The sequence below is a fragment of the Neovison vison genome, chromosome 5, assembly GCF_020171115.1.
Source record: "Neovison vison isolate M4711 chromosome 5, ASM_NN_V1, whole genome shotgun sequence".
Lineage (NCBI taxonomy): Eukaryota > Metazoa > Chordata > Mammalia > Carnivora > Mustelidae > Neogale > Neogale vison.
The window spans coordinates 69,207,022-69,278,429 of record NC_058095.1 but is presented as its reverse complement, the minus strand read 5'-3'; the positions used below and the strand labels follow the sequence as shown (position 1 = coordinate 69,278,429).

At 47.5% G+C, this 71,408-nt stretch overlaps 1 protein-coding gene across 1 annotated transcript; it reads left to right on the top strand.

Annotated features, from left to right (window-relative positions):
- The first annotated feature begins 35,016 nt into the window (after positions 1–35,016).
- TNFRSF13B (TNF receptor superfamily member 13B) lies at positions 35,017–69,215 on the top strand. Its single transcript, XM_044250629.1, has 5 exons — positions 35,017–35,069; positions 57,009–57,146; positions 59,698–59,943; positions 68,267–68,443; positions 68,965–69,215. Exons 2-5 carry the CDS (start codon positions 57,032–57,034, stop codon positions 69,213–69,215), a joined length of 789 nt encoding a protein of 262 aa, XP_044106564.1. The 5' UTR covers positions 35,017–35,069; positions 57,009–57,031.
- Positions 69,216–71,408: the final 2,193 nt, after the last annotated feature.

The window sequence follows — 71,408 nt, the reverse complement described above, 5'->3', positions numbered from 1 at the left end:
AGGAAGACAAAGAGGAAAACCACTGCCCGGTGATTCAATAGGAGGAGGGGGGCTGCTTTGCCTGCCCAGCCTCTGCCCTCCTGACCTCCCTGAGGGCAGAACCCCTTCCTCATTCTCAGTGTTTGTGGATCAGGTGGAGTTGGGGGTGGGGTGTGCTCCCCAAAGCAGGCTTCAGAAATGGGGGATTGACTCTGCGGACCAAGGCTGAGCCTCCGAACTGCTGCATCCAGTCCATCCCAATTATTTAGGATCCCCGACATCCCTGTGGACATTTCCCATGAGGTCACACATCCCGATGCACACTGGGCATTTCCAAGCAAGTACACTGACAGGGACCATGGGGGGACCCGTTGCCCTCCTGTGCCTTGGCTAAGAGGCCTGCGTCCCTGGGAAGTGTCCTTCGCTGCCACTCGTTACATTCATTACATCGTTACAGGAACAGCATGAACTCTTTGGAGCCCATACTCACCCTTGGAAGGGAAAAAGAGCTCATCCCTCTCTGGCTGTGGGGACCAGTGCCCTGCAGAAGGAGGGCAGCCCAGGCCCGGTGTGAGGCCTTGCGAGGGAGGCAAAGCAGTTGGGCTCAGTGGCATTTGGCCACCTGCTGTCCCTGCCTCTCACCTGGAGGCAGCAAGCCCAGGGCAGGCCCCCAGGCCCCCTCTCAGCCTAACCAGGACCAGGGAGAAGTGCTGTGGTGTAAGCCAGGGGTGCCACCTACGGGTGACAAGCGGGAGAGCCAGCGACCCTTCCGAGAGGGGCTCATCTGCAAGACAGGGACAAGGTGTCCCTCAAGGCTTCTTCAGTGGCTTGTTGGGACTGCTGTAAGCAAGTACCTCAAATGGGGGCCTAAAGCAACAGAATTTGATTCTATTGATTCTGGAGGCCAGCCTCCGAAATCATGGTGTCAGCCAGGTCACTTGCCAGGCCACTAGAAGCACACTATCCTATAGCTCTACGGGAGGGTCCTTCCTTGCCTCTTCTCCAGCTTTTGGTGGTGGCCAGTGTGTCTTGCCATTCCTCCATTGCAAACACACCCCTCCAATCTCTGCCTTCATATTCAGGTACTCTCCCTTCCTGGGTATCCTCATCCGGATTTTCCTCTTCCTGTAAGGACATGAATCAGTATGACTTTATCTTTACTTGATCACATCTGCAAAGACCCTCTTTCCAAATATGGCCACATTCCCAGGTCCAGGTGGGTATGAATCTGAGGGGCACACTATCGAGCTTACCAAAGAGACCTGACTCAAATGCTGCCTCCTCCAGGCAGCCCTTCCCAATCCACGGGGACCACCCCTTGTTCTGAGCCCCAGCAAGGCATGTGGGGCCTCTGGATAGGGTCTACATCACATTGTACTGGACATGCGAGTTGTGTAGCTGTTTCTCCCCAATGTCTGTCTCTCAGCACCCAGCTGAGGCATCGTCTCCTCTGGGAAGCGTGGTCTGCCCCCAGTCCCTCTCCTGTCCTGGGCTTAGGTGGTATAAGTGGGACAGTTGCCAGGTCAGTGCTCACACTGCAGCAGGATTCCTGTTTCCTCTCCTCAAGTCACCATCGTTGACATCTGGCCTCGGAGTCCTCAAAATGGAAGTCAGCTTTTATAAGACGAACCCTGGAAAGAGCTCTCGGATTTCCATGGAGAAGCATCTGCTTCATAAAATGAGTCTCCAGAAAGCCTGCTTCTGTCAAAGTTGTTTAATGCAAGGGCCACAGTTGGCATGGCTTAAAGCAGCAGCACAGTGAATACTGTTGTCCATGGTGCTTAATTCTGGAAGGGGTGCGGGGCCCTGCCAGCCAGCGTTCAAGATAGTTTTGATTCAAGTGCTTATGAAGATAGGGTTGCTTTGGGTAGGGGAGCGGCTTTCTGCCCAAAGTAGTTCCTACCTATGACAGACAGGACAAACCAGCATGGCCCATGGACGCAGCAAAAGGGAAATTGGTATATGGAAACACGCCTTTGAGATTGAAATGTTTGAAAATGTGAATCAAATGTGGAGAATGCCAAAAAGGAAACAGGAAGTCACATAAGCACATTATGCCAAATTTGGAAACCAGACGAAGGGGGTGGGGGTGTGTGTTGGGGAGAGATGGGCAGATGATCTGTTGTTGAGACAACCTAAACCAGCTGGTGGGGAGGCCTTGGGGATCCTGTCTGCTTCCTGTTGTAAGAAAAAAAAAAGCATATTTTCATAGTAAATAGCAATTATGATTATATTGAATGACAAGCAGTAGTGTTCTATTCCCTGTATCTGTTGATGGCATTCCACGGTTTTCAGTAAATCCATCGTAAGTGGCCGCACTACATTTCTTTTGGCCCTTAATCTACCTCTATTGCTGGATACTCAGATGCTTCCCAGCTTTGAGCTTTAAAAACTTAAGTATATTATTTCTTTTGGATGGATCCCTGGAAGTGGAATTCCTCAGTCAACAAAGAGAAGAATGATTCTTAAGTTTCTTTATTAGGGATTTCAACCTCTTGGCCATGGAGCCAATTTGGCTCTTAGCTGAGTTGGACTTGGCCCATGCAAATTTTTTTTAATGTATGTCAACGTTTGAAAGGAAGACTATTTCCCATGAGAATTCAGATTTCCATGAATCTTGGAAAATCAGAGCTGCCTAATCAATCAGTGTAAGACTCCACAGTAATAGAATAAAGGGATAAAGCCACATAATCATCCCAATTAATACAGAAAAGGCATTTGACAAAAGCCAACATCTCGTAAGATAAAGCACCAAACTGGGAATAGAGGAAACTTCAGTGTGATAAAGGACGTTATGAAAAGCCCATGGCTGACATCATACTCTGTGGTGAAAGATGAGAGCTTTCCTCCTAAGACAGAACCAGGACAAGGATGCCTGCTTTCACCACTGCTACTCAACAGAATTCTGGAATTCTAGCCAAAGCAATTAGGCAAGAAAAAGAAACAAAAGACATCCAGACTGGAAAGGAAGAAATAACTATCTGCATGCACAGATGACATGATCTTATATGTAGAAAATTCAGAGAATCCACTGAATAGTGCTAATAAATGAATCTAGCAAGGTTGCCAGGTGGAGGACGTACACACAAAAATTAGTTGTTTTCCTAGACTAGCAATGAACAACCCCAAAAGGAAACTAAGAAAACAATTCCACTCATAATGGCATCTGAAAGAATACAATACTTAGGAATAAATTTAAGCAGAGAGGTTAAAGGTTTGTATGCAGAGAATTATTGCTACGAGAAATTAAAGAAGGTCTAAATGTGTGGAAAGACAGCCCACGTGTATGGACTGGAAGGCTTAGTATTGGTAAGATGCAATCCTACCCACCCAAAGCAATCTACAGATTCAAGGCAATCCCCACCAAAATCCCGATGGCTCTTTTTTTTTTTTTTTTTTTTTTTTTGGTAGAAATGGAAAAGCTCATCCTAAATTTCATATGTAACTGCAAGGGGCCCTCCATAGACTAAAAAAATCTTAAGAATGAAAACCATAGTTAGAAGAATCACACTTCCTGGTTTTAGAACTTACTACAGGGATGCCTGTGTGTCTCCATCGGCTAAGTGTCCGACTCTTTATTTCAGCTCGGGTGATCTCAGGGTCGTGGGATCAAGCCCTGCATTGGGCTCCACGCTCAGTGCAGAGTCTGCTTGGGAATTCTTTCTCCATCTACCTCTGCCCCTCCCACCCATGCTCTCTCTCTCAAATAAATAAATAAAAATCTTAAAAAAAAATTCCTTCAGAGCTACAATAATCCAAATCGTAAGGTACTGGCATATGGTTTGACATAAAAATAAGTGAAATAGCTTGAGAGTCCACTAGTAAATCTGTATATACATGGTCAGTTGATTTTTTGACAGGGGTGGCCTGACCATTTAATGTGGAAAAAAAGTCTCTTCAACAGATGGTGCTGAGACGATGAAATTTTCACACAGAAGAATGAAGTTGGACCCCTACCTCACACCATGTATGAAAACCAGTTTAAAATGGATCAAGGACTCTCTCATGCTCTCTCTCACTAATTTTCTCTCAAATAAATAACATCTTAAAAAAATTTTTAAAAAACAAAATGGATCAAGAACCTAAATGTAAGATTAAATATTATAAAGCTCTTTGAAGAAGACCAGAGGGGCAATAGTGTCTTCCAAGAAAGTAAAGATTTTTTGGATATGACACCAAAAGCACAGGCAACAAGAGAATATGTAGATAACTTGGACTTCACTAAAATAATAAATGGGCAACCAAAGACACTATCAAGAGATAGGCTGCCTATGGAATGGGAGAAAATATTTAAAAGCATCTAGCTAACACAGGTCTAGAATAAATAAAAAACTTAACAGTCAACAACAAAAAGGCAAATAATCCAATTTTTAAATGGGCAAAGGACTTGAATAGACCAGTCTCAAAGAAGACATGCACATGGCTAACAAGCCCAGAAAAAGATGGGTAATGTCATTAAGAAAACGTAAATTGGGAAGCCTGGGTGGCTCAGTGGGTTAAAGCCTCTGCCTTTAGCTCAGGTCATGATCCCAGGATCCTGGGATAGAGCCCCAAGTCGGGCTTTCTGCTCAGCAGGGAGCCTGCTTCCCTCCCTCTCTCTCTGCCTGCCTCTCTGCCTACTTGTGATCTCTATCTGTCAAATAATTAATAAATAAAATATTTTTTAAAAATGTAAATTAAGGGGCGCCTGGGTGGCTCAGAGGGTTAAAGCCTCTGCCTTCGGCTCGGATCATGATCCCAGGGTCCTGGGATCGAGCCCCGCATCGGGCTCTCTGCTCAGTGGGAAGCCTGCTCCCTCCTCTCTCTCTCTCTCTGCCTGCCTCTCTGCCTACTTGTGATCTGTCTGTCAAATAAATAAATAAAATATTTTAAAAAATGTAAATTAAAACCACAGTGAGCTACGACTTCAAACCCACTAGGGGAATAATAAAAAAGCAACAAAACAAAACAAAACAAAACAAAACAAAAACCCAAAAACAAAAAACAAAGCTTGGCATGGATATGAAGAAATTTGAATACTCCTACATTACTGGTGGGAATGTAGATGGTACAGCTACCATGGAAAACAGCTGGACTGTTTCCTAAAAATGTAAACATAAAATTATCCTATGACCCTATGTTCCCATTCTTAGGTATAACCCCAGAAGAACCCAAAACAAATAATTATACACAAATTTTCAGCATTATTCATAAAGGCCGAAAGGAGGAAACAACTTGTACGCCCATCAGTTGACAAAGGGATGTACAAAATGTGGTCCTAAAAGGGAATGAGCTGCTGATACAGGCTACCCCAGGTATAAGTCTTACAAACATTCTCTTTGGGAAAAAAGCCAGACACAAAAGATCATATGTTGTTTGATTCCGTTTTAATGAAGTTTCCAGAATACGTGATAGAGACAGAAAGTTGATTAGTGGTTGCTGGGGCCGGAGGGGAGGATGGAATGGGGAGTGGCTGCTAACGGGGATAGGGTTTTCTTTTGAGGTGATGGAAATGTTCTGGACCTAGCCAGTGCTGATGGTAGCTCCCTGTGAACTCCCAGCTGGGTGAGAGACCGCACTGCTCAGGCCTCTGTGAGCTGAGCGTCAGTTTCACCGCGGGTCCACCTTCCTGCAACAGTCCATGCAGTAGGACCCACCATGGGGCTTGTGTATAGAAAAATTACAGTGGGTTTTGCCAATAGCATTTTCCTCAGTCTAAGTAAGTGTGAATGGCTTATCTCTTCTCTTTGCAAATAAATATCTTTGTATCTTCCACAGCCTCTAGGAAATGCCTTGCACTATAGCCATCCAATATAGTTTTGTTCATTTCCATGATTTAGATCTTCTCATTGTCCCCCCCACCCCCGCCACCACCCATGAAGGGATAACAACCAGTAGCCAGCATATGGGGCGAACCCAAAAGAGAATTGTCATTCATTCATGTGTTCACCCAACATTCATCAAACATACGAGGCTCTGTGGGCAGATAAGAGCTGGAAGAATGTCGCTGTGCATCTATCAGAGTCCAATGAAGAGACAGAAGCCAGGGCCACCTGGGTGGCTCAGTTGCTGAGCGTCTGCCTTTGGCTCAGGTCATGGTCCCAGGGCCCATGGGATCAGGCCCTGCACCGGGCTCCCTGCTCAGTGGAGAGTCTGCTTCACCGTCTCCCGCTCCCCCTGCTTGTGTACCCTCTCTCTTTGTCTCCCTCTCCCTGTGTCAAATAAATAAATAAAATCTTAAAGAAGACAGGGGGTTGGGAGGTTGCGGTACCAGGTGGTGGGTATTATAGAGGGCACGGCTTGCATGGAGCACTGGGTGTGGTGAAAAAATAATGAATACTGTTTTTCTGAAAATAAATAAATTGGAAAAAAATTATTAAAAAAAAACTTAAAGAAGACACACCATCACTGGAATAAAGAATGTTTAATACAAAGGACTACTAACAAAGGATTGGTGTAAAAGGGATTCAGTATCAAGAAGTAAAGATAATTCTAAACCACATAGCAGAATAGGGAGCAGCCCCTACACCCGGGCCGAGATTGAGCACCCGAGGGAGAGCCTCCCGCGGTCCCTCCCAGAGGCAAGGCTGAGCCCCGACCTCATTGGTTGGGGCATGGATGTGGTCCCCTGCAAGGCAGGAGGATTGGGGTGTCTGCAGGGCTTGCTGAAAATCCACTCTCCAGAGTGCTAGGGGAAAGCTGCCCACAGGAGGGCGCCAAGCCTCAGAATTTGGGGAAAGGCTAAGCCAGAAGGTGCCTGGGCAAGTTAAGCTGTTGCCTCCGTGTTAGCGCACTATGAGGGATAGGATGGTCAGGCAGGACCTTTCTGATAAAATGGCATTTGAACAGAGACCTGAAGGAAGAGAGGCGATGCTGATGTGGCTGTTGGGTGGAAGAGCGTTCTGAGCAGAGGAACAGCTCCCAAGGAGCCGCCAAAGCGGGACCTGCCTGAGGTCTTCAGGGAACTGCGGGGGCGGGGGGTGCGGGGTGAGGAGGGGAAGGGGGGGCGTGTTGCTGGAGCTGCGGAAGGGGCAAACGGGGAGGTAGGCAGGTGCGGGCATAGATGACGCATCTTTTTTTTTTTTTTAAAAGATTTTATTTATTTAACAGAGAGAGATCACAAGTAGGCAGAGAGGCAGGCAGAGAGAGAGAGAGAGAGAGGAGGAAGCGGGCCCCCCGCTGAGCAGAGATCCGATGCGGGACTCGATCCCAGGACCCTGAGATCATGACCTGAGCCGAAGGCAGCGGCTTAACCCACTGAGCCACCCAGGCGCCCTAGATGACGTATCTTGAGGCCAACATGGGAACGTTAGCTTTTGTTCTGAGTAATGCATATGCCATTCAAAGTAATAAATTCACAAGTACCCATAAGGGATTATGGGATTTTTTTTTTTTAAAGATTTTCTTTATTTATTTGACAGAGAGAGATCACAAGTAGGCAGAGAGGCAGGCAGAGAGAGAGAGGAGGAAGCAGGCTCCCTGCTGAGCAGAGAGCCCGATGCGGGACTCGATCCCAGGACCCTGAGATCATGACCTGAGCCGAAGGCAGCGGCTTAACCCACTGAGCCACCCAGGCGCCCGGGGATTATGGGATTTTGGAGGCAGGAAAGATCGCCTCCGGTTTGGATGAGGCTGAGAGGAGCAAGAGATTCTAGAAAGAGTGTGGATGAGCCAGGAGGAGGAAAGACAGCGTTTGGAGGGGCATAGGCACGGCCTCCCCCCAGACCCGGAGAAGGGGCTCCCTGTTAGCACAGGCGCTCCCTGAAGACCTGCCCTGTCCTTGGCAGCCCTGCATGAGGGAGAGGAGACACAGATCCGTGCCTTCCGATAGACCTTCCTGAGACGTCTGCTGTCAGTCTATGTCTGCACTGCCCAGCGTGCTAAGCACTAGCCACTGTGGCTACTGAGCTCTTGAAACTGGGGTCAAGTCCAGACTCTGGATGCGTCTACATACACTGCATAAACGGATTCCAGCTGACGCCCGACGCCCGCCCGCTTCCCCTGCCTTAACTGAATGGAATTCACGAGGGTGCTACTGCCGCCAGGCCCTGCCTTGCTGCCCTCCTCCCCCTGTCCTGGCCAGCTGTTTGGTCTGGACCACACTGGTCAAGGTCAGCTCATCACCACATCTCATTCTGAGTTAGCAGCAGCAGATCTTTCCATTCGACTCAGAACACTGTTTTCCGTTTGCTTGCATGTAAACCTTGTTCTCTGGCTGCACAGTTCGTCTTCTGGTCTCCCAAACATCTGCGCATCTTGTAACAGGCGCAGGAAGGAGCCGGTCAGAACAAAACTGCGGGGCCACAGCAGGTGGCCGCGTCTGGCGCTGGCACGCACCTTTTCTACTGGGAGCCAAGAATACTCAGGTTGCTAATTTGGACCCAAACAGTGAAGTTCTCTCCCTCTCTCCTTTCTGGGTTCTTATTCTGTAATTTCAGTTTTCAAAAACAAAACCCTTCCGTATGCAAAGTTCTTAGAACGGTTGTGGTCTCTAGTATGTTCCTTGTTAAAAAAAAAAAAAAAGAAGAAGCATCTTGCTTGTGGTTTTAGAGTTTCCTAATCATCCCATGTAGGAGTCAGGCTGTTTGTAAGTTAGGGTGGAGCGAAGCTGAACGGGAAGGGGATCAGATGTGGAGCTTTTTTTTTTTTTAATGTTTTATTTATCTATTTGACAGATAGAGATGATTGCAAGTAGGCAGAGCAGCAGGCAAAGAGAGAGGAAGGGATGCAGGCTCCCTGCTGAGCAGAGAGCCCGATGTGGGGCTCGATCCCAGGACCCTGGGATCATGACCTGAGCCGAAGGCAGAGGCTTTAACCCACTGAGCCACCCAGGCGCCCCAATGTGGATCATTTTCCCTCAGCGACCCTTACAAAGCAGGGCTTCCCCCTATCAGCACTGCCGACATTTTGGGCCAGGTAACTCTTTGCTGTGGGGCTGTTATGTGCACTGTAGGATGTCTGGCAACATCCTGGGCCTCTACCCACTGGACGCCAGTGCATACCTGCTGTGTCCCCCATGCCACCACTGGGATGACCAGAAAGTTCTCCCAACATTGCCCCGTGTCCTCTGGGAGGCAGAGCTGCCTGGGTTGAGAACCTTGGCGGCAGATAAAACCTGAATGAGGAGAGGGATGTTTAAGACTCTGGAGTAACCCCCCTCTTCCTTGGGGAGGAAAGCGTGAAGACTCTGGCCTCCCAGCATGTGAGCTGGGTTTCGAAGCCATGAACAGGAAGGGTACATTCTGTGAGATACTCATGCCAGCCTTCGTCATTCATTGCATCTGAGTGCCGTGTCCTGGGGATGTGGTAATGAATTAACAGACAGACTTATTAATTCAGTCAACAAATATTTATGCCTGCAATGGGCCAGGCATTGTTCTAGGCACTTGGTGTATTAGACTACTCCAGAGAAACAGATTTATACATATTTGAATAAAAGAAAAAATACATATATTTTATATAGACTGTATGGAATACCATACCATGTTTCCAAATACCATCGATCATGCAATATTTGCAATTCATTCTGCCTTTCGTTTTGAGTCTCTCCACTTGAGTCCTTCAGCTGGTCTTAGCACTTAGCCTCTGCTGGTTCTGGCCTGAAACAACTTTGTATATATATAACTTTAGTATATAGATACATTTGTATTTCTGTATATTGATATATAGTTAAAGAGATGTATGCATAGATGTGTATGTGGTTATATAGTTCTGCTTCTTTTTCTCCAGAGAAGTCTGTAGACGTCTATGATATGTATAGAAATACAAGGAACCTAGAATATCCAAAGCAACTTTGAAAAAGAACAAACTTGGGGAGCTGACCCTGGCAGGTAGGGTGGTAAGGCTAGGGAGTGTAGGACACTAAACCCATCCGTAGTTACACGGGATAATTGCAGAGGCTGACCACGGAACAGAGATCAGAGGAACAGGATACAGAGTTCATTCACCATGTATAGAATTAATCCCGAATGGATCATAGACCAAAGTGTAAAACCTGAAAGTATAAAAGTTCTAGAAGAAAATGTACCAGAAAACCTCGCTTAGGCAAAGATTTGTTAGATGCAGTCGGAAATGCACAATTTCCAAAAGACAAAGCAGATCAGTTGGCTTCATTCAAATTAAACTCTTCTGCTCTTCCACTGATGGTAGTTAAGAGAATGAAAATACAAGCCACAGACTGGGAGAAAATCCTTGTAAGTCATTTAGTGACAAACGACTAGTATCAGAACATAGGAAGCCTCTCAAAACCCCGACAGTGAGAAAACAAACAACTCAATTTTTAAAAGCGGGCAAGGGCCCCTGGGTGGCTCAGTTGGTTAAATGCCTGGCTCTTGATTTCAGCTCGGGTCATGATTGCAGGGTCCTGAGATCGAGCCCTGCATCAGGCTCGGCAGTGGGATTCTCTCTCTTTCTCTCTCTCTCTCCCTACCCGCTTGCACACACTCTCTCTCTCTCTCTCCAAAATAAATAAATAAATAATAAACACAAGAAATAAAAATGGGCAAAAGATGTGAACAGATACTTCATCAAGGAAGGTACATGGATGGAAAGTAAGCCTACAGGAAGATGCTGAACATCATTCATTAGTCATGAAAGAAATAAAAAAACCATAACAAGATACTGCTGCACACCTGTTAGAATGGTTAAAATTTTTTAAAAATATTTTTTATTTATTTGACACAGAGAGACACAGCAGGAGAGGGAACACAAGCAGGGGGAGAGGGAGAAGGAGAGGCAGATTCTCCACTGAGCAAGGAACCCGATGCAGGGCTCGGTTCCAGGACCCTGGGATCATGACCTGAGCCGAAGGCAGACGCTTAACTGACAGCCACCCAGGCACCCCCAGAACAGTTACAATTAAAAAGATTGACCCATTCCAAGTGTTGATGAGGATACGGAGCTGCAGAAACTCTCATCCCTGCTGGTCAGAATATAGTCTGTAGCACTATTTTTGATATTAATTTGGTAGGTTTTAGAAATTTTAAACATATACCTACGATACGGTTCAGCCATTTGACTCCTAGACGTGGACCCAAGGGGCATGACACATGTCCATACAAACGTGTTTACACTTTCTGCCAGCTTTGTCAGTGAATCGCCAAAAACTAGAAACAACGGAGGTGTCCATCTCTGGTGAGCGGGTATATCCAAAGGAGGATATATACAAAGGAGTAGGACTTGGCAATAAAAAGGGACAAGTATGACCTGGAAGGCTGTGTCCTCCAGAAGCTGGGGGCCAGAGTTTTAGAGACGAAGAAGTCAGACCCCTCGTGGGGAGGGCCCACAGCTGCTATCTCACTTGGGGAGCACCAACTTCCACCCACTGCCCAAGCCTTCTGGACTCTGAAGCTATTCCCTCAGCTGCCTCCCTCCCTCACTGAGCTGAAGTCCCCGGGCTCCCCTGCTGTTTCCTGTGCCCAGAATACTCTTCCACAGAGACTGTGGCTCCCTTTTCTCCTCCCGCAGGCCTCTATTTAAAAGTCAGTCTGTGGGGCACCTGGGTGGCTTAGTGTGTTAAAGCCTTTGCCTTTGGCTCAGGTCATGATCTCAGGGTCCTGGGATGGAGCCCCATATTGGGCTCTCTGCTCAGCGGGGAGCCTGCTTCCCCAGCTCTCTGCCTGCCTTTCTACCTCCTTGTGATCTCTGTCAAATAAATAGATAAAATCTTTAAAAATAAATAAATAAATAAAAGTCAGTCCATCATGAGGTCTCCTTTCTGACCCATGGGAGCTTCAACACTGACCCCAGGACGTGCAGGGACTCATGTCTGGACACTGTGAAGATTCCCTCATCTTGCAAAGGGACCTCACAGATGTGGCTAAGGTAAGGACCTTGAGATGGGGAGAGGACCCTGGATTGTCCAGGGGGCATCCTCAGTGTGACCTTAAGTGTCCTCTGAGAGGGAGATGGACGGAGATCTGACACAGAAGCACCCCGCATGTGACCGAAGCCCGATGCTTATACTCCTGCCTTCGAAGAGAGGGGAAGGCGCCGCGAGCCATGGGATGCGAGGGGAACGGCTCTGGAAGCTGAGAGAGGCCGCCACGGATTCTCCCCTGGAGGTTCCACAAGGAGCCAATCTGCCCACACCTTGACGTCAGCCCAGTGAGACTGACTTGGCACTTTTGAACTTCAGAATTCTAAATGGAGGAAGGGGGTATGAATAAATAAGGGAAAAGCATGTGTGTTGGTTAAGTCACCAAGTTCATGGTGGCTTGCTGACCACGGCAGCCCCTGTGCCCGCAACACCCGCCCTGCTTCCTCCCTGCGGTGGCCCTTACCAGCACCTGACAGGCTGTATGCTTTGCTCATCAAACTTGTGCAATGTGTGTGTGCATGGTGTGTGTCTCCCAAGTGGGCATCAACACCAAGAAGGCACGGATATTTCACCTGTTTTGTCTGCACTGGCATGGAGGAGGGCTCAGCAAACTCTGTGTGGAAATCCAGCAGGTGAACCAATACACCTGAGATTTCACTATTTAGAACGTCACGAGGAATGACTCAGTGGTGCCACATGGGTCTTGTTGACAACCGGTCAGGTCTGCGCCATGTTTCTCTTTCTTAAGATAAGAAGCCCCACACGTATGGTCACAGGGCCTTTGGACCTGGGCCACCAGGGGGTCCCCTCCCCCGGAAGGAAGCATTCCCGTGAGCTGGCAGAGACCCACTGGCCTCCTTCTGCTGGAGGGCCTGGCTTCCTCTGTTTTCCTGCTGTAGCAGGTGCCGCAGTAGGAACACATTCATCCAATTCCCTGCTGACGTTTCAGGCAAAGTCTGGGCAGGAAACAGACGAACCGCTCAAAACAAGAAGAACTCAGTGAAGAGGCTCTTTAGAAAGGTCTGGGCAGGGCTGGGGAAGGCAGCTCACTTCGCCATCGTTGCCTCTGTCTACTGTTTCCAGTGGTGCCACTGCGGAAGGCTTTGTCCTTGCGCCCACCTGCCAGAGCTCCTCCCAAGTCCCCTGGGCAGGGCCTGGTGCGGCCGGGCTGTTCTCAGACACTCAGGCCCCCGGAAGCTAGTGTTACGGAAGATGGCAGTGGATGGCCCTTTTGGTCTGTGAGTGTGTGCACCTTGCAGAGGAATTTGCCCTCGAGCCGCCCCCTCCTAGAGTTGCCCCAGAGGACTTCCCATGGGCTTTCTTTATGCAGCGATGTCCCCTAGGGTTTTTGTCTGCGTGTTCCTGTTGAACAAACTGCCATCCACAAGATGGCAGGATGTAGGGCAAGGAATCCCGGGTCCGGCTCAGCCCCCTTGCTTGTCCGCTACAACTTTGCCCTTGTCTCTTCGTCCGTCAGGGTCAGCGACAGCTGATGGACGAAGCCCCGCTTTTTTGGAGCCCCGCTTTGCCGAGCCCACGGAGAGAAACGGTGGGTGGTGGGGGCCGCGTTGGCCCAGGGCCCTGGGAGTGGCTGGCAGTTCTTTTCTGCATAAAGAACCAAAGTGCCCGCCTTTCTCTCACTTCCTTTTTGGGGCCTGGGAGGGTTGGCTTGTGAGCGGACAGCTGCTATTTCTGGCCCTTGGCTGCTCTGTGTGAAACCCCAGGCCCTCCCGAGAGGAAAGAGTGGAGGGAGGTGCCAGGTGACCTTGCCCTTGGTCTGCGGTACCATGGGCCCAGGTGTGGTGGTTAGAGTCTCGAGTGAAACCTACCCTGTGGCAGGTTTCCTAGCAGACAAGCATGAGGCCCACTGTATTTATAGAAACTCAGAGAAGAGTGGGCGGCTTGCTGGAGGGTGGTGTCCACTCTCCCTACTTTTGATGGGGGGGAAACTGAGGCCCAGGACATCGAGTACCAAGTCTGAGGTCACCCACTAGACTTGGGACATCGGCAGGATGAGAGCCCCATGTCTGGACTCCCTCCTCAGGCCGTGGCTGGGTTCCCTATTTAGAGCAGAATAGAGATCAAATTTGAGGGTCATGGAGCATCCCCCCCACACACCCCTGCCCCTCCCCGGGTCCCGGGCCTCCTGGTATTGTCCAGAGTCCGCGGTGGCTGGGTGAGGCTGAGAGGTGAGGGATGGACGGCAGAGAGAATCCTCTACGCACCTTGAGTCTCAAACCTGCATCCCTCCCTCTCCTGTCCCTGTTTGTGATTCACGTCAGCCTTTGGAATCTTTATTTCTGCACCACTGGGTTGCTCTTTGGCGTTCATCGTAACCCAGTTTCACTGGGATGGCATGGCTACGTGGTATTCCTTCCCTCATTCTTCCTCCCTCCCTCCCTTTCTTTCCTGCTTGCCCCCCTCCCTCTCTCCTTCTCTTCTTTCTTATACTTGTTGAGTGTATACTATGCCCTGGATACCCTTCCTGGCATGTTCAGGGCTCTCCTCATTGATAAGACAAGATTGGAGCATAGATTAGTAGGAAGTGATGGGCTAAGCAGTGGTCTGGGCCAGGAGTATTCCAGGCCGAGGGAACAGCAAGTGCCAAGGCCCTGAGGCAGGGAAGTGATTGACATGCTTGAAGCCCAAAGGAGAAGTCCCCTGTATGAGGTGGAGGGAGAAAGCAGCAGACAGCTCAGAGAGAAAGGAAGGCCCAGGTTCAGTGGTCTGAGTCTGTTGTAAAGATTCTGGCTGTCACTCAGAGTAAGCCGGCAGCCAGCAGAGGGCTCTGAGACGGGAGCGCTAAGCTCCTCTTGGGCTTAACAGGTCCCATGGGTCCTGGAGGAGAATTTCGTTGAGGAGGGACATGGGCAGAAGGCCAGTGAAGAGGCCACCTGGCTAGTCCAGGTGAGTGACTACAGTGCCTCAAACTAGGTAGGGAGCAGGGAAGCAGTGAGAAGGGGTATTCTGAGGATCCCTCTGAAGGCGGCACCTGCGTGACATGCTGCTGTGCTGGACGGGAACGGGATGTGGAGGGCTCATGGCAATGACCCTGTGCGGTGCAGGGGGCCAGACTGAGCAGGCTTTGGTGTGGGCTGTGCCAGCAGGTGGCTGTGGGACTGCCCTGGCTGGGCCTCCCGCCTTGATTTCTGCCCCTGCCATCTGCATCCCCTGGGCTCCAGACCACCTGTGTCAGCGTCCGCTCAGCCACCGGCATGCTGAGGTTGTCAGGAAGTGGCCGCTCTGAGGATGACGGTCCCAGGAGGAGCCACGCATGGCGACCTCACCCACATGTCCCCTCTCCCACTTGTCATCTTGGCAGGGAGCATGAGGCCACAGGATTAACACCAATTGTGCTCCTCCTCCTCTCTACCTGGGATGCGTCGCTGAACTGAACATGCCCCAGCCCTCGGGCTGCATTTGCCTGACCAGGTGGACAGATGTTCCTCATGGCTGACACGTGAAGTCATCATAAGCTTCAAGGAAGATGAGCAAGGTCAAAAGCTTCAAGGAAGATGAGCAAGGTCTGGGCCGGGGGGCTGAATGAGCCCCACTTCACTGGTGGGGGCACGGACAGATCTCCACCCACGGGGATGTTAGAACAAGGCACAAAGGCCGGGAAAGTGTCAGGCAAGTGGAGGATGGGAGGGAAGAGTCTTTCCAGCAGAAGGAACAGCATGTGCAAAGACTCTGAGCCGGCATAAAGTGTAGCATGTGTGAGGAACTGTAAGAAGGGTGTTGGTTACTGTTGGATGAAGACACCCAAAGGAGTGTGTAGGCAGAGGGGTGCTGCCTGGGTGGGCCCAGTAGGTGTGGCACAGGTGTGGCGGCTGTGACACGGATGTGGGAGGGGGACATGGGTGTGAGTGGTGGGGGTGACACAGGTGTGGGAGGTGGTTGTGACCCAGGTGGGGTAAGTGTGAGTGATGGTAGGGACACAGGTATAAGTGGTGGTGGGAACACAGGTATGGGAGGTGGTGGTGACACAGGTGTGCTGGTGGTGACACAGGTGGGAGAGATGGTGGTGACACAGGTGTGGGAGGTGTGAGTGGTAGTAGGGACACAGGTGTAAGTGGTGGTGGGAACACAGGTGTGGGAGGTGATTGTGACACAGGTGTGGGAGGTGGTTGTGACACAGGTGTGGGAGGTGGTGGTGACACAGGTGTGAGTGGTGATGGGGACACAGGTGGAAGTGATGCTAACATAGGTGTGGGAAGTGGTTGTGACACAGGTCTAAGCGGTGGTTGTGACACAGGTGAGGGAGGTGGGGTGACACAGGTTGGGGGAGGTGGTGGTGACACAGGTATGGTGATGGTGGTGGTGGTGGTGACACAGTTGTCCCTGCTTCTTGGGAAGCCCTAGTGGTGGGGGAGGAGCTTGAGCTCTGGGGAATTCAGAGCCATCCTGATCCCAGAGGTGGGCTGTTTCTGGAAGCAAAGATGCGGGCTTATCCTCTAGCAACAATAAGAACTGGCACCTCATGTCCCCCTCAAGGCCTTTCCATTGGGCCATGAAGGCGTGTTCCTTCTAAGGATGGGACAATTGGGCCCCTCATGGTCATGCACACTGGGTGAAGAGCCTAACATGCTTCATCCCTCGCCACAGGCCTGCGCAGCAAGGTCCGCCATCACTCCCTCACACAGATGAGACCCCTGAGGCTTGGAGAAGGTCTGTGGTTTGCCCAGAGGGTCACAGCTACTGGCTGGCAGAGGGGGACTTGACCCGGGTCTGTGACGCAGCCTGAGCGGTTGCTGGAACCCTCACGCACAGCTGCTGGGAGGCCAAGGGCCGCAGCACTTCGGAAAGTGACCACACGACCTGGCAGAATTCGCTGGAGCAACAGGGCTGCCTCCATGAGCCAGCCACCTCTCCCGGGGGACATGCCCGACGCGGACGGACGTGTCTGTCATTCTGCTGAGAGAGATGCGTGAGAGAGTATCATAGCCCCGCTGTGAGTGATCACTGCAAACTAGAAGCTTCCTGAGCTCCGTCAGCGGGACAGTGGGGAGGAACCGTGGAGAGAGACACAGACTGGGTGGAGGAAGGCCACACGGCAATGGAAGCGGGTGAGCCACAGGCTCACACAACACGAACGAACGAGTCTCAGGCCCCGTGGAGCGAACGGGCCGCCCCCCCTGCCCCCCAGGTATGGGCCTGATGTGACTCCGTGTACGTGAAGCTGAAACTCAGGCCAAGCTAATCTCTGGTGACGGGTTACCCTGTGGGAGGGCAGGGCGGCTGCCTTCCGTGGGGCAAGAGCTGCGCACTGGCCTCGGGGTGCCGGTGACATGGATGTCCTCACACAGCCCGCACACTGTGGGGGAAGGGCGGCGGGAAGACCGGCACCGTTGGGGGCGCACAGCACGTGCGTGCCCGTCGGGGCTCTTGGGGATCCCGTTTTACAGAGGGGAAAACCGGGACTCGTCCTCTGGGGACCCCAGCGGGACCCCAAGGCCTTTCCGGGAGACCCGCCAGGTCGCAGACCCACACGGGGCCATGTCCTCCGCTGTTTGCGCGGAGCTGCTCGTGGCCGCAGACAGGCTGCCGGCAAGTGTCGGAGCCCCGCTGCTCTGTCTCAGCCAGACTTTAAAGAAATTCGAGAAAACGTACAACAATGCTGCTCTTGTCGCTCATTTTCTTCCGGCACATAGTGCTTTTCTCGTAACCCTCTGCCATCTATCTTAACAGATCACAGACGGAGCTAGAGGGTATCATCCTAAGTGAAACAAATCAGACAGAGACAAATACCATACGATTTCACTTGTAGGTACAATCTAAGAAACACAACAAACGAGCAAAGGGGAAAAATACAGAGAGAGGGAAACCCAAGAAACAGACTGTTCATTATAGAGAACAATCTGATGGTGACCAGAGGGGGGAGGGGGAGGATGGGGAATGTGGGGGATGGGGGATGTGGGGGCTGGGGACTAAGGCGTGTACTTGTGAGGAGCCCTGGGTCATTGTATGGAGGTGTCGAGTCACTCTATTATGCACCTGAAACTAATATAACACTGTACTGGAATTTAAAACTTAAATTTAAAAAAATTTAAAAAAATAAATCAATAGATAAGTCCTTAACTTCCCAATTTTGATTTTCAGTGCAGTCACTATAGAGAGGTGTGTCCACACACAGCAGCTCTCTGGGCTCCTCTGCTGTGATCAGGACCAGGTGGGGGTCCCCAGGGATGCTGCAGGTGCTGGGAGGCTGGTTGGGGGGGCATCCAGCTCGGGGGGCCAGGTGCGGGGCCGTGCAGCCATACCCTTTGTCAGTGTGTGCCCAGCCAGGTTCTGAGACTCTTTCTGTCGGTTCCACCCGTGGTCTCCTCAAAGAAGTACAGGTTGTGAAAACAAGGGATGACAAGATGTCACAGGCTGGAGGAGACAGAGGAGGCAGTGAGCTGTGTGTGGGGAGCCCGAAGGGCCCCTGGACCACATATGGGACAGGAGAGAGCAACGGGAGAAACCCAATCAGGGCGGCGGTCTGTGTGATCGTTAGTGTTCTGTGAATAACTCTAGCTCACAGCCAACTGGGTTATTTAGCTGGGCATGGCTCTGGGAAGGGTTATTATTAGGGAAGGCTGGATGGAGAGTATTTGGGAACACTGTAGTGTGTTTTCAATTTTTCTGTAACTCTAAAATCATTCCAAAACGGAGGCACTGCCTTTTCCATTGATGTCCAGTCCAGCACCAGGCAGACCTAAGGCTTGGTCATGCTAGGGAGCCTGGGAGGGGCTGAGCACGGGCTGTTACTTGAACTGGGGCTGGGGTCTGTGAAGGTCTTCCAGGCTGCCCACTTGCAATGTCTGTATCACACCACACTGGGTTTCCAAAATTTTAAGTAATAGCAACTCTAGGGCAGCAGGAGTTTGGTTGGGCTCTGGGGACTCAGACTTTGGTCCAGCTGTGATCCTGGGCCTGAAGCTGCCTATGCTTCTCCTGGGGGTCCAGGAGTGGAGGGATATAATCTGACAGTGTTCACAGGACGCCTCCCTCCCAGCTTCCAGGCCGGGAGCATCTGTGGGGTGTGGGTAGGGAGCAGCGAGGGGGGAAACCAGGACACGGGTAAGAATTCGATTGCCATGATCTAGGGGAGAGATGCATGGCTTGAGGAAGGCATGAGCTGGCGAGATGAGGTCAGATGGTTCTGGTCACATTTTGAAGGCATAGCCAATAGGGTTTGCCACTGGGTTGGTCTCAGGGAGTGAGACACAGAGGAAGAGGAAGAGAAAGAGAAAGAAGGTTGAAACTACCAGCTACCAGGATGGGGATGACAAGGTGGGACAGGCCGCGGAGGTGGAGTCAGAGCTCACTGGGGCTGCCCTAAGTCTGAGATGCCTATTCAGAAGCCAGGAGGAGGCCAACGGGGACCTGAGTTTGGAGTCTGGAAGAGAAGCCTGACTGCAGACATGGATTTGTGTGCTGTCACTACTATTACACACCCAGCACAGGCCAAGTGTATTAGTCAGAGTTCCCCAGAAGAAGGGAACCAGCAAGAGCCAGATGCATAGATTGATTTTAAGGAATTAGCTCATGCAGTTGTGGGGCCTGGCAAGTCTCAGATCTGCAGGACAGGCTGGCAGGGTGGAGATGTAGTGAAATCAGGTGTTGCAGTTTCAAGTGCGAAGGCAGCCCAGAGGAAGAATTCTCTCTTCACAGAAACTTGGTCTTTTGCTATTAAGACCTTCAACTGATTGGATGAGGCCCACCCACATTGTGCCAGGTCATCTGCTTTACTCAAAGTCTACAGATTTCACTGTAGTCTCATCAGGAAATACCTTCACTGTAATATCTAGTATTTAACCAAATATCCAGGTACTGTGGCTCAGCTGCACTGACACAAAATTAACTATCACAATGGGGAGATGGCAGGCTCGAGATGTCAGAGATGCAGGTATGGTTCTTAGAAACAGCCCCATTTTCCTTTTGGTTTTGTCTGATGCACAGAAACTGAACAAGGGCCTCTCATAAAACAAGGTACCAAACAGTGAATCAAGCAGGACCCTTGGAAACACAGTACTGTAAGATTACATACAAAAATCAAACGGCCCTAGTGTGAGCTCCTCCAACTGGCAGCTGAGTTTAGTCCTCTGCCCTTGAGTTGTTGTATTTAAACCTTTATACAACTCTCTGCAGAGTGATGTCTTGTCCTCTCCATCAGACAGTGGACACTTTGAGGACAGAGACTATGATTTCCTCTGAAGCATCAGTGACAGGGAGCTCACCCCTCAGCGGAGGCAGCCTATGAATAGTGCTGATGGAAGGAGTTCCCCTCAAAGTTGCACTGAGCACTGATTAGATACGACTGAAGACAGCACTGAGCACTGTCTTCCCAGGTCCTTCTCCACCCGTGGAGTCTACACAGGATGACCCCCAGGCCGTGTGAGGACTGTCAGCAACACTTGCCTTCATGGGGGGCTCAGTCTTGCTCCCCATAGGTGACAGGCTCCAGGCTGCTGGGTGCCCTCCTCTGATTATATCCTGTTCTGGAAAGATCCTTCTCACCCTCCACGAGACCTGGCCAACAGCAGACTCTCAAAAATTGTCTTTAATAACATAGTGAGCCCATTCAAAGAGCAACGTTCTAATCCTGGCACAGAGTTCTGAAAGTTCACTTATTAAATAATTGTTTATTTATTTCCTACTATGTAAGAGGCCCCATGATGGGGCTGGGAATAAAATGGTGCCCCAAACAAACAGGATCTTAACCAGGCCATGGTGTATCCCCCTCAGGATGCTTCACTGTGCCCGCCTTCCAACAGCCAGAGTCCACAGCTCTAATTCCAGGAGGCCGCGATGCTTTTCCCAAGCAGGATGGAGGATCTATTAATATATCCCAGGGGCAGCCCTCAACTAATAAGACTGGTAGGTACTGGTGTATAGATACCCTTCCCCACCCCTATACCCCAGACATAAGTCTTACACCATTTCCCAGAGTTGCCTTGTGGTATTGAACTCCAGGTACATGCCCGCCATGGTAGCTGGCATCATAATATCCTTTCTTGGCTGCCTTTCCTTCCTTGTAAAGCTTCCTGAACTACTCGTACTTAATCTTCTTCTCAGGGTCTTCTCATGAGGAGTGCAAACTAAGACAGTTCTGACCCTCACAGGACTTCCAGCTAGTGGGAACATGGATAATAAATAAGTAATAACAAATCAATATATGATCAAAAATTATGATAAGGGGTGTGAAGGGAAAAACAGGGTATGAATGAGAGGCTAGGTTTTGAGGAGTGTGAAGGTACAGCTTGGGTGTGTTAGAATGAAAGGTCAGGAAAGACCTCTCAGGAGAAGTGACGTTTAAATAGAGACCTGGAAGATGAGGTCAAGGAAATAGCATTCTAGACAAAAGAGAGCATGTGCAAAGCTCCTGGGGCACAAAGGAGCTTGGCATAGTTGGATTACAGGAAAAAACCCAAATCTCTCTAAGTATAGTGAGCAAGGGAGAGAGTGGTAGACAAGAAACTGGAGGGCTAGACTATCTAAATCATGGATTGCCTCATAGGCAGAGCAAGAAGTTTTTACTTTTCTCTCAGGATAATGGGGGAGCTTCCATCAATGGTAAACTACAATTATTTCAGACGATTTCCCCTGCTGAGAATAGTAGAAAGCTGGACAAAATTAAAAAGGAAAACACATCTACTTGAAGGTACCAGATAACTATCAAGGTAGTGAAAATTGTGGGAATTGCAGGGCCAAGATCTGGAACAACATGGATGCCCAGAAAGTGAGGCTGGAAGTAGATATCACTTTTCCCCTCAAGGGAATTATTGACTTGAAAGCAACATCTGAGAGGCTGAGAAGCCGAGAAGACTTTGTTTCAGACTCACAGGGTTTGGAGTTTAGAACTTGTTGAGGTGGCAGCATTTCTTAAACATTCAAAGCTTTGGGTTGGGATCCTTAAGGGCTGCATGTTAAGAATAAAGGTAAAAAAAAAAAAATTGACAAGCCCTCACAGGAATTGAATCCCAGCTTTAATCCTCGTCAACTAAGGTAATCTGGGATTCCCCAGCTAAGGTGATCCCAGCATAGCTTTCTGCCCAAAGTTCAAGTAAGGAGGAAGATGAAATCAAATGATTTCTATACTTTTTCATCCTCAATATCCAGGCTGACAAGAATATGAGACTTTCCCCCAGATAGAGGAAAATACACACACACACACACACACACATTAAAAAGAGACCCAAGATGGGACAGATATTGGAGTTACAACATGGACTTTGAAATAACTATGATTCAGTGCTCAGTGAATTACAAGGCAAGCTGATAATTTGGCAATGAAGGGGACTCTAAAAAAGAGAATCATAAAATAAAACACATGATATGATATGATATGATATGATATGATAAAATAAAACATACTCTAATCATATGATCCAGCCATTGTAATCCTTGGTACTTACCCAAATGAACTGAAAACTTAAATGAACATATAAAACCTCCATGTGAATATTTAGGGCAACTTTATTCATAATTGCCAAAACTTGGAAGCAACCCTCAGAGGTGAATGGATAAACAAACTGTACGACATCCAGATGATGGAATACTACTCTGCACTAAAAAGAAATGAGTTATTTTGGCATAAAAAGATATGGAGAAATGTGAAATGCATATTTATAACTGGAGGAAGCCAATCTGAAAAGGCTATATATTGTATGATACAACAGCATGACATTCTGAGAAAGGCAAACCTATATAGACAGTACAAAGATCAGGCTACCAGGAGCTTGGGTGAGGGGAGACATGAATAGGCAGAGCACAGAAGATTTTCAGGGCAATGAAATTATTATACTATAGTGGATACATGCCATTATACATTTTTCAAATCTCATAGAATATACTCATCAAGAATGAAGTCTAATGTAAACTATGAACTTTGGTTGATGATATTTCAATGTAATTTTATGATTATAACAAATGTCCCACTTCGATGTGTGGGAAGAGATGGTGGGGGAGACGATGTGTGCATACGAGGTGGGATAAGGCTTTTGTGAACCTTCTGTGCTTTCTGTTCAATTTTGTTGTGAACCTAAATGTGGCTCTAAAACATAAAAATGTATTATTTTCAAAGGACTGGAAGAAAATCAACCAAAGGGGAAGGAGGGAAGGAAGGAAGGAAAGAAGGAAGGAAGGAAGGACGGAAAGAAGGAAGGAAGGAGAATCAAAAGGAAATTGTGGACCTGAAAAAATAAGTCACTGAAATTAAGAACTCAAAAGATAAGTCTAATAGTTGATTAGATACGACTGAAGAGAAATATAACACCTGGAAGGTAAGTCACAGGAAAATATCCAGATTGAAGAGACAAAAGAGCCTAAGAGAAATATGGGACATGGTACAAAAGACCTAACATACGTGTAACTGGTATTCCAGAATGAGAGGAGAGAGGGGTGCCTGTGTGGCTCAGTTGGTTAAGTGTCCAACTCTTTTTTTTTTTTTTTTTAAGATTTTATTTATTTGTCAGAGAGAGAGGGAGAGAGAGTGAGCACAGGCAGACGGAATGGCAGGCAGAGGCAGAGGGAGAAGCAGGCTCCCTGCCGAGCAAAGAGCCCGATGTTGGACTCAATCCCAGGACGCTGGGATCATGACCTGAGCCGAAGGCAGCCGCTTAACCAACTGAGCCGCCCAGGCATCCCAAGTGTCCAACTCTTGATTTCTGCTCAGGTCATGATCTCAGGGTCATGAGATTAAGCCCTGTTTTGGGCTCTGCACTCAGCACAGAGTCTGCTTGGGATTCTCTCTCTCCCTCTCCCTCTACCTCTCCACACTGCTTGTGCTCTAAATCAATCAATAATAAATAAATAAATAAAGTAAAAAATAAATACATAAAGTAAAAAAAATAAATAAATAAAGTGATAAAGTAATAAATAAATAAATAAATAAATAATAAAAAGAGGAGAAAGAAAGTACAGGACAGTGGTAGTAGTTTAAGAGATAATGACTAAGAATATGTTTAGATGAATGAAAAGACATTGAGCCATGGATTTGAGAAGGGCTATGAGTACTTGGGAGGATAAATACAAAGAAAACCACACTTGAGTAGAGCACATAAAGTTACCAGGGATCGAAGACAAGAAGAACCATCTTAGGAGTAGACAGAAGAAAAAAATTAGAGGGTTTCCAGTGATGGACTGATATGCTATCTGGTTTATTTTGTTTGTTCATCTAGTAAGCTCTATGCTCCAGGTGGAACTTGAACTCACAACCCTGAAAGCAAGAGTTGTGTGCTCTACTGACTGACCCAGCCAGAAGCCCCTGATTTCTGTTTTGAGAAGTTCGTTTGCAATTGCTGGAGGTGAATGGGTGGTAGAAGATCAGTTAGTGGCTCAGCAGAAAGGCCATGTGGGTACAACGAGAGTGGTGGGGGGGTTGCTGAGAGTGTGATGACCATGCTGAGGGAGCTCTGTGTTGCGGAGATGGAATAGACCACTTGGTGACGGGTAACACATGGCAGTGAGGAAAGGAACCGATCAAGGGTCATCCCCGGATCTCTGGCTTGCGTCTTCAGTACACAGTGGTATCATTTACTGAAATGGGCAAGAGTGCCAGAGGCAGTGCTTTGGATATGTTATGTTTAGTGGGTGATTTGCTGTCTTCGAACTTAATTATCCTCTTCTCCAATGTGGAGAAGCATTCAAAGCATTATTAGCTCCTATTATGATAGACGTCCGAGTTGAAAGGTCAGGGTGACAGTTCAAGGCAGGCAGCTGAAAGCAGGGTCTCACCTTTTTTACCCTGGGCTCCCTGTGTCCTTAGCTGCTTTAGATCCAGAGCTGCAACAACCAGGCCAGCCCAGCCCTGTGGCTTAGGGGCTCCAGAACTGGTATAGCCAAGGGTACCAGAGCCAGCTGCTCAGGAAAAAAAGGAGAAAAATCCATTAGCCTTCAATAGTAGCAGGAGATTAAACTTGAATCCTGCAAGACAAAAGACCTTAAGGTATTTTTTTCCTCCTTTACCCAAAACTTTTAAATTCTGCTTCTGCAACCTGATGCTGGCTCATCTATCTGCCTTCTACCTTTGGTGTATATTGTTTTGGTTTGCTAGCAAATGGGAGATTAATTGTTTTTTTCCAAGCATTGATTCGATTCGATTCAATTCAATTCAATTCAATTCAATTCAGTTCAATTCAATTCAGATATTTCTGGAGGAATTTCTCCGTGCCAGGTGCTGTGGGAGCTCAACACTTTATTTCGAATCTTTCCTTCATTTGGTAAACATTTCTCTTCCTTCTGACATCCACCCCCACAGGCCTTTTTCTCTATTACATTCGCATGCCAAGTTCACTCACTTGTAACTGTACCAATTGTCTGAACTGCCCTTCACCTAGACCTTTACAAGCTGCCTAGCCACTGTTCTGGGTAGCCCTGTCCTGTCACTGCCCCCCCAACACACACACCCCAGCACACATACACCCTACATGCTCCATACCCTACCACCTCACTTGACCCTAGCACAGATTAGAGTCTGACTTCCTGTCATCTCCTTATGTGGGCATCCATCTGCCTCTGTCGCCTGAGCTCCATGACCGTGGGAGTTTTGATGTACACACTTACACACAGTAGGTGTTCAATTAATGCTTGGGGACTGATCGAGTGAACCACTCTGCTTCTGCTCCCACCCGTCCTCCCTGAGAGGGTCAGGGGCCCCAGGGCAGAAAAACATCAGGGTCAGGCAGGAGCTCAGGCCCCTATCTGGAGCTTGAGGACAGTGTGTAAGGACCCCAGCCATCCCAGCACCTACTGGAAACATTGTGGGCCCTGGGGCCAGATACTGGTGGGAGAAAATCCGCTCTACCCCATCCTTGTCAATGGTAAAATGCTTGGTCTTTCTCAGCCTCAACTCCCTTACCTGTAAAATGGGGGGCTTGGTGGCATCCGCCTTATTCCAAGGATGAAGCAATTTAAAATAAATCTTGTGCCTGGCATTAGTAGTAGTAGTTCAACTAACTGCGGTCACCTATCATTCTCCTATTCCCCCACCCCTCCCCCTACCCCGCCGCCACACACACACTATCACCTTCACTGTGGGACCCAAGCCCCTTTTCCAGCTTGTTTCCTACTGTTTACAGAAAAGGAATGCCAGAGACATTCACCCAGGAGTCAGCAGCTTGCCCCCTTCTCTTTCTCATTTGTGTAGCAACTGCCTCTTGGGTGCCTTTCCTGTGCCAGGCACAGCTCTGGGGACCGGCTCATGTCAGGACGAAGCTCTGCCTGCTGGTGCTTACTTTCTGGAGGTAGAGCAGACGAGCTGCCCGCAAGCCCACGAACAAGCTAGCCCATTCTAAGTGGATGTCAATGCCAGAAGGAAGTCAGTCAGATCCAAGGGGTGAGAGCGCTGGCTGGGGTGCTCAGGAGGGCCTCCCTGAGAAGCTGAGACAGTCCTCACGAGGAGCTGTGGCTGATCATTTCAGGGCAGGGGCACAGGACCCAGAGGTGGGAATGGGTCTGGCAGGGCTCTTGGAGGGAGCAGGGGAGAGAGGTGGGCAGGGATAGCAGGGAGGCAGCGGAGCAAGGCAGCGTGGGGCCACGTGCAGATTCTGTTCCTGGCCTTGAACTGGAGCCTCAGCCCAGGTCTGGAATCAGTGGGCTGTGAACATGACTGCTAGCTGAGTCACCACGGCCTTCTCACGAAGGACCTGGTTCACCGATTTTCCTTCCTTAAATTGGCCACCGCCCAACCAAACCCAAAGGAACCCAAATCTTGTTTGTTTTGAATTTCCAACCTTCTCGTTCATCCACGTACTCACACAACAAATATTTGTGAGAGGTGTATTGTATGCGGAGTACTTTGTGGGGCTCTGAGACAAGTCACATACCTTGGTGCCCTCAAGCAGCCCAGAGACTAGAGATTTCGATGCCTCAGCTTTCCCATCTACAAAATGGGCAGGCTTGAACCGATGTCCGTAAGATTCTTCTCTTCTAGAGTCCGGATGACAATGGAGAAGGCCGTAAACATCTCTGCCCAACATCACATGTACAACAGAGGGCTTGGAGAGAGACAGAGATTCTTTTTGCTCCCAAACTTAATGTGTAGAAGTTCCCCCATTGTTGAGTCATGGAGCTCCATTCCCCACCCCACTCCCTGATTCCAACTGATCCAAAAACGATGAAAGATTAAGAGATCACCGACTCACCTCTCCTTCCTGAGCTGCAGTGACAAAGAAGGACTTTAAGCCGCCTTCTCTGTCCCCTGATCCAGAACCTGCGTTGGTGAGCCAGGGAGCTATTTGCAAGGCTGCCCTTTTTGGTTAACAGAAAAACTTCTCTACTCATAGCCAAGGGGAAGGGCAGGACAACCAGAACCTTTCTTCTTTCAGCAACAAGTAATCTTTTATTTTCTCTGGGAGCCATCTGGACATGTGGGAAGAGTGTGGGGCGGGAAGGGTTTGGGCACTTCAAGCAAATCACTCACCGGCTCTGTGACCTTAGACAAATTACTTACCTCTCTGACCCTCAGGCTCCTCTTCAGTAAAATAGGAATAATTAATAATAATAATAATAATAAATTTCTGAGAGGATTAAATAACATCTCTAAAGTGACTCACACGTGCCAGTAACATGCCAAAGATTATTAATACAAATATAGGGACATTATGAATTGAGAATAATTACATTCCTTCCATGATATCCCCCTGAATATTAGCTAATACAGCACCTCCCTGGCTTAGGGTGGGCTTCAGGGACATGAGACGTCTCTCGGAGGCTGGGTGTTCCCTTGTAGCTCAGACACTCTGAGCAGTGCATGCCGCGTTCCCTCCTTCCCGGTGAGGCAATGCAAGCCTTCAGGTAGGTTGCAGCTCCTTCTCCCAGGGGTCAGTAACTGTTCCTCAACACAGGAGGGGCGGAAGTGGAATGTGCAAAACCAGAGAGTCATTAAAAGGATGAGCTAGCTTTGTACGATAACAGGAGTCGATCTCAAGCATGTTGGGTGAAACAGGAAAATACATCAGGCTAGAGACAGAACGCCATGTATATGAAACAGTTTAAAACCCCTCATGCCAAATACGGGTATACACTGTATTGTTCAGAGATGAACGCATCCGTCCAAAGGTATAAAGATAAGCCTGGGGGCACCTGGGTGGCTCAGTGGGTTAAAGCCTCTGCCTTCGGCTCAGGTCATGATCCCAGGGTCCTGGGATCGAGCCCCGCATTGGGCTCTCTGCTCAGCAGGGAGCCCGCTTCCTCCTCTCTCTCTGCCTGCCTCTCTGCCTACTTGTGATCTCCATCTGTCAAATAAATAAATAAAGTCTTAAAAAAAAAGAAAAAAAGATAAGCCTGGAAGATGGAGCCACATTCATGATGGTGATACTATGATCGCCGTCCGTCTGGCGAGGGGAGAAGCCGGGCGAGGGGATGGGGCATTTCAGAGCTGCAATGTTTTCTCTCTTAAAAGAAAAATTTGACGGTGAATATGCCATCCAGTTAACATGTAACTTTAGATGGTGAACATGCGGGTTTTGTTATCTCATGCACGGCTATGGTCTGTATCTTTTTTTTTGACAAGGGAAATAAAAAGAGAATCCGTCAGAGAAAACACTGGCTAAGAAATCAGAAGGAATGACAGGTTTCGAGAGTCACCATTTTCCTAGTGTTACAGTTGTCTCAGACAAGGACCATCAGCGAGCGGTGGTCAGGGAGCTGGGTATCCAAGGTGCCAAGTGGCACCCGTGGTTGGCATTTGTGAGGGGGCAGGGCACCTTTACATGGAGACATCTGGTGTCACCTCCTGAACAGGCGACCCAGCTGGGTATCACCATGTGGAGGACAGGGGACGCCAGGCAGCACTTGAGCGGAATCAATACGGAATACAGCCTGTCACCTGGGATGTCTTCACCCCCAAATGGGGAACCCAAAGCCAAGCGAGCTTGCAGACCTACCATCCCACTCCCAGGGCCTCACGGGGGGATAGAAGAACATTAAGCACAGGGGAGGAAACCATCAGAGATGCCGACGTGGGACATTCTGTTAGACTGAGGCTGAGTCCATGTCCAACAAACCAAAGAAAGGAAAAGAAGAGAAAAGAAAAGAGAAAAATGAATACCTACCATTTGCATGGACACGGGTGGACTTCGAGGGGATTACGCTAAGGGAAACAAGTCAATCAGAGGAAGACAATTATTGTATGGCTTCACTCATATGTGGAATATAGGAAATAGCCCAGAGGATCATAGGGAAAGGGAGGGAAAACGGAATGGGAAGAAGTCAGAGAGGGAGACAAAGTATGAGACACTCTTAACTCTGGGAAACAGACTGAGGGTTGCTGGAGGGGAGAGGGGTAGGATGAGATAGCTGGGTGATGGGCATTAAGGAGGGCATGTGATCCGATGAGCACTGGGTGTTACACGCAACAAATGAATCATTGAGCACTACATCAAAAACTAATGATGTGGGGCACCTGCGTGGCTCAGTGGGTTAAAGCCTGTGCCTTCGGCTCAGGTCATAATCTCAGGGTCCTGGAATTGAGCCCCGAATCAGGCTTTCTGCTCAGTGGGGGGACTACTTCCCTCCCTCTCTCTGCCTGCTTCTCTGCCTGCTTGTGATCTCTTTCTCTGTGTGTGTCAAATAAATAAATAAAATCTTTTAAAAAACTATTGATGTACTATATGTTGGCTACTTGAATTTAAAAAAAGAGAGAGAGAGAGAAAAGAGAGAAAGGGAGGGGACAATTCTAGACCCAAACAAATGACTACAGAGACATAGCAACCACATGCCATGTGTGACCCTCGGCTGGGTTTTCTTTCTCTCTCTCTCTCTCTCTCTTTTAAGATCTTTATTTATTTGACAGAGGGAACTAGAGAGCACAAGCAGGGGGAGCAGCAGAGGGACAGGGAGAAGCAGGCTCCCCCCTGAGCAGGGGCTCCATCCCAGGACCCCAGGATCATGACCTGGGGGCAGATGCTCAACCGACTGAGCTACCCAGACAGACGCCCCTCTCCACTGACTTCTGATTCAAAAGAGGCAGCCAAGAAAAGCTGCAGAAGACAGCTGGCGAAATCCATATATGGATTAGATAGTAGATGGTGTTTTGAATTATTACTGATTTTCTTAAGTGCGGTAAAGCTAAATCTGTGGAAGAGAATTCCGTGTCTAAGGGCTAAGGAGTGAATGTCACGTTGTCTGCAAACGGTTTCCAGGCATCTCAGCAGGAAAGCGGATTGTAGACAGGTACCAGTGTGATCACTTGTTAAAAACCTCGCTGGATTGAATATTTTTTTTCCAATTTATTTATTTTCAGAAAAACAGTATTCATTATTTTTTCACCACACCCAGTGCTCCATGCAAGCTGTGCCCTCTATAATACCCACCACCTGGTACCCCAACCTCCCACCCCCCCGCCACTTCAAACCCCTCAGATTGTTTTTCAGAATCCATAGTCTCTCATGGTTCATCTCCCCTTCCAATTTACCCAAAAGCACATACCCTCCCCAATGTCCATAAGCCTATCCCCCTTCTCCCAACCCCCCTCCCCCCGGCAACCCACAGTTTGTTTCGTGAGATTAAGAGTCACTTATGGTTTGTCTCCCTCCCTATCCCATCTTGTTTCATGGATTCTTTTCCTACCCACTTAAGCCCCCATGTTGCATCACCACTCCCTCATATCAGGGAGATCATATGATAGTTGTCTTTCTCCGCTTGACTTATTTCGCTAAGCATGATACGCTCTAGTTCCATCCATGTTGTCGCAAATGGCAAGATTTCCTTTCTTTTGATGGCTGCATAGTATTCCATTGTGTATATATACCACATCTTCTTGATCCATTCATCTGTTGATGGACATCTAGGTTCTTTCCATATTTTGGCTATTGTGGACATTGCTGCTATAAACATTCGGGTGCACGTGCCCCTTTGGATCACTACGTTTGTATCTTGTGGGTATTCATTCTCTACTACTTTTAACCTTTTTCTGAATTTTGAATTTCATAATAAAAAGTTTTGAAGGAAAAATTTTTTTAAATGGAAAGAGAAACTAGGCCTTCCCGCAAAAGTTTATGGCTCTTGCTGTGGAAACTGCTGTTTGCTCCTTCGAAGCATGTTCTGCTAAAACTCTTTAGCATTTCTGAAAAATTAGCACAAATCGAGGGACCGGGTACACTAATGAAAGAGGAAATTCACATCTGAGTCGCATATGTAAATTGCAATCATGAAAATCAGGGCTTTCACTGCATTTCTAAGAAATGACCTTTTTTGGATACTCTTGCTTTTGTCTTACCTCTAGGACTCTCCCAGAGAAGGTTCAACAGCATGGCCTCAAAGGGATGGGGTGGGGTTGGCAGACGCCAAGGCGTGGATGAGACAGATACCCACAGCGTCAGAGAGACCACGACACCCAGCATGGTAGAGGTTCTCGGGGCCAAAATATCTCCTCTGTTCTTGCGTAGGGTGGAACTGCCTCATGGGAAAATTTTGATCAACGTAACAATGTTTCCTCTCACCAAGTAATCCGCTTAGGGAATTCAGGCTGTTTGATGAAACACAGAGATAAAATATACATGAAATGAACATATGTAAAGAGTTTAGAACAGCGCCTGGAACCTGGTAAGTGCTACAGGAATGCTCACTATTATTATTTCTAATGAGCATTTAAAGAACTCCTTTAAAACAATAAAGGATATATTTTCAGTGAAGAAAGGTCGTATGTTCATAGGGCATTGAACCTGCATAAACAAGCGATTGTGTCGAAAAAATGTGCACAGGATGGGGAGGGGACAGAGGCAAAAATCCATCCTCCCTTGACACGTGCAAGCATGTAAATGCCAGGGTTTTGCTTGGAAGCCTGTGTGACCCAGATCTGGTCACAGTGGCTGCCTTTGAGCAGGGAAAGGGGCTGTTGAGAGTATCTAGATGGAAGGGAAATTTCTTTTTTGCTATATTCCCTTTCACACTGTTTGAATTTTTCTTTACCATGTGCTCGTTTTAACTGTTTAGGTATCTGAATGTATCAGCTCCAAAACCTGGAAGTATACAAGTATCTCTAATCTAGGTTCCAGATTCTTCTGTCCCCTTTAAGTGTGGGGCTTAAAATTAGAATCCCACGTCCCCCCGGGGAGAGAGCTCTGAGAGAGGGCTGGTTTCAGAATGAGGTTCAGAAACCTGCAACACCTGTTCTGAGAGCCTAGGAAGGAAGGGATTCTATTTGCATGGGTCATGAAATTCGAGCTCAGTTAACAGTAATAATAAAATTCCTCGTAATTCTGTGGTCCTGAAGGGACGGGTCACATGTGCTTTGGTCTGCCTGGTTTAATAAAATCTATTATCAGCCTTAAGAAGCCAGAAGAAAAAAGTGGATAATCCCATCTGTATGTTCCTGTTTACACAGTCAGGAACAGGGAAAAATGAATCTTTGGGGCTGGATGTCCGGATGGTGGAGATTCTAGGGTGGGGGGGTGCTGCCTGGAAGGGGCAGGGAGGGAGCCTTTTGGGGGGCTCCAAATGTTCTAAGTCTTGATCTGGGTATGCACATATTAAACTTGCTGATTAACCTGCACACTTAAAATTCATGCATTTCACTGCATGTAAATTACATTTCTAATTAGAGAAAATAGAAAGCAAATAAAATCCACTACCTGTAAAGGGTGTTGAACAAAAGCATTAACAAGCTGTGATCAGCCATGAGACATTAGGAAACCCTACCCTCCCATCCTTGGCCAGCCCAAAAGTCAGATTGGAGCTTGTTCGACTTTTGTTTCACGCCTAACCTACGCTGGCTTTGAAACTCCAGGGTGGGATCTCATGGAGCAAGCAAACGCATGTGGCTTCAGAGAGTAGCCGTCAGCCCAGCAGGTCTGTTTCTGGAAGGCACGGTCCGCTCAGTAGACAGAGACAGCTTTCTAACGGTCAGAACTAACCCCCTGGGAGCCAGCTGCTCTGTGAGCTGCTGAGAGCCCCAGCCCTGGGTAGGAAGGTAAGGAGGAGGTGTACTGAGGGCATCCGACAGTGACTCTGGCCATGCCCCGCTTCAACAGGCAGGAAATTCCTAGGCACACAATCTCTGATTGGCTCTGGCTCGCAAATCCAGTCCCTGCCAGCCTGAGTCTGGTTTTGTTACTTTTCACTGGCACAAGTAATACATAAGTATCTACTCTGCGTAAAAATTAAAACATTACAAATAGGGCTAAAGTCCCCTTTGACTATCTATGCCAAACCTAGTCCCCACTTGTCCTACCCAGAGGCAACCATCGTCACCACGCTTGTCCCATCAGACTTCATTAGCATGCATTCATATGTATGGGGACACAGAGAATGCTGCCATGTGTGATCTTTACTACAGGGTATCTTACGGTGGGTATCATGATTTGTCTTGACGATCATCTAGCTCCTGCTTTGTACACTTTGTATAATATTCCTGGTTATGACCTGTGTACCTCATCCAGCCATCCTCCGTTGGATGGACATGTATATTGTTTTCAGATGCTTCCTATTATTTTTTTATCTTTTTGTTATTTTTTTATTTTTAAAAGATTTTTATTTATTTATTTGACAGAGAGAGACACAATGAGAGAGGGAACAGAAGCAGAGGGAGTGGGAGAGGGAGAAGCAGGCTTCCCACTGAGCAGGGAGCCCAGTACGGGGCTCGATCCCAGGACCCTGGGATCATGACCTGAGCCGAAGGCAGATGCTTAACGACTGAGCCACCCAGGCGCCCCCAGATGCTCCCTATTATTAACTGTGCCTCTGTGAACACCCTGGTGCACCTGTGGCACGTGGAGAAGGTCCTCGTGCACCTGTGGCATGTGGAGAAGAATGGCACGTGTGTCGTGCAGTTTAATGGACCCGGAAAGGTTGTCCTCCAAAATGGTAGCACCAACTCCCTCCCTCCAGCAGGGCACGAGAAAGCATTTCCCTAGGTCCCTTCTAGCCCTCCGTATTACTGAACTTGAAGATTTTGCCACCCTGGAAGATGAAAATTCATTTTTCATTGCTGAATTGCATTTCTCTGATCACTGAGATTGAGCAGTTTTTAGGTTTGCCAACCCTGTTTCCTCTTCTGCTGCACTCACTGTTATCCAAGTCAGCCTTCTGTGTTCCTCCCTCCTGCCCTCACTACTGTCCTGACTGCCCCCTGGATGCCCTCCCACTTCCCCTCCACCTGCCGGGTTCTTTCCCATCCTTCCAAGTTTCCTTCCTAAATGCCTTGGGCTTCAAAATCTGCTCAATCCAGTCTTTTTTTTTTTTTTTTAAGATTTTATTTATTTATTTGAGAGAGAGAGTGTGAGAGAGAGGATGAGCATGAGAAGTGGGAGGGTCAGAGGGAGAAGCAGACTCCCTGCTGAGTAGGGAGCCCGATGTGGGCCTCGATCCCAGGACTCAAGGATCATGACCTGAGCCGAAGGCAGTCGCTTAACCAACTGAGCCAGCCAGGCATCCCTGTCTCAATCCAGTCTTAATCCCCAGAAAGTTTTCCGGGGAGTTGGGAAGACGTGGAAAACGTGTTACAAGAGTGTGTTAGGGGCTATGGTGCTAATCCTCCACACTGTTTATTGAGAACTTACTAGGTGCCAAGAACTTGTTCTAAGACTTTAACTGTGGTGACTCCTTTCATTCTGCTAACAACCTGTGACCTGGGTACAATTATACCCACTCATGAGAAGAAAAGACGGAGGCACAGAGAAGTTAAGGGAATTTCCCCAAAGGCTTCCTGCAGGTAAGCAGCCAAACTGAGGTTCAAACCCAGGGTGTCAACTTCTTGAGAGTTTTGATAGGGTTTAGGAAGCACAGAGAATGGGCATTTAACCTGGCCTGGGGCAGTCAGGGATGGCTTCCTGGAGGAGCTGGCCCCTCAGATGAGCCTGAAGCCAGAACAGGAAGAGATGACCCAGCAATGAAATAGGAAATGGGTGTCAAGGAAGAGGGGCAGTGCTGAGCAATGTTTGGAGGCTGGAGGTCATGCTGGCTGCAGCTGGGAACGTGTGCCATGGGGCTGGAAAAAGCTGTGGTCCAAGCTGTGGGTCAGGGCCAGTTTGCGGTCATACCAGTTTATACCTCACCCCAAGGCTGGGCCAGTCCTGTCCTTCCCCTGCTCTGTGGGTGCTGGTGGGCAGGGCGCAGAGGGGGCTCCATAGATGGATGGCACTGGCGGGTACTCCGAGCAGTCCCAGGCCACCCACCTCAGCTCCTAACACACAGGTGCAGGGCGGGAGGGGGTGCCGCTGATTTACATCCTACAGGTTGGGGGGAAAACCCAGGAAGTGCAGCTCAGGCACTAATCAAATCTCAGGCTAATAATAAACGTCCTGAGTAATGAGCGGCTTGGGCTGGAGCAGGCAAGGTGGCCGGAGCCGGGCGGGCCAGGAACAGTGGCGTGAGTAGCTGGGGAGGTGGCTGGGTGGGGGTGAGTGGGGGCAAAGAGGGCTCGGCCAGGGGTACCCTGCATGGATTCGATGGGGATTGCTGCGCACGGCCTCCACAGCAGACAGGCAAGCTCGGGCAGTCTGAGGGTCGCCCCACGCCTCAGCACATGGACAGCCCCAAGTTAGGGGGCCTTGGGGGTCTGCACCTTGCACCCCAGGAGAGGAGCCTGGAGCTTGGAAGATCAGCACATAAGCAGAAATTCCATCCCAGATGCCCCCGACCCCGAGCTGGCCAGGGCACCTCAGCCAGGTTGGCCAGGAGGTTTAAAAAGTATTTTATTTTGAAGCCAAAGTGCGGAGGAGAGTTTAATGCAGCTTCTGCATACATCCTCCAGCTTTGAGGATTATCGACATATGGCCCCCCCTTTCCATGCCTTCCGTGTTCCCCCAGCAGCCCCCCTGGATCATTTAAAAACTAATAGCAAACACTGCATTGTTTGATTTGTGGATTCCTCAGCATTGAACTCTAAAAGCCTTTTAAAAAACAAAAATGAAAAAATTAACAATCAAACTCTGACCAGTTTGAAAAAGAAGCCCACCCCCAGCCCCCAGGTTCACCTGGGTGTCTCAGTCGGTTAAGCATCTACCTTCAGTTCAGGTCACGATCTCAGGGTTCTCGGATCAAGCCCCACGTCAGCAGGGAGCCTGCTTCTCCCTCCCCACTCTAGCTGCCACTCTGCCTACTTGTGATCCTTCTCTTCCTCTCTTTGTCAAATAAAAAAATAAAATCTTAAAAAAAAAAAAAGAAATAGAATGTCGCCCCTCTAGTATTACCAAATATCTGGTCAGTGTTGAGAATTTCCAACTGTCTCATCAATGTCTTTTCCGTTGATTTGTTCAAATCGGGATCTGACTACGCCCCCATTATGGCTTTGATTACACACTTTATTTTTAAAGATTTTATTTATTTATTTGACAGAGATCACAAGCAGGCAGAGAGGCAGGCAGAGAGAGAGGGGAAGGGAAGCAGGCTCCCCACTGAGCAGAAAGCACCATGCGGGGCTCCATCCCAGGACCCTGGGATCATGACCTGAGCAGAGGTTTTTTTTTTTTTTTTTTAGATTTTATTTATTTATTTGACTGAGAGAGATCACAAGTAGACAGAGAAGCAGGCAGAGAGAGAGAGAGAGAGGGAAGCAGGCTCCTGCTGAGCAGAGCCCCATGAGGGACTCGATCCCAGGACCCTGAGATCATGACCTGAGCCGAAGGCAGTGGCTTAACCCACTGAGCCACCCAGGCGCCCCCAGCAGAGGTTTTAACCCACTGAGCCACCCAGGTGCCCCTGATGACACATTTTAATCTAGAACAGTTCCCCTCTGGTCTCCCCTTTCTCCCCTCCTATTTATTATTGAAGAAGCTGGATAGTTTACCCTGCAGAATTTTTATCAGGGTTTTAAAGGCCCATTGAAGGCCCGAACCAGGAAGCATAGTTTGCTGGAGTGGAAGGATCCAAGTCTGTGCTGCGCAGAGGGGACCCCAAGGGTGGGTTTGAGGGGCTCCTCGGGGCCCTGGGTGGCCTGGTCTGGGTTCATGCACTGCTGCCTCCCGCTCTGTCCTGCTCCTATCAGGCAGGGAGCACATCTTTTCTCTGATTCCTTTTTAAACCTACTAACCTTGTCCCCAGACACGTCCCCAGCTAAGGGCTCGAATGTATAAAATTTCTAAGACCTTCAGAGCAGGCAAGGGCCAGAGGCCACCTTGACTCAGGCTGAAACTGCCCGGGCCCCCAGGACCACGGGCCCGGAATTGGTCAGAACCATGACGGGGCACTGAGCGTGGCTGCCATGTGCCCCAGAATCCGCCCCGGCCTGGAGTTCAGGGTTCTAGCTCCCCGGTGTTCACAGACTCCCTGTGTGAGCTTGGATGAGCCTTTTACCTTCCCTGGCTCTGTTTCCTCAGCTTTACTATGAAGAAGAGCCTCTGCCCTACCAGATGTCCCTCAGAACCTCAAACGGGCTTTGAACCTGCTAGAGCCCCTCTTGAGGAGTCCCAAGCAAAGGCTCGGAGAAGGGCTGCAGTTAAAAAAGCTTTGGGTTTCTTTAATCTGGCATTTTCCAAACTAATGTGACCACAGACGTCTTTCTTGGTACAGAACCTCTTAAGCCAAGCACACGAGAAATCCCAGGCAGAGGGATCCGACCATCATCCCCCTGGCTGCTCTTGGGTCTCAGGGTGTAGGAGGTGGGGGTGTGAGCCTCAAAACCAGGCGTGCAAGGGGTTCTCCCTTCTTCCCTCTATGTCAACAGAAGTTTCTCGAGGTTCTATTCTGCCAGGCTGGTGTCAGTCTTGGGGTTTTCCTGGCTCTTTGGGGGGCTGGATGCTGGTTCTGGAATGTTCTGTAGATCCAGGTCATGGTGGAGGAGTGGGGAGCAGGCATGGCACAATTGGGTCCCTGTCAGGTCCCACAGCTTGGTGGCACCCAGACCACGAGTATGTCTCAGAAGCTCTCTAGGGCTGCCCTGTCCAATCTAACCCAGAAGCCCCCCACCCATAACTTCACAGTGTGCTGGGGCGGCAGCAGCACCCTCCTTCTCCTCTCCCCAAATGAGGGAAGGGTCAGAGTCCTCTCTAATTTTGTTTGATCCTTTTGTATTTTCTTTTCTTTTACCTTTTTTTTTTTTTTAAGATTTTATTTATTTGACAGACAGAGATCACAAGTAGGCAGAGAGACAGGCAGAGAGAGAGGAGGAAGCAGGCTCCCCATGGAGCAGAGAGCCCAATCCCAAAACCCTGGGATCATGACCTGAGCCGAAGGCAGAGACTTTAACCCACTGAGCCACCCAGGCACCCCAAATCCTTTTGTATTTTCAATCTGTGTGTTGAGTAGATAGTGGTCACACACCGGAAGTACAGAAAGTATAAAAAGGTAGACAATATGAAGTCTTCCTTCTCTCTCCGTCCTTCAGCTGCCTAGTTCCTGCCTCCCTGGAAAGAAATAGCCTTATCTGCCATATCCTTTACATGTCACACAGTTTACCCCGTTAAAGTGTGCGAGGCAATGATACGGAGTGTGTTTGCAGACTGATGCAATCAGCACTATGATCTAATTTTAGAACATCTTCATCACCTCACACTCTCCATTCCTCCTCACCCCAGGCCTTAGATTATCACTAATCTGTTTTCTGTCTCTACAGATTTGCCTGTATTTTTCTTTTTTTTTCTTTTTAAAGATTTTATTTATTTATTTGACAGACAGAGATCACAAGTAGGCAGAGAGGCAGGAAGAGAAAGAGGAGGAAGCAGGCTCCCCGCTGAGCAGAGAGCCCAATGCAGGGTTCAATCCGGGAACACTGGGATCATGACCTGAGCCGAAGGCAGAGGCTTAACCCACTGAGCCACCCAGGTGCCCCAGATTTGCCTGTATTTTTCTTAAAAAGATTTCTTTATTTATTTGGAGAGTGGGGCAGAGAAAGAGGGAGAGAGAGACCCTCAAGAAGATTCCCTGCTAAGCACGGAGTCAGATACAGGGCTCCATCCCAAGAGCCTAAGCTCGAAACCTGAGCCAGAGTCAAGAGTCAGCCACTCAACCGATTAAGCCACCCAGACACACTTAAGCTCCTGTTTTGGACAATTTTATAAAAATCGAATGTGGTTTTATCCAATTGGGGCACCTGGGTGGCTCAGTCGTTGGGTGTCTGCCTTCACCTCAGGTCATGATCCCAGGGTCCTGGGATCAAGCCCCACAATAGGCTCCCTGCTCCCTCCTCTCCTACTCCCCCTGCCTGTGTTCCCTCTCTGGCGGTGTGTCTCTCTCTGTCAAGTAAATAAAATAAAAATCTTAAAAAAAAAAAATCCAATGTGGGGCACCTGGGTGTCTCAGTGGGTTAAGCGCCTGCCTTTGGCTCGGGTCATGATCCCAGGGTCCTGGGATCGAGCCCCACATCGGGCTCCTTGCTCATCAGGAAGCTTGCTTCTCATTCTCCCTCTGCCTGCTGCTCCCCTTGCTTGTGCTCTCTCAATCTCTCTCTGTTTCTCTGTCAAATAAATAAATAAAATCTTAAAAAAAATCTAATGTGGTGTTTTGCAAACTGCCTTCTTCCTCCTAGCATGATGTTTTTAAGCTTCATTCATTTTGTAGTATATATCAGCACTTTTTTCCTTTTTATGGCCCATTAATATTCCATTTAATAGATATACCACATTTTATCCATTCGTCAATTGATGGACATTTGGGTTGTTTCTGCTTTTTGGCTATTATGAATAATGCTGCCATGAACATTCGTGTTCAAGTATTTGGGTGGACATGTTTTCATTTGTCTTGGAGCAGAATTGCTGGGTCTTAGAGCAATTCTCTGCTTAACACTTTGAGGAACTACCAAACTGTTTTCCACGGTAGCTGTACCATTTGATACTCTTGCTTCCTGTATGAGGGTTCTAGTTACTCCACATCCTCAGGAACACGTGTTATTATCCCTTTGTTCATTATAGTCATTTTAGTATGTATGTCAGTGTGGTTTTGATTTGCATTTCCCTATTGACACGTGATGTTGACCATCTTTTCATGAGCTTAGTAGCCATTCACATTATCTTTTTGGAAAAATGTCTAACTCCTTAACCTATTTTTAAATTGGGTTGTTTTTCACTATTCGATTATAAGCATTCTTTTATATATTCTGGATCCTCCAACATATATATGGTTTGCAAATATTTCCTCCCCCTCTGTGGATTGTCCTTTTATTTTCTTGATAGTATTCTGTGAAACACAAACGTGTTTAATTTTGATAAAGTCCAATCTCTCAATCTTCTCTGTAGCCATTTATGCATTTGGTGTCATTGCCTAACCCCAAAGCATGAAGATTCACTTGTTTTCTTCTAAATTTATCATTTTAGCTCTTACATTTAGATCTATGATCACTGGGAGTTAATTTTTGGGTATGGTGGGATGTAGGAGTCCAAATTTCCTTTTTTTTTTAAAGAAAGGATTTATTTATTTATTTGACAGAAAGATCACGAGTAGGCAGAGAGGCAGGCAGAAGGAGAGAAGGAAGCAGGCTCCCCACCGAGCAGAGAGCTCGATACAGGGCTTGATCCCAGGACCCTGGGATCATGACCTGAGCTGAAGGCAGAGGCTTTAACCCACTGAGCCACCCAGGTGCTCTAGGAGTCCAAATTTCTTGTTTTACACATGTCTATCCTATTGTCTCAGCAATCTTTGTTGAAGACTATCCTTTCTCCCATTGAGTTGTCTTGAAACCCTTGTTGAATATCAATTGACTATAAATGTTAGGCTTTATTTATGGACTCTCAATTCTATCCCATTGGTCTATGGTTATCTTTATGCCAGTACTACACTGTCTTATTTACTATTGCTTTGTAGTAAGTTTTGAAATTGAAAACTGTGAGTTTTCCAACTGTTCTTCTTTTTTGAGATTGCTTTCGCTCTTCTGGGTCTCTTGCATTTCTATATGATTTAAGGATCAGCTTGTCAAATTCTGCAGAAAAGTCAGCTGTGATTTTTTTATTAGGATTGCATTGACTCTGTAGAATAATTTGGGGAGTATTGCCATTTAAACAATATTAAGTCTTTCAATCCATGAACATGAGATGTCTCTCCATTTATTTAGGTTTTTTAAGATTTCTGTCAAAAACGTTTTGTAGTTTTCAATGTACACAAGTTTGGCACTCTTTTGTTAAATTTATTCCTAAGATTTTTATTTAAAACACCATTTTTTTGTTTCTTGTATTTCTTTATAATGTTTCTTTGTATATATGCTAACACTTACAGATTTGAACTTTCCCTTTTTTTGCAAAAAGGAAGGAAGGTAGGTCCAACCCTATGAACTATGCTGTTATGTACACTATTTATTTTTGTTTTTGTTTTTCCACATAATATATCTTAGAGTTCTTTTCATAGCAATATATAAAGAGCTTTGTAATTCTTTTTTTAGAGATGCATGTAGTCCTGTATACAAGCATACTATAATTTACTCATTCAGTCCTCTATTGATGAGCATTTCAGTTTTTACCAATCTTCTGCTATTACAAACATTGCTGCAGTGAATTTATTATTTCATACTCTGGGATAAATCCCAGAGTTTAATCACTGTATCACTGGTAAATGCATCAGTAATTTTGACAAATGTTGCCAAATTGCCCTCCACGAGGGTTGTCCCTAACTACCCACTCTACTTTTCATACTGAACTGGAGTGCCAGTTTCCTCATGACTTTGCCATTAGAAGGTATTATTAAGCATCTGGATTTTTAAGTCCATTAAAGGGAAGATAGTATCAGCACAGTTGTCTTTGGAATGAACCAGACATCTTTATGATGTTTTTCCCTGTCTGTGAACTGTCCACTGTGTTTGCTCAGTTTTCTATTGGGTAACTGGCTTTTCCCCTTCTATTTACAGATATGAACTGCAATGTTTTGTTCTCACTTTCTATTTGCCTTTAGACTTTTCTGAAGGCATTTTTGGTCATGTTTGGGGTTTTTTTGTTTGCTTGTTCTGTGAAGTCTGTTTTATCAGTCTTTTCTTTTATGGATTTTGGATATGGGGTCATAGTTAGAAAGGCCTTTCATACTCCAAGGTCACAAAGAAATATCAGGGCATTTTTTCCCCTAGAACTTTTGTAATTTTATTCTTTTTCACACTTAAATCTTTGGGCTGGTGGTTTTGTTTTTGTTATATATATATATATATATATGTATATATATATACACACACACATATATGTATATGTGAAGTTGTTTACATATATACATGCACATGTATATATGTGTATATATGTGTGTATGTGTGTGTATATATGAAATTATTTCCTGTGCTGGTTTCTGGTCCACTTACTTTGTCTATTCCAGGAATCCTCTCCCCTAAGTTTTAAAAGTAAAAACCAAGATTTTTGCTTTTCCATCTCTCCACTCCAGGACACCTCTGCCCTGAGTCCTACTTGAATGGAGGAAATGCAGGCAGGAGAGGGGGAAGAGTAAAACTTGAATATTGTCCCAGCCCAGCTGTCTATAACACAGTGCAAAAATGGAGACTGCTTTTCATTCCACAAGTCTTTACTGAGGACAGCAATGTGCAAGGTCATTTATGAGCATTTACCTACTATGTCCTGGTATTATGGAAAGCACAGACTCAGAGATGAATGAGACAGTGAAATGAGGCAGAATGGCTACACCTTCAAATGTAAGTTACAAAACAAGAAATATGACCAGGTAGACATGCTCAGACCACAAGGTCATCCAGGAAGACACCTGTGAGACAGCTCAGAGGATAGGAGAGGCAAGAGGATAAAACAGTTATGGGGGCAAGTGTTTTTAGAAAATTATGATGCTTAAGCTACAAGTTGAGGTTGCGGGAGAAGTTCCCAGGCCTGGAGGGCTAATTCGAGGATATACCATTATTAATAAAAATATTCTATCATTATAAGAGATTCTATGATTTTATATTACTATAAAATGATTATAATTGTGACTATAATTAATCCATTATATTTTGTATCACTTGTATCAGACAAGTAACCACCACTTAGCAGCCGTGTCTCAGGCCAGTTACATGCATGTCACAGGCACATCCTTGCGAGAACTTTCTCTGCAGAGGAAAGCCTATATCCTCCACTTTGCAGATAAGGAAAGCTGAGGTTGTGTGCCCTTTCCCAAGGTGATTCAGTGGTGACCCAGAGCTGTGGTTTCCCCACCACACGCACTTCGGTTCTCTCAAAGTTCAGCCACTGAACTGTGGCAAATCAATTTTCAAAATGAGCTAACAGGGGGCAAAAATTATAATAGGTAGAAATGGTCATTCTCTTTTTATAAACCAAAACTGAGAAAGTGACTTGACTAGGAGTCCCAAGACCCAATTTAGTTCTGACTTAAATCCTGTGTGGGGACCGTGGGCTCACCACCCTGAGAATCTCTGAAAGGTAGTTTGGGGTGGGGGCGCTGGCTGAGGTCAGTCTCCGACCTGTGTTCAGTATTTCAGAAGAGCCTGGTAGGAAATCAGTTACAATGAACTGAAATGAAAAGCCACCTTCTCATTCCCGTCTTTGTCTCCTCCCCTCACCTTGTCCTCTTACCTCTCCCACCACCCCAACCCCTCTACCTCCTCTTCCTTCTTCTTCATGTAAATAAAAGCGAGGTTGTAAGTGGTCATTGCCTGTTCTCCTGCGGGTGCCCCAGGTGTCAGGCTGTGACCTCCTCCAGGACACGCACCCCATCTCTTCACATTGGAATCCCCTCCTGACCTCACCCCACCAGTGACAGCCTAGCTCAAGGCCCCCAGTTCACACTGTGTGGACTTAAAGACTGGATGAGAAATTCCTCCCATCTTGAAGATGTTTTTGTCCTTTCTTTTCAATTCAAGATTTTTTTGACAAAATTGTAAAGAGTCAGAATGAGGACCTGAGATTTTACATCCCTCCTGTTCCTTTCTCATGGGGATGGGACTCTCTCCCCACCATAGAGAGAGATATGGTGTTGTCTTAGGCCCTTAGGCAGGAATTTGCCCTTTTATTTTTCCCTTGACTCAGGTCCAGGCCTTGGCCAGCACAGTACTCCATATTGCAAGGAGCGGAAGTATTAATAAGGGCAATAGCTCAGAAGGTTAACCTTTTACTAATAGTCCAGTACGATGCCAGGCAAAGCAGCTGCCATGCATGAAATGTTCACATTGTCCATATAAAGTAAACAATAACATCCCTATTTTACAGATGGGGACACTGGGGTTCCAGGAGGTGACGTTCTGCCCAAGGCCACACAGTTAGGAAGTGCTGGGCCCGGGATACATAGTCCAGTGGTTCCCAGCCCTTGCTACCTGATAGCTTCCCTGGGCTCACTCTCAAAGAGTCTCAGAATATAATAAGCATACAGTGCTAGTTCTTGACTTTCCAATTTTATATACTATGTATTAACTTCCTGCTTTGTAAGACAAGAACTCAATTCTTACATCACCCTCTGTGTATGCACAACCTCTCCTCCACCCAGTCTCCCAGAGCTCTGCCTTTAGTTAGACCCATGGAGACTGTGAGCACGTCTGATACAGACAATGGAACTGACCTGATGACGGATGGAACAGGAACAGCAGTGTACTCAGCCAGCCTGGCACATTGTGCTGTTGAGTCCCTCAACGACACAAATTCCTTTGGATCCCTTCAGCCAACCCAGCTGTTCAAGGATAGACTGCTCTCTTTGCTGTCAGCTAATCAGTTGCCCCCAAACGTAAAATGCTCTAGAGTTTTGTTCTTCCTTTTATTCATCGTCTCTTGTAAGTCCCAGTATTGCCTTTGTTCATTGACAGTGGTCTAATGGCTATCTCCACTCACACAAATGAGTAACATTTGTTACTCATAATTCAAAGTCTCTGAGTTACTCATGGAATGTTGCTCACACATTTATGATGTTGTGGATTTTGTTCCCAGCAGAACCATATGGGTTCTATGATTTCCCTGGGCTTCATAGTGCCTCAGTTTTCTCTGTGTGTATCAGTAATTTATCCGCAGCTCTGTGACAAGCTCAGCCTGTCAGTTGGCCAAACATACTCACTTGTCTATTATTTCAACGTTTTCATCGGAGACCTTTCTTCCCTCTTTTCTTTTTTACCTGGGAGAGGATTCCCTCTAGGCCTATAAATGCTGTCCCCAGAGACTTCTTTCATCATCATTCTGAGAATTTTAACTTCATCTCTTTGCTGAGATGGAACCACTCTTTCTCCCCCTCTCCCCATTGTTTTGTTTACTCCCTACATTTGATGGAGCATATACCCCAGTAGCTCACCAGGAAATGGTGCATGGATGGAAGATAAACGTTTTTGAGACTTTCTGTGTCTCATAACATCTTTATTTGACCCCATACTTGATTAATAACATGCAGTGTTCTAGACTGAAAATATTTCTCTCTTTTTTTAAAGATTTTATTTATTTATTTGACAGAGAGATCACAAGTAGACGGAGAGGCAGGCAGAGAGAGAGATAGAAGGAAGCAGGCTCCCTGCTGAGCAGAGAGCCCGATGCGGGACTTGATCCCAGGACCCTGAGATCATGACCTGAGCCGAAGGCAGCGGCTTAACCCACTGAGCCACCCAGGCGCCCTAGACTGAAAATATTTCTATCATAAATTTGGAGCATTTTTCCCTATCTTTTCCTTCTGGTTTGCTTTTTATGTGTGTGTGTGTGTGAAATATACAGAATAAAATTTAGCATTTTAGTCATTTTTAAGTGTACAATTCAGTGGCGTTAAGTACATGCACAATGTTTTGGAACCATCACCACTATCTACCCAAAACTTTTCATCCTCCCAGTTCCCTGCCCCGCCCCCAGTGCCTGGTGATCTCTAGTCTGCGTTCTGCCTCTATGAACTTGCCTGGTCTGGGTCCCTCACTCAAGTGGAATCACACAATGTTTGTTCTTTTGTGGCTGGCTTATTTCACTAAGTATAAGATCTAGAAAGTTCTTCCATGTTCCTCCATGTGTCAGTGCTTCACTCATTTTAATAACTGGATAATATTCCAGTGTAGATAGCTCTTTTTACTTATCCTTTCATCTAATGATAAACACTTGGGCTTTCCACATTTTGGCTATTGTGAATAACACTGCTGTGAACTCTGGTGTACAAGTGTCTGTTTGAATCGCTGTTTTGAGTTCCTTGGGGTGTATTCCTAGAACTGGAATTGCTGGGCCCAACGTTAGCTCCGTATTTAACTTTTTGAGGAACTGCCAAATTGTTTTCTATTGTGGTTGCCGCCTTTTGCATTCCCATAATCAATACATGAGGGGTCCGATTCCTCCATGTTCTTCTCAACACTTGTTATTTTTTCCTTTTTTGAAAATAGCCATTCTAATGAACATGAATGAACATATCTCACTGTAGTTTTGATTTGAATTTTTCTAGTGACTGATGATGATGAGTATTCTTATATGCTTATAGGCCATTTGGATGTCTTCTTTGGGAGAAATGTCAATTCAAGTATTTTGTCCCTTTTGGCTTAACTTGTTTTTATTTTGGTTCTTGAGTCTTGATAGTTCTTTATATCTTCTGCATATTAATCCCTTATCAGAGATATTTGCCCCCATTCTGTGAGCTCCCATTTTTCACTCTCTTGATATGCACAGAAGTTTTAAGTTTTTATGAAATCCAGTTTATCTAGGTGTTGTATCAAAAGTGTCATTGCCAGATTGAATCCGTGAAGACTTTCCCCTCTTTTCTTCTAAAAGTTTTATAGTTTCAGCCTTATCTTTAGGTCTCTGATGCATTTTAAGTTAATTTTTGCATATATTGTAAGGTAAGGGTTCAACTTCATTCTTTCACATGTGGATATACAGTTTTCTCAGCACCATTTATTGAAAATTGTCCTTACCCCACTGAAATATTTTGGACCCCTGTTGAAAGTCAATGGATTGTTTATGTGAGAGTTTATTTCTGGTCCATTTCTGTACCATTCCACTGTTCCAGGTGGCCGTCATCATTCCAGTATTATACCGCTTAACCATTTACTTTAGCTTTGCAATAAGTTTTGAAATCAGGAAGTGCTGGTCCTTCAACCCATCTTTTTAAAAAATTTTTACTTTTTTAAGATTTTATTTATTTATTTATTTGGCATAGAGAGAGAGAGAGAGAGATCACAAGCAAGGCAAGCAGAGAGAGAGGGGGAAGTAGGCTCCCTGCCGAGCAGAAAGCCCAATGCGGGGCTTGATCCCAGGACCCTGACATCACGACCTGAGCTGAAGGCAGAGCCTCAACCCACTGATCCACCCAGGTGCCCCCCTCCAACTATTCTTATTCTTCAAAGTTGTTTTGGTTTATTTAGGGTTCCTTGCAATTCCATATGAAGTCTTAGGATGAATTTTTGTATTTGTATAAAAAAGTTACTGGGATTTTGTTAAGGATTACATTGAATCTGTAGATCACCTTGGGTAGTATTGCTATCTTAATATTAATATCTTGCCATCTTAATATTAATATCTTCCAGTCCATGAACATAGGATGTCCTTGTTAAGTCTTCTTTAATTTCAGTAATGTTTAGTAGTTTTTCAGTGAATGTGTTTTTGCTACCTTGGTTAAGATTATTTCTAAGCATTTTAATCTTTTTTTATGCCTTTGTAAATGGAATTGTTTTCTTAATTTCCTTTTAGAATTGTTTGCTGCAAATATATATATAAAATTGTGTTTTGATTTTATCCTACAACTTACCATTAGCTCCAATAAGGGTGTGTGTGTGTGTGTGTGTGTATGTGTGTAGCTTTTAGGGACTTTACATATAAGATCCCGTTATCTGTGAACAGAGATAATTTAACTTTCTCCTTTCCAATTTAGATGTCTTATTTCTTTTTCTTGTCTAATTGCTCTAGCTAGAACTTTCGGTACTAGGTTCAATTGATGCAGTGAAAGTGGTCATTCTTGTCTTGTTGCTGCTCTTAGGAGGGAAGCTTTCAGTCTTCCACAATTGAGTAGGATGTCAGCTGTGAGTTTTTCATATATGGCTATAATCATATTGAGGAAATGTTCTCCTATTTTTGCTTTACTTTTTTATTTTTTTGATCATGGAAAGGTTTTGGATTTTGTCAAATGCTTTTTCTGCACCAACTGAGATGAGCATACAGTTTTTCTTTTCATTCTTTTAATGTGGTATATTACACTGATTAGTTTTTGTGTAATGAACCATTGTTGCATTCCAAGAAAAGAAAATCCCACTTTTTTGTGGTGTAGAATCCTTTTAATATAGCTTTTGGAATTTATTTGCTAATATCTTGTTGAGAATTTTTACATCTGTGTTCATAAGACATATTGGTCTGTAATTTTCTTTTCTTATTTTGTCTTTCTGAGGCTTTGGTAGCAGTGTAATGCTGACCTCATAGAATGACTTAAGAGGTATTCCCTCCTCTTCAATTTTTTTAGAAGAGTCTGAGAAGTATTAGTGTCAATTCTTCTCTTAAGTGTTTCATCAGACTCACCAGTGACACTATCTGCTCATGGGCTTTTCACTGAGAGGTTTCTGATTACTGATTCGATCTTCTTACTTGTTACATATAAGACTGTTCAGATATTCCTTTTTCATGTCAGTTTTTGTAAATTGTATGTTTCTAGGAATTTGTCTGTTTATCTAGGTTACTCAATTGGTTCGATGTATAATTGCTCATAGTATTCTCATAATCTGTAAAATCTGTAGTAATATCCCCACTTTCATTTTTTATCTCTTTTTTTCCATTTTATTTTATTTTCATCATGGTAAGTGTACTGTATAATCCCCATTACCTATTTCACTCATCCCCCACCCACCTTGCCTCTGGTAACCAACAGTTTGTTCTCCATAGTTAAGTCTGTTTCTTGGTTTGCCTCTCTCTCTCTTTTTTTCACCTTTGTGCATTTGTTTTGTTTCTTAAATTCCATATATTAGTGAAATCATACAGTATTTGTCCTTCTTTGACTGACTTATTTTGCTTAGCATAATACTCTCCAGTTCCATCCATGTCTTCGCAAATGGCAAGATTTCATTCTTTTTTTATGGCTGAGTTGTATGGCATTGTCGATATATACCACATATTCATTTGTCTATCCATGAACACTTGGTCTGCTTCCATGGTTTGGCTATTGTAAATAATGCTGCAATAAACACAGAGGTGCATGTATCCCTTTGCATTTATATATATACATATATATATATATGGGTAAATACCTAGTAGTGCAATTCCTAGATCATAAGGTAGTTCTATTTTTTTTTTAAAGATTTTACTTATTTATTTGACAGAGATAGATAACAAGTAGGCAGAGAGGCAGGCAGAGAGAGGAGGGTAAGCAGGCTCTGCGCCCAGCAGAGACCCCAATGCGGGGCTCGATTCCAGGACCCTGAGATCATGACCCGAGCCGAAGGCAGATGCCCAACCCACTGAGCCACCCAGGCGTCCCAGTAGTTCTATTTTTAATTTTTAAGGAACCTCCATATTGTTTTCCACAGTGGCTGCACCAATTTTTATTCCCACCAATATTGCTAGAGGGTTCCTTTTTCTCCACATCCTCACCAACAGTTCCTATTTCTTGTATTTTTTATTTTAACCATTCTGACAAGTGTAAGGTGATATTTCATTGTAGTTTTGATTTGCATTTCCCTGATGATGGGTGATGCTGAGCATCTTTTCATGTCCCACTTTCATTTCTGACTTTAGTAATTTGAGTCTTCTGTTTTTCTTAGTTAGTTTAGTTAAGGTCTGTCAATTTTGTTAATCTATTCAAAGAACAAGCGTTCAGTTTTGTTGATTATCTGTAGTACAGTTTTTCCGGTTCTATATTTTATTTATCTCCACTCCAATCTTTATTAGTTCTTTCCATCCAATATCTCTGGGTTTAGTTCACTCTTCTTTTTCTAGTTCCTCAAGGTGTACAGTTAGGTTACGATTTGAGAATTCCTATTTTTTTAAAAGATTTTATTTATTTATTTGACAGAAAGAGAGAGAGAGAGATCACAAGTAGGCAGAGAGGCAGGCAGAGAGAGAGGAGGAAACAGGCTCCCCGCCGAGCAGGGAGCCCGATGCAGGGCTGGATCCCAGGACCCTGGGATCATGACCTGAGCCGAAGGCAGAGGCCTAACCCACTGAGCCACCCAGGCGCCCCTTGTTTTTTATTTTAAAAGAAAGTGAAGGGGGAAGAGGCAGAAGGGAAGAGGGAGAGAGATACTCTTAAGCAGACTCCACGCCCAGTGGATCCCAACTTGATCTCACAACTTGAGATCATGATCTCATAACCTGAGATCATGATCTGAGCCAAAATCAAGAGTTGGACATTTAACGGACTAAGTCACCCAGGTGCCCCTATGATGTAATATATGGTCTATCATAGAGAATATTCCATGCACACTTGAGAAGAACATGTATTCTGCTGTTGTTGAGTGTAGCGCACTGTGTATGTTCGTTATACATCATTGGTTTATAGTGTTTATTTGTAGCTGCTTTATAGTATCATTCAAGTCCTCCATTTCCTTATTAATCTTTTGCCTGGTTCTGCTATCCATTCCTGAAAGTGGGTATTGCCATATCCAAATATTACTGCAGAATTATCTTTTTCTCCCTTCAATTCTGTTAATTTCTGTTTCGTATATTTTGGGGCTCCATTATTAGGTGCATGTATGTTTATTGTGGTCAAACTTTTTATTGATATATTTTGTCCTTCTTTGTTTCTTATAACCTTATAATCTTTGTTTCTTATAACTTTTGCTTAAAGGCCTATTTTGTCTGACAATAATAATACCACCTCAGCTCTCTTTTGGCTATTTTTTGCATGGAATATATTTATCCACTGTTTTTACTTACAATCTCATTGTAAGATTGTTTTGTACAATCTCTTTATTTTTTTTATCTAAAGTCTCTTGTAGACAGCATATAGATGGAGACTCTCTTCTTTTTAAATACGATCTGCCAATTTCTGTCTTTTAAAGTTTATTTGTTTTTAACATTTTATTTATTTATTTGACAGAGAGAGATCACAAGTAGCCAGACAGGCAGGTGGGGCGGGGGAGCAGGCTCCCCACCAAGCAGAGAGCCCAACGCAGGGCTCGATCCTAGGACCCCAGGATCATGACCTGAGCCAAGGGCAGAGGCTTAACCCACTGAGCCACCCAGGCGCCCTGAATTTCTGCCTTTTAATAGAGAAATTTAGTCCATTTATTTTGATGTAGTTACTAATAAAAAAGGATTTTCTTCTCTCATTTATCTGTTTGCTGTATGTTTTATATGTTTGTTGTCTTGTTATCCCTCCATTGCTATCTTTTTATGTATCTAGTTAGTTACTCATGTGTAATATTTGATTTGCCTTTTCTTTCTTCTTTTGTATTTTTTAAAGTTATTTTCTTAGTGGTTATCTTAAGGATTACAATTAAATCTTAAACTCATAAAAACTTGATTTGAAGATTAACTTAGTTTCAATAATACACATATTATCTTCTTATATCTCTGTTCCTTCCTATTTATATTGTTATTGTCACAGATAACCTCTTTATACAGTTTTTAAAAGATTTTATTTATTTATTTGATGGAAAGAGATGGAACACAAGCAGGGGAAGCTGGAGAGGGAGAAGCAGGCTTCCTGCCGAACAAGGAGCCCAATGTGGGCCTCGATCCCAGGACCCTGGGATCAAGACCTGAATGGAAGGCAGATGCTTAACAACTGAGCCACCCAGGCACCCCACCTTTTTATACATTTTATGCCCATTAACATAGATTTATAGTCATTATTTCATGCACTGTTTCATTAAATCATATAGGGAAAAAAAGAGGAGTTACAAATCACTCAAAAAGTACAATAATACTGGCTTTTATAATTACCTATGTAGTTATCTTTACCAATGTTCCTTATCTGTTTTTATGACTGTGTCTATGTCTAGGGTACTTTCATTTCTGCAAAAAGGACTCCCTTTAGCATTCCATGTTGGGCAGGTGTAATGAATGAGGGTAATGGACTCCCTTGGCTTCTATTTATCTGGAAATGTCTTAATTTTCCCTTCATTCTTGAAGGATAGTTTTGCTGGCTATATAATTCTTGGTTGGCAAATACTTCCTTTCAGGACTTTACATACATCATCCCACCAACTCCTGGCCTCCATGGTTTCTGAGGAGAAATTAGCTGTTGATTGTTTTTAAAGATCACCTGTAAGTGACAAGTTGTTTCTCTGTTTCAGGTTTTACAATTTTCTCTTTGTCTTTGTGTTTCCTCGTTTTTATTACAATGTGTCTCAGTATGGGCTCTTTGAATTTATCTTATTGAGAGTTCTTTGAGATTTTTAAACGTGTATATTTATGTCTCTTAAGATTTGAGAAATTTTCAGCCATTATTTCTTCAAATATTGTTTATGTCCTTTTCTTTCTCTCCTTCTGAAACTCCTATAAACTTATGGTGGCATGTTTGATTAGGCTCCACAAGTCCCCCAGAGTCTGTTCACTTGTCCTCATTTTTAAAAAAAAGTTTGCTTTCTCAGACTAAACAATTTAATTGTTTTATCTTCAGGTTCACTGATCCTTTCTTTTGCCTTCTCAAATCTGTTGTTGAACACCTTTAGTGAGTTTTTTAAAATTTCAGTTATTGGACTTTTCTTCAACTCCAGAATTTCCATTTGTTTCTATTGTTCAATAGATTATTTTTAGAGCAGTTTTGGGCTCACAGAAAAATTGAGTGGGAAGTACAGAGAATTCCCCTACACCTCATACTCCCAAACATGCCCAGCCTCCTATACTATCAGCGTCCTGCAATAAAGTGATACATTTGTTACAAGTGATGAATTTACATTAATACATCATTATCACCCAAAGTCCGTAAGTTTACATAAACATTTACTTTGGTGTTGTACCATCTATGGGATTTCACAAATATGTATAAGGTCATGTATCCACCATGATAGTATCATACAGATTAGTTTTCATGCCCTATAAAATCTCCTGCTCTCCACCTTTATTTCTCCCTCCTCAAGCCCCTGACAACCACTCATCTTTCTACAGTTTGTATGGTTCTGCCTTTCCTAGAATATCATATAGCTAGAATCACATAGTAGCCTTTTCAACTTAGCTTCTTTCAGTTACTAATATGCATTTAAGATTCCTCCATGTGTTTTCATGGCTGATAACTCATTTCTTTTTAGTGTTGAATAAATTCCATTGTTTGGATGTACTGTTGTTTATTCATCCATGTACCTACTGAGGGAAACCTTTCTTGCTTCCAAGTTTTGGTTCCTTCTTTTACAACTTCTATCTCCTTATTCATAGTCTCATCCATCATTGTTTTTCTGATTTCCTTTAGTTCTTTGTCCATAGTTTTCTTTAGCTCATTGAATATATTTAAGACCATTGATTTGACATCTTTGACTAATATTTCTAATGTCTAGACTTCTTCATTGATAATTTGTGTCAAATTTTTTTTCTGTGAATATGTCATATTTTCCTCTTTGTATGTTTTGTAAGTTTTCTGAGAACTGGACATTTTGAGTATTATGTTGCAGTAATTCTAATTTTCTCATTCCTCAGGAATTGTTGTATCTTGCTTGTTGATGGCTGGAGTCCATTTGTGGCTTTTCCAAACTACATTTGAAAATGTGTGTTTATTGCGTGTGGTCACTGAAGTTTCTGTTCCTTCATCTCTGCAGTCAGCCAGTAACCTGACAAATATTTCCTTAAAAGTCTGGCTACCAAAGGGGAGGGGGGGAAGTACTGTCTCTTTAAATCTCCATGGAACACTTGGGGTGCCTGCGTGGCTCAGTCAGTTAAGTGTCTGTCTTCAGCTCAGGTCATGATCTCAGAGTCCTGGACAGAGTCCTACATCAGGCTCCCTGCTTGGTACGGAGTCTGCTTCTCTCCCTCTCTCCCTCTCTCTCAAGTAAATAAATAAATAATCTTTAATAATATAAATAAATCCCCATGGAAGCCACTTCAGCTGATGGGGGTTGAAACAATTGCCACCAGCCTGTGTGCTAACCTCTCACTGATCAAAAAGAGCAAAGAGCAGTCAGAACCTATAGTCCCAATATTTTGAGGACAAGGTCCCTATTGCCCATCTAGATTCCAGCAAGTTGGACTAGCAATATGACCAGTTGTTCCCACTGCTGCATACATGGGGCTGGAGACTGAGGAATGGTAGTCACCAACACGAAATAGGCTGAAATGCACCAAAATTCCAAAAATTTACCAGTATCTTCATCCAGATTTCCCCTGCATAAGTCCAGAGTTCCACAACAGTTACTCAAGAGGGTTGCTGCCTGCTCAACAGCTGTTAGGTGGAAAGGCAGGTTACTGGAACTTCTACTCTGCCTTCTTCCCAGACATTGTTCTTACATCCTAGTTTCGATTTGAGATGTCCACGGACTTCCTTACAAAACTCCAAAACTCTGTGAGTAACCTGCTTGTTCTCAAGACAGTTTTAGAATCTGCTCTTAATATTTGGTCCTCCTAAATTTTATGATGATGGGTCATGGCTTGTGAGAATTTGTTATGTCAGACACCTGACTGGTTCTTTGACTCTGGAAGCTATATCCTAGAAATCTGTTTTCTCTGGAACTCCCATTAGTGAACCCTTGGACTTCTTGAAATAATTCCATAATTTTCTTATTTTTTTCTCTCCTTATTTTCTGGGAAATTTCTTCAATAACATTTTGCAACGTTCTTACTGATGTTTTTATTCTGGCTATTATATTTATAATGTCTAATAATTCTTATTTGTCTTATACATATTCTTTTTTAAAAGATTTTATTTATTTATTTGACAGAGAGAGAGAGAGCACAGCAGGGGGAGCAGCAGGGGTGGGGAGAGGGAAAAGCAAGCTCACTGAGCAGGTATCCCATTGTGGGGCTCAATCCCAGGACCCTGGGATTATGACCTGAGCTAAAGGCAGACCTTAGCGACTGAGCCACCCAGGTGCCCCAGTTCTATGCATATTCTCTTCAAAGACAGTACACCATTACTTTTCATGAATGTAAAAATTCTCCTATCATTCTGAGGATATCAGTTGTTGCTGTTGTCACCTTTTAATTTTCTTCTATTCTCTGCATTTTCTCTCTTGGCTCCCAGCATGTTCTTTCTGCCCGCTTCGTTTGAATTCTCTTCCATGTAGAGGGTGTGCTCAAATATCAGGTGACATGTGGTTGGTTCTTGGTTCACAACTTAGACTTAGACTGAGGCAGAAACAGCTGATCAGAAGTTCTGGGTAAACAAATGAGGTTGTTAATGTAGAAGCTTTGCTCTCAGATGGTCAAGCAGAAAACTTGGTCATTTTCTAGAGAGAATCTCCTAGTCAGTGCCTTTAGGTCTTTTCCTTTGGGTCAGTTTTTCCAGAGTCTGCTGATTTTCTGCCAGTTGAAGGATGGGGAAGGAGATATTTTTAAAAACCTGGCCACAACACTCCTTAGGTTGTTTTTTGGAGAGAGTGGACCTTATGGCTACCCTCAGCTATGTCGGAGAAGACCACTAATCTTTTGCTTGGGTTGTCAAGAGGCCATTACCTGTCTGGGGATGGGATCTGGCTGGGGTCAAGCCTTCTTTATATAAATTTCCAACCAGTCTTCCTTACATTGTTTTGCCTTCCCACCCCCAACTGTCAGAGATACTTGGTGTGTCCAATTCCAGAGACTTCCTAGGGTTCCCTGGCTCAAATCATCTTCCTTTTCCCTGTGGGCATCAAAGGGGAGAGATCTTTATCTGAAAACAGTCCCAGTTCACATGCTTTCTATATCCCAAAAATGTTGCTCACATCTGTCCTCTGCTGCAGGAACTTTTTTCCATTCTCTTTCTCTCTCTCTTTTTAAAAATTTTATTTATTTATTTAACACAGAAAGAGATCACAAGTAGGCAGAGAGGCAGGCAGAGAGAGAGGAGGAAGCAGGCTTCTGGCCAAACAGAAAGCCTGATGCGGGGCTCGATTCCAGGACCCTGAGATCATGACCTGAACCAGAGGCAGAGCCTTAACCCACTGGGCCACCCAGGCACCCCATCTATTGTCTTTCTCTTTAAGGACAAATATCTTTTTCTTGTCCTTTTAGTAGGGTTTCAAGAGGGAAGGAAGATAAGCCCCTGTGTTTAAGCTGCCACATTAAACCAGAAACCACTAGTCTCTTCTTGGCTTACTTTCATTAAAGAGTAAACAAACAGACCTGAAAAATGTTTAAAAGGAGACATTGTTGGTGAAGCTAATATCATGAAATCAGGCAGAAAACTGTAGAAAAGTTGATGCATTCATATAATGGAAGACTCAGTAATACAAAATAAATGACAGAGCCTTGACAGAGATGTGTCTCAGATACTTTGTGGAGCCACAAAACCAGACACAGAAGTTCAAGAATGGGCAATATTAACAACTTACAGTGATAAAAATCAGAGTAGAGGGGTGCCTTGGTGGCTCAGTGGGTTAAAGCCTCTTCCTTCAGCTCAGGTCATGATCTCAGGGTCCTGGGATTGAGCCCCGCATCGGGCTCTCTGCTCAGCAGGGAGCCTGCTTTCCCCCACGCCTGCCTGCCTCTCTGTCTACTTGATCTCTGTCAAATAAATAAATTAATTAATTAAATCTTTTTAAAAAATGGCTGAAATTCTTTTTTAAAAAAAAATCAGAGTAGAAGTAACCTCTGAAAGTATTAGATGGAAGGCAATCCAAGGGAGTCCGTAGGGTATAAGAAATGTCTATAAATTGTACCTTGATGTAGGTTGTAGTGACACAGGTGTGTACATATGGGAAAACTCATCAAGCTGTACACTTCAGATGTGTGCACTTTACACATATCATTGTGTGTGTTTCCTACCTCAGTAAAAATGAAAAAGGGAAATAAATAGACACTTATTGAATGCTTGCTATTTGCTAGACACTGGCTAGATCTGCTTTTCTTTTTACTCGGTTAATGAGCACCGACTCTGTCCTGATTCTGAGAACCCAGGGTGAAAAAAAAGTTAAGAGTTCTTGCCTGCATGGCGCTCAGTTAATTGGGGAGACAGTATCCAATAGTCACACATATAAAAATGAAGTGAAAACAGTGACAAGTAAGGGGCACATCACTGTTCACAAAAAGGGGCATGTCGTAATCCGAGAAGAGAATCGGGATTTCCTGAGGAAACAAAATTTTAACAGTGGTCTAAAGGATCAGGAGAAAATAACCAGTGGAGGAGCATTTTATGCAAAGAGAACAGCATTTTGTGCAAAGGTACTGTGGTAGAAAGAGGCACATTTAAGAGGGCAAAGAACAGGGCTGAGAAAGGCACAGATGTTGTGAGAGAGGGAAGCTCAGAACAGCTGTATCACAAATGGGGAAACTGGGGCTCAAGGAAGTGAGATGGGTGCCGCAGGTCACCCAGCAAGTGCAGCTGGGGTTGGAAGCTAGCTTTGTCTGGTTCCCTCTGCTTGCTGAGACAGAGTAGGAATGTGAGTGGGAGTGGCTGTCTGGGTTCTGACCTGCAGCAGGATGCCAGCTGCCCTCAAGCTCTCATGCTCCTTGCCTCTCAGCTCCACAGGGCTTGAGAAGGAGGATGGCCATGGAGCTCTGCCCTGAAGAACAGTACTGGGATTCTCTGCTGAACATCTGCTTCTCCTGCAAACCTATTTGCAGCCATCAGTTTCCACGCACGTGTGCAACATTCTGCAGTGAGTTCTGGGGCTCAAGATCCATGGGCTGGATCACCCCTTCCCCCCAACCCAGAGGTCCCTCAGTCCCCACTACAGTTGGGTGGCTGAGAAGGAGGTCATGAAAGGAGATGTACAATGTTAAATCCCTTTATCCCTCAGTCTTTCTGCTCTGGCCACACTGACCTCTTTGCAGCTTCTTGAACATGCTGTTTTTTCCTGCCTCAGGGTCTTTGCACATGTTGTACCTTATGCTTGGAATGCATTTCCCTGTTAAGGTTCCTCAGCTCCCTCCTACTCAACCTTCAGGTCTGAGGCCAAATGTCAGAGGTCTTATCTGACTGCCCAATAAGAATGAGGACCTCCTTTGTCATTCTCTGTTCTGATTGTCTTTTGAAAGTTTTTATTATAGGAATTATCACAGAGAGGATAAAATAATAAATTCCTATCTACCCATTATTAGTGTTAAAATTTTTGCCTTTTTATTCCCCAGCTATTGTCTTGCTTGTGTATTTTATTTTAAAGATTGTATTTCTTTGAGAGAGGGTGAGGGAGCACAGAGGGAGTAGGAGAGAGAGAAGCAGACTCCCTGCTGAGCAGAGAGCCTGATGCAGGGCTCAATCCGAGGACCCCGGGATCATGATCTGAGCTAAAGGCAGACACTTAACTGACTGAGATTATCTCCACTATCCATTAATGAAGTAGAATATCCACAAATCACTCCACAAATATTCATGGAACTCTCTAGCTTCTTGAAAATAGGAAACAGACATGATTCTTCAAGGGAGTTATCACCTAATGGAAGAAATAACTACGTTTCAAATGAGAAAGATCAAGTATCATAAAATGCTACAGTTGGGAAAGACCACCTCTGGCTGATGGGCTGGGGGGCAGGGAAATACTCTTGGAGTAAATGCCACCTGAGATAAATTGTTTAGAGTTTGTAGATGTGGCAGTCAGATGGGGCAGGGCAGGGCACTCCTGGAAGAAGGACCAGTGTGGACAAAGGCATGGAGGTGGAAAAATACAACAGGAAATATCAAGGCCCAGAAGGGAAGTTCATGAGGTTGGCAGTGAGGGTTGGTGGTCTGGGGAGCTCAGACACCACTTGCAACAGCCACACTGGGGGCCTGAGGAGGGAAGGAGGTCACACATAAAACCCTGAAAACACCACTGTCCTCCCATCAACTCTGTCTCATGAGTGGCAACGGCAGTGGTCCTATGTGGCTTAGTAGAGCCCTGGGGCAGAGCCAGGGCAAGAAGAGATCACTGATCCCACCTGAATCTTCCCTGAGGCCCCAGTTTTATCATCTTCCTGGTCTTTTCCTCTACTCTTTTAAACACAGAAGAGTTGATGTCTTTGTGTTGCAAAGAGGCACAAACAAATATTCTACTCAAACCTTCCATTAACCCAGCATTTACTTATTATGTGTCAGACACTGTGCCAGGAACTTCAAATCCTCATAGTAACTTTAAGAAATCAACCTTTGGGAGCGCCTGGGTGGCTCAGTGGGTTAAGCCACTGCCTTCAGCTCAGGTCATGATCCCAGAGTTCTGGGATCAAGTCCCGCATCGGGGCTCTCTGCTCAGCAGGGAGCCTGCTTCCTCCTCTCTCTCTCTGCCTGCCTCTCTGCCTACATGTAATCTCTCTCTGTCAAATAAATAAATAAAATCTTTAAAAAAAAAAAAAAGAAATCAACCTTTGTCTTGGAAATGTGGGAACTGAGGCACAGAGAGACTAAGACCCCACAACCTCAACGGGTAGACTAGGGATGCTCTCAAATCTGTTTGGCCTTAAAGGCTATGTTCTTAGCCTCTATCTTGCACTGCCTCTGAAATGTGCCCTTAAAATCCTTTATGTGAGTCACATTTTCATATAAATAGAATCTTATTTTAAAGACAAGGGAAGCTTGCCCTGTGAAAGTACAGATTTCTGTTATGCACTCAAAATTGCTCTCTTAATGCAAGTATGATTGGGCTTTAGGGTGCCTGGCTTCTGCTCCTTGGCACTGATGTCTGTTTAAGCTCTTATAATTCTCATTCATTAAGACAGAAGAAACACTATTAGTGTGAGCTTTCCCAACTTTCTTCCAACCTCCTCCCTCAAGCTGCCAAGGTGGTTGTTGGCTTCTTCCTCCAATCCTATGTTAATATGAACTATGTTTTTCCTTTATGAAGTTTGAAAAATGCAAGTAAAGAACATATGTGATAATGTAATAACCTAGATTTCAATTTTAAAAGATAACTAGAAAATTCTTATATGTTTAGAAAATAAGAAATGCACTTCCAAATGATCTATAGGTCAAAGAAGCAGTAATAATGAAAAGTAAAAATGTAAATAGTATAGGAAAAATACTACATATCAAAGTATATATTGTGGCTAAAACAGTACTTAGAGGACAATGAATAGCCTTCTATTTACATATTGGGAAAGAACTTGCATTACTCTGGAATTACCTTTGGGGAATTGAACTGCGATTTTTTTTTTTTAACTGTGATGCCCTTGAAGGCCAGCTTCACAGGGCCTACAGATCTCTATCATCTGATAACATCACTCATTTCTCTCTCCCAGAGTCGCTCAGGTGCCGCAAGGAGGAAGGCAGGTACTATGATCAGCTCCTGAAGGATTGCATCAGCTGTGCTTCCGTCTGTGGACGTCACCCCAAGCAGTGCACATACTTCTGTGAGAACAAGTTCAGGAGCCATGTGAACCTCCCACCAGAGCTCAAGAGACAGCGGTCTGGGGAAGCTGAAACCAGGTCAGATGACTTGGGAAGGTACCAGGGAACAGAGCACAGAGGCTCAGAGGCAGGCCCAGGTAAGCCCTCTGAGGTTGACTTGATGGTGTCTGAGGGTCACAGTGGGTGGAAGGTTAGGTGCCAGGCCTAAATAAGGATGGTCTGCAAAGCAGGACGTCCAAAGTCCAGGCAAATGGCCAGAAGGCAGGGGAGGGTCATCACAGGATAGAAAAAAATTTAGGCAAAATATTTAGAAGTCTGCGGGCCTTAAGAATGCAGGAGGAAAAGAAGGTGGACTTGCTGAGAGGTGTAAGTGAGTGCATGAGCAATGCTGAGCTGGGACTCAGGCCAAGTTGATGAGTCCCAAAGTTTACTCGCTCTGCAGGAGCAAAAGACCCAGAGCGGCGTTCATGGGATTGTCACTTCCTGAGGGTAACCTGCTGCCCGTGGGACATGATTAGCTATTGCTGTTTGCAACTCCCAGTCAAGCTTATCCCTGGAGGGCAGCGGGTGGAAGCCGGGAGCCTCATGATGGCTCCAGGGCTACACACCAGGATGTGTGGTGGGGGTGTGAAAGGACATGGTGGGGGGCCAATGGGGTCAACAGGGCAGGTCATGCCTGAGCCTGCAGCATTCTCTGTCCCACTCCTACCACAGCATAGCCAGGGACACCGCATGCCTTCCCAAGGGACTCCATGCCTTAATGACTGTGTGGCTGTGGTCTGAGTATCCCCAGAGATCTGGGGCTTTGGTCCATTCTCCTCTGACCCCTGGTGTGCTGGTGTGGCAGAGGCTGCACCTGGTGTGGACCATAAGCAGGAAGTACCAGGGTCACACCCCTGGAAGGCCAGGTGGGGACCTGTTGGAGAGCATGGTCTGGGGGACGCCGTGGGACCAGGCTGCCTCTGGCTGCTGCTGGGGGTGGAGCTGATGCGATCCCGGCCCCCTTGTGGGCTCCTTAATTCTGCCATCCCCCTGCTAAGTCCACATCCCTGCCAGACCTCCCCTCAACCCCACCCCAGCTCTTTCTGCAGGCCTTCCAGACTGCCATTCCTTCATCGGACACATAACTGTGAGGGTTTGCTGCGCATGGGCAAGGCAGCAAAACCAGGCAAATCCTGTCCCTGACCCCACAGAAGCTGCGGTCTAATGGTAGAGACAGACAATGCCCGACTTGGGCAAATGAGACATTAATCTCAGTGTGTGGTGGCAACACAACCCAGCCAGGGGTGTGACGGGAGGCAAGGCAGACTAGGGTAATGGTCGAAGCCATGGAGTCAGTCCCTGGTTCCCCCACTAACTGTGTGACCTTGAGCAAGTTACTTAACCTCTCTGAGCCTTGATTCTGTGTGAATGAGATCATGTATCTTCATGGAGTTGTGAAGATTATAAGAGAACACTCGTCAGGGTCTGTGAGTACCCACCAAACCTACGTAACTGCTCGTGTCAAAGGAAACTGTGTGTAAGAGACAAGGTGGCGGAAGGGCTTTCCAGGCAGAGGGAACAGCATATACAGATGCTCTGAGGAGTCAGGTTGCTGTGCCATGAAGGGGGGACAAGAGCTTTGTGCTACAAGGCAAATCCAAGGAGACTGACACTAAGTCCCTGCATCAGGGGCTCCTAGACTCGGGTGGGACGTGGTGGTCACTCTGCCGAAGCAGGAGGGACCCCCCCCGAAAGTGTGAACACTTTGGCTGTTGAAATTGATGATACTACACACTGGCCAAGAGTGTACCCGATGAGGCTGCAGTGACGATGGCCTGAAAGCAAGGGGAGGGAGCCTGCCTGGGGTTTCGTGGCCGGGGGTGAGAGGTCCCCGGTGCAGGGGGGCATGCATGGTTGGAATCTTCTAGAGGCTCGAGTCCCTGGTATTTCCAGTCAGCTTGCCCCACTGTGGGTCAGAGTGGGGAGCTCCAGGTCAACATTTGGTGTCTGGCTGTTAGCCAGGGAGACGCACAGGGATGACCTAGGTGGAGAGAGTGTCTGCTTCTCCCTGAACAGACTTCTTGGGAAGGGGAAGTGGGCACCAGAGTCAGGGGCAGGGGGAGCAGCGGAGCATCCCGGGGCCCTGGGAGAGGATCAGATGGCCCTATCGGCCAGGCTGGGGCCACTGATGGCGCTCCTGGAGGCAGAGGCAGCCATAGACGAGAGGGTACGGACTGGGCTGCAGGGGGATCCCCAGAGCCCCTGAAGGGTGGACACTGGTGAAGGCAGCAGGGGCCCCTAGAGCCTGTTTCTGGGAAACATGAGATCGAAGTAAATATTAAATCAAAGGATTACCAAAGTATTGTGCAAACTGGAAGGTCAGGATGAATCTTGGTGCTTCTCTGTGAAAGCTTCAGATGGCATAACGGAGCGGTGGACTGGGGGACAGCGGACCTCCAGCCCCCAAGGAGCGCAGGCGGACGGCGCAGCTTGCGGGAGCGAGCACGTGGGTGCACAGATACCCCGCGCTGTGCCATGGACAAAGCCACGGTCCTGGTCCCGCCACTCGGAGCTGTGGCCTCCGCGGACAGGGGAAGCAAAGCCTGACCCTCAGCAGGCCGTCAGTGAAGCTGAAAACGTGCCTTTCTCATCCAAGTCCACGGAGCCCCCAGATTCTATCCAGGGGCCTCCTGAGTCACAGTTTAAGTGCTCCAGGTGTGTTGGGAGCAGGGCCCCCCAAGCCTGCTGACGCCTGGATCCAGGGAAGCTTCTGGACCATGTGTGCCTACCTGTCCCCACCTGTAACGATCATGACAGCACCTCCCTCACGGAATCTCCTGAGGCCTCAGTGGCTCTGAGATTTGGGGGCATGGGGCCTCATCGGGCGGGAAGAGCAGAAGGCGGGTCCCGTCCTGGGTAGGCTGTGTTAGCTTCCCGTAGCTGCTCTAACACTTTGCCACGAACTGGGAACTTAAAACCACACGAATGTCCTCTCTCAGCATTCTGGAGGCCAGAAGGCTAATATCCAGAAGTAGGCAGGCCTGCGCTTCCCTCAATGCTCTTGGGGAGGCTCTTTCCTTCTGGTCGCCCCAGGACCGCCTTAGTCTGTGGTGGCCGCCCTCTGGTCTCTGCGTCCATCTTCGCACAGCCTCGCCGTGTGTCTGTCTTCTCTCCTTCACCTATAAGGACGCTTGTCACTGAATTTAGGGCCCATCCTAATCCAGATGATCTCTTTTTGAGATCCTTAACTTAAATACACAAAGTTGTTGTTGTTGTTGTTGTTTTCCAAATAAGGTCATAGTTGCAGGTTATGAGGGGGCGCTTCTTTGGGGGGAGGGAAGGAACCAGGGTCAAGGGAGGGAGAACCAGAAGGACCAAGAGTTCCAAGCTGGGTCTCCCCATGGGAGGGTGATACCAGCCTCCAGGGAAGCCAGGACCCTCACATAGGTCCAGAGCTCTAGGGAGCATTTCACTAGAGAACTTGAATTTCGTGGGCTTATGGGGTAGCAGCTATATTTCCAAGAACGGAAAAGATGCCCCGGGCACCCAAGAGGTGTGCACAGAAAAGGACTGAGAGGGAAATTCTATGGGTGGTGGAAAGGGGGGTCTGCCTCTGAGGGGTCAGAGAAGGTCCCCCAGACACACTGGAAAGGAGTAGTCAAGGAGGTCAGAGCAGAACCCAGATGACTTTATGTCACAAAGGCAAATAAGGAAGAAAGTTCTGGAAGGAATAGGTCCCAGCACAGAGAAGGTTGCAGATGTCCAGCAGTTCTGGCCACAAGGAGGCCAGAGGACCCTCTGAAGGGCCATTTTCAGGTGTCCGTAGGTGGAGGCAGTCCTGACCTGAGGAAATGGCGGGGGGCAGGGCAAGGAGATACTCTCTCACTGTTCCTGAGGCCAAGAAGCCAGACCTCTCCCTCTCCGTCTCATGCGTATCATCCTTTATCAGGCCTTTAGCATCTCCTAGTCCGTTTTAACCTAATTCCACCAGATGGGAACACTCAGAAGCAGACTGGGGGTCCGGAAGCGCAGTCTGCCCTCCAGGGCCCCCTGTGTTCACTGAGTGGCTTAGGACGCTATGGCCTAGAGTGCAGAGCCTCCCATGAAGGTCACAGGCAGGGGGACTGAAAGCAGAGGAGGTGAGGATATGCAGGACCCGAGGGGCAGCAGCATCCAGCATGGTGGCGGAGCACTGAGCTTTGGGCTACAAGCATCCTAGGGAGAAAAGGCACAGGGTGGTCCCAGCAGGATCACGGGCTTGGCAAAATGGAAGCACGACAGGCATTTAAGGAAGAGACTCATGAACCTGCAGGTCATGTGTGCAGGGTGGGAAACAGCCGTGTTCTCACGGGGGTGTGGGGGTCAGGTCCATAACAGCCAGCGGTCAGCATTTCCGGGTCGCGGAGGACCACGCTTTTGTCTCAGGAGTTGCTCAAGGGTTCCTTATGTGTGGGGCCCGAATATAGACAGGGTGGCCCTGAGGTTAGTCTTCAAAATCAGGCTGAGAAGGGAAGGGAGGAACAGGTCGTGGCTGGAGGGGGCCCAGGGGCAGAACGGGGCTTCCTTTGTTAAACCTTTGAGCAAACAGAAAGACCAGGGGGCCTGACCCAGGGGCCAGGGAGAGGGAGGCTGAACGGGGAGCAGGGGTGAGGCTGGGAGGGAGTCATCCCCCATGCCCTGCTGCCCTTCCACCAGCAGGAGGAGGTGGCACCAGAAAGAAGGGGGACTCCAGGATCCCAGACCCCGATGGAGTGGAGTAGGGGATGCCCCCCATCCTTTCCCAAACTCGTCTCCCAAAACGGCAACCAAGTGTCACACACACAAGCACGCACAGACCCCATGGTGGGGGTTGTCTATGGGAAAGGCCCACAGATACAGACATCTGCAGGCCCCCCAGTGACGGGAGAATGAGACTCACACTCACTGCAGGAAACCCCATCTCAAGGTGGACATTCGGCCCAGGGCCACCACACATCCCTCTGCCTCAAAGTGGCAAGTCATAACACCAACCACCTGGCCAGCCTGAGCCTGAGCCGGGGACCGCAGCAGTCTGGGGGAGTTCTGTTTTTAGATATGAGATGTCTTTGAAGACAGTAAAACAAAAAACAAAAACAAAAAGCAGTCTGGAAATAAACTGTCCCTGGACTGGGGCCAGCCTGGCTCCCAAGCCGCCAGAAGCCGTGTGCGCTGCCCTCTGGTGGAGCTTCAGCTGTTTTCCTGTTTAAATAGATGACACACACAGATCATTTAAAAAAAGAAGAAGAACAGGAGGGACACCTGAGTGGCTCATTTGGTTGAACTTTCGACTCTTGATCTCAGCTCAGGTCTTGATGTCAGAGTGGTGAGATCAAGCCCCATGTTGGGCTCCGCACTGAGCGTGGAACCGACTTCCGCCCTTTCCTTACCTAAGGCCCGGCTACAGCTCCTTATGAGGTTCACAGCACCGCCGGCATCCAAAGCACCACCTCCCACTTTCGCTACGTATCTCTTGGGGTTTGGTCCGTCTGAGGCTGACCCAGGCTTCCACTGCTCTGAACAAGGCTCCAGGGACCATCTGTGTGTGTGGGGGTGGGATGTGGCCGGGAAGTGAAGTCAGCAAATCCATGGACATCAGGAAAGTGTGTTTTCGACATTGGTAGCTGGTTCCAGCCCTCAAACTTGTCTCCCCAAACGAGGTGCTCTTGTGAGTCAGATGAAAGGGGACCCCTGTACTTTCAATTCGCTCTTCCCTTCCTGGGTCAGGGGCTCTGTAAAGCGTGTCCTGGGGGCTGGTCACCAGCACGAGCTTGTCCCCTTGCCCCCAGGAAGCCTCCGATCGCAGGTGGGGGCAAAGGGGTGAAGAGCAGCTGGGACGGCCCCTCCCCTGCTCAGGAGCACAGTCTGGGTGTTTACTGTGGCCTCCGAAAACTTAGTGGCCTACAAATAACACCTTCATTATCTCGCTTGGTTCTGTGGGTTCCTGGGCTCAGCTGGGCAGGTCTGGCGTCTGCTTGGGGTGTCTGTGCAGCCTCAAACAGATGGGGGGCAGGGGCATGGGGTCACCTGGAGGCTCTGATGCTGCAGTGGCCACACCCCGCCCCTCCCTCAGTCTCAGGCCCACCCTCCGCACGTGGCATCTCCATGAGGCCCTCCACTGCCCTCTCAGCTGGCCTTCTCACGTGGTGGCCAGGGCTCCCAGGAGAGCAGAAGCAGGAGCTCCCCGGCCTTCAGAGGGCACACATGGCTCTGCCGCCGCAGGGAGGCCCAGCCTGGCCCTGATGTGGGGGGCAGGCTGTGGGCAGGCGGCTCTTTGGGGACCATCTGTGAACACTTGCCGCCAGGTCTCGGTGGTAGAAATGGCACTGAGAACATGTGACTGCGCAGATGTTCAGACTCTATCCTTGAGCCCGCGCAGCAGCTCATTGTTGCTTCACACTCTGGTGGCTGAGCGTTGGGTCCCTGATGTGAATACAGGCCACCGGCCTCTCCCCTGCGCACCCAGTGGGAGGATGCTGTCATAGTGTCCCAGAGGCGAGTAGCAGCAGGTAGGCAGACAGAAAGACCTGGGAGCTGGGAAATGCGGACGGTCGCCCAGCTCTGTCCTATGCCCTGTTCCTCTTGTCCCTGAGGGCCTCAGTCTCCAGATCTGCAGCACCGACATAGGGTGCCCACTGGGGGGCCCTTGTGGCTGTCGTCTGCTCTTGCCATAGGACATAGGCTGGGACGGTACCAGAGCTGGATGGATACATGACCAGACAGTAATCCTGTCCTGACCTGGGCTTTCCTCAAAGGAAAGGGGGCCTTTCTGGGGAAGCGTGCTTGGAGAGGCTTCCCCCTCCTCTGGGCCTCCCTGAGCTCCAGGGAAGGGACGAGAGCGACAGTGCCGCCCAGAGGACCCAGTCTCCCTCTGTAAACGCCTGGTCTCCCCCATAAGTGTCAGGGTGGCACCTGCCAGCCCTGTCACTTTACAAAACTCGAGACTCTGAGGAGCGTGTCAGGGGCGGTGTCCTTGCCGCCTCCGTGTGGCCAGCCCTGCGCATTGGCCCCCAGTCCGTCACACCTGCTCCCAGGGACAGCTGTGACTGGGAACAGAGGGACTTTAAATCTGTTTTGTCACCTGCAAAATAGAGTGTCAAACGGGGCAGCCCCTGCAGAAGACAGTCTGGAGGGTCCTCAAAAAAACCAGAGAATTTCCACCTGACAGAGATTCCACTCCTAGGCTCACAGCGGAAAACCGAAAACATGCGTCCCCATGAAAACTTGTCTGCAAACATTCACGGCAGCCCTATTCACAACAGCAAATCGCAGCAACGGCCCAAACGTCCTTGGGCAGAGGAACGGAGAAAGATGGGTTATGATCTTACAATGGAACATTCTCGGGCCGTAGAAAGGAGTGAAGTCCTGACACTCAGGACAGTGTGGAACAGCCCTGAAATCACACGCAGCTCAAGAAGTCAGACACATACTGTATGATTCCATTCACGGGAAAGATCCAGAATAGGCACATCCTAGAGACAAAGGGGAGAGCCGTGGTGCCAGGGGCTAGGGCAGGGGAGATGTGGAGTGACACAGTGGCGGAAACGTCTCCCAATCAGATGGCGGCGACGCTCGCATGACCTTGTGGATATACTCAAATGCACGGAGCTGCACCCTTTAGAATGAGGAATGTGATGGCATATGAGTTCTATCTCAAGATCTGAAGGCGGGGTAGTCCATTCGCCCTGACAGGAGCAGGGAGTTAGAGGAGATCTTCCTGGAAGTGCTGCTGCCATATAAGGGCTCTGTGGGTGGTCCACATCTTCAGTTCATCACATGCCGGAATCAACTCTAGCCCCTCTGTCCTTCCCAGGGGCCTAGAAAGGGTCCTGATGACAGGATCCAGGAGAAATGTCAAGGGCAGCACTTTGGTTCAGGGCTGAGTCTTCCTTTCGCATCCAAACCGGAGGCTCGAGGCCCTGAGAAGTGGAGGGACCAGCAGCCCCGTTCCCCAGCGCCCCCTGCTTTGCTATCCCAGCCTCAGAAGCAACTGGACCGGTCTCCTTCTCCAAGCACACTTCCCCAGGAAGGCCCCCTCTTGGAGGAAAGCCCAGGTCAGGACAGGATTACTGTCTGGTCATGTATCCATCCAGCTCTGGTACCATCCCAGCCTATGTCCTATGGCAAGAGCAGACGCCACAAGGGCCGCCCCAAAGGGGCCCAGCTCTGTGCTCTCAGGAGAGAGGCCTACCAGCCTGGGGTCCAGGGGGCTGATTTCCTACAAAGTCCAGAGGAGGGTCCATACCAGCCAAGCCTCAGAGGAAGGGAACCAGCTTCTCCAGGAGCCAGACAGATGGACAGCACGCTGGGGCTGGGGGCTCTGTCCGGGGGCATGCAGTGGTCATGTGGCTTCCCTGGGCCCGGTGAGGGAAAAGAAAGAGGGAACACTCCAGAGCAGGGCCCTAGGCAGTGAAGGGCCTCTCCCGATCTTAGGGCCTCACAACTGTTTTGGGGCGCCCCCAGGGCTGAAGCTGAGCGCCGACCAGTTGGCCCTGGTCTACAGCACACTGGGGCTCTGCCTGTGTGCAATCGTCTGCTGCTTCCTCCTGGCCGTGGCCTGCTTCCTCAAGAGGAGAGGGGACCAGTTCTCCTGCCAGCCCTCAGCGGCACCATGTCGGACCCAGGCCAAGTCCTCCAAGGGTGAGCGAGAAGTGGGTCGCACACTCCCACTGCTGTGAGACCCGCTGCGGGCCATCCCCATGACCTGGCACTGGCCCTGTCTCCAAGGGAAGAGCGTGTTGCCGGCCCTTCCTGAGAAACCCTGGTGGGGAACCTCCCTGCGGCCCTTTTACTGTCTTGGTGAAATCAGGTTCAACATCAAGACCAGAGATGGGGCACCTGAGGGAGGGTGGGTGTAGGGTGATGGCCAGGGGGTTGGCAGGGGCGCAGGGCTTCCAGGGCTGAAACCTGGAAGAGGCGGTCCCCCTGGGGGTTTGGTGAGGGGTGGGGGTGTGGGAGGAGGTCAACCAATCTGTCCAACGGAAGGGGAGCTGGCGCTGGCGCCAGGAGGGGGCGCTGCGCGTGGGGCGCGGACGGGCAGGGCAGTTTACCGTCTGCGGGAACCCTACAACCTGGCAGCCTGTGCCCTCGGTACAGGGCGGTAGAGGAGGAGTCGGAGCCAAGGCCAAAGCCAACGCCATCGCCCTCTCCCTGTCCCGCAGATCACTGGATGGAAGCTGGAAGCGCCGCGGGCACGCCGCCAGAGCCGGTGGAGACGTGCAGCTTCTGCTTCCCGGAGCGCAGGCAGCCCACCCAGGAGAGCGCGGGCGCGTCCCGGACCCCCGACGCCGCGCCCTCGGGGAGGTGGGGGCGCCTCGGCCGGTCCGCGACCGCACAGCCCTGCGCGCGCGCCCCAGACGGAGGCCTTGAGGTCCTGTGCGCGCCCGCCGAGGAGGGAGGCCCCGCTGCGTGACACGGGGGAAGGGTGAGATGGGGAGAGGGGCAGGGGTGGAGAGAAGTGGAGAGGGAGGGAGAGAGGTGCCAGGGAAGGAGGCCTGTCATGTCTTTATCCCGTGTCTCCACTGCAGGTCACCCTCACCTACACACCTATAGTGAAGCTATCCATGCCTGATGGACAGAGTCCCCGAGAGCCCTTCTTTAGAAATAAAACCTTCCGCGGCTGCCCACTCCTCCCTATCCATGCTTTTGGTCGTGTCTCCCCTGTGATGCCTCTGGACGTCCCACGTCTCCCGCTGCCTCGCCGGGCTCAGGGCTCCACCGCAAGGCCAGCTTGCGGACCTGCGCCTGGTGGGAAGCAGCGGGTACACGGTGGGCGGGGAGTCTGCAGGAGCTTCCATTTAAGAGGCAAAGCCAGAGTTGGGGGAAGCCGGTGGTCCTCCTGCTGGAGGGTGGGGCTCCCCTGCATTCCTTTTACAAAATAGATTCTCCACCATGCCTCCTTAGGCTTAGCACAGCAGGGGAAACCAGTGCGTCGTGTGTGCATGGGTTTGCACGTGTGTGTGAGAGTGTGGGTGTGTAGTGGGGCATGAGATGGACAGGACCGGGCAGACTGAGCCCAGAGCCGGCAGCTGGTGTGAAAGCCGGAGGCTCTCAGCCTGGCCGCCAACAGGAGCAGCTTCCTTTGCACACACCTCTGGCCCCATCTAGCCACCAACCTGCACTCTTAAGAATCTTTATATGGACTCCCCTTTTCCTCTAGCCCTAGTCTGACCCCGTGCTAGATTTCATGCATGCTAACACAAAGCAGTCATATGTGAGCACCCACCCACTTGAGATGTTACCTGTATTTTAGAGTTCTCTTTAGTGGCATCGAAATCCACATTTTAGTCGCACTTAAAATGCATAACGATCCTTAGAAGCATTTATACAGTCAGATAAATACACGGTCAAGAGGAGTAAAATGATTCACCCTGTGGCACCCAAAATTACCTGGCACAGCGACACGTATCAGAGGTACACATAACACACTTCGGGAGGTGTAGACGGGACACCCGATGTGCCATCCGCCCACCCTCCACAGGCTAACAGGCTGCTTCGGGTGCCGGGGCTGCCAGAACAAAGCAGTACACACGGGGTGGTTTCAGGGACAGAAAATCACTGTCCCCTCCTTCTCGAGGGGCATCCTCTGAGATCCCGGAGCTAGCAGCACTGACTTCTGAGAGCCCTGAGGGACCGATCTGTTCCCAGCTGCTCTCAGCTCAGCCTGCATCTTCCCGCCTTCTGAGTCTGGCCAGGCCCAGTTATGTCCTTTAGGTAAGGAAGCCAGTCATATGGGATCAGGGCCCGCCCCCCTGCCTCATTTACCTCCAGCACTTGTGTAAAGACTCCATGTCCAAATAAAGTCACATTCCAGGAGCTGAGGGTTGGGGCTTAACACAGGAATTTGGGGTTTCTAGAGTGTGTCCATCTGTCGCTCGGTCGGCCCCACATGGCAAATGGTGACACTCTAACAGCAGTGTTTCCTGCCACCAACCCCATGCAAGTAGTTATCCAATGACAGGGTTGTCACTAAAAGGCTGTAACTTGTGTAGGTGTCCCCACACGCTGACAAGGTCATGGCATGTTTGGGTGCCTCCCAGATGCCGCTTTGACAGGAAGGCTCACCTGGAAGGTGTGCGGGCGTCCAGTTCTCCTGCGGTCCAGCTCTGCCTGTCCGAACCTGGGGACTCTGGGGGATGGTTCTGGTGCTACTGTAGGAGCCAGGGCTGTGGAAAATGCCAGGCGCTGAGTGCTCAACCCTGGCAGCTGTCAGACAAAAATAATCTTGGTTTTGGTCGGTTTTGCAATTGCTGTTTGTTGGGAGTGTGTATGTGTGTTTTAAGACAGGGATCCCTTGGGTAGATCGTAAATCAGAAACTCTAAATACTGCCCATTGTATACGTGCTCCGGATAAAGTTCTGTCTCCAACATATATTCTGATTCCTGCCACTTGTCACAGGCTCGGAGCTAGGCTGCAGTCACTGCTCCCCTGGGGTGTGCTCCAGGACCCCCTGGCGGGTCTGTTGCCCCCCTGTCGCCTAGCCTGGGGCTCAGCCAGCTCTGCTGGAAAGGATCAGAGAGTCAATATCATGGGTCTTGTGGACCATTCAGTTCCTGCTCCGGTGGCCGGATAGTCACTTGGCCCCTGCCTAAGTAGCAAGCAGGG

Coding starts and splice junctions, on each gene's coding strand:
- TNFRSF13B (XM_044250629.1), top strand. CDS start 57,032: ATGGCCATGGAGCTCTGCCCTGAAGAACAGTACTGGGATTCTCTGCTG. Junction 59,944..68,266: donor AGGCTCAGAGGCAGGCCCAG/GTAAGCCCTCTG, acceptor GGGCGCCCCCAG/GGCTGAAGCTGAGCGCCGAC. Junction 68,444..68,964: donor CCAGGCCAAGTCCTCCAAGG/GTGAGCGAGAAG, acceptor CCTGTCCCGCAG/ATCACTGGATGGAAGCTGGA.